This window comes from Cibotium barometz, chromosome 16 (genome assembly GCF_041138505.1).
Source record: "Cibotium barometz isolate CiBa-2024 chromosome 16, ASM4113850v1, whole genome shotgun sequence".
Lineage (NCBI taxonomy): Eukaryota > Viridiplantae > Streptophyta > Polypodiopsida > Cyatheales > Cibotiaceae > Cibotium > Cibotium barometz.
In genome coordinates, this window is record NC_141061.1 from 56,739,660 (window position 1) to 56,811,748 (window position 72,089).

At 45.2% G+C, this 72,089-nt stretch overlaps 1 protein-coding gene across 6 annotated transcripts; it reads left to right on the forward strand.

Moving 5' to 3' along the window:
- The first annotated feature begins 4,669 nt into the window (after positions 1-4,669).
- Positions 4,670-59,081, forward strand: LOC147630769 (uncharacterized). 6 transcript variants are annotated; one of them, XM_086810755.1, is made up of 12 exons: positions 4,670-4,797; positions 11,093-11,515; positions 11,695-11,750; positions 32,016-32,102; positions 32,315-32,394; positions 32,503-32,572; positions 47,889-47,918; positions 48,048-48,144; positions 57,784-57,905; positions 57,986-58,064; positions 58,183-58,648; positions 58,771-59,081. In XM_086810755.1, the coding sequence occupies exons 2-12, from the start codon at positions 11,251-11,253 to the stop codon at positions 58,781-58,783; spliced, it is 1,365 nt and encodes a 454-aa protein (XP_086666881.1). In that variant the 5' UTR covers positions 4,670-4,797; positions 11,093-11,250; the 3' UTR covers positions 58,784-59,081. The 6 variants fall into 6 exon arrangements, with proteins under 6 accessions (XP_086666881.1, XP_086666879.1, XP_086666882.1 ...); XM_086810753.1 differs by lacking the exon at positions 4,670-4,797 and adding an exon at positions 4,989-5,286; XM_086810756.1 differs by lacking the exon at positions 4,670-4,797 and adding an exon at positions 4,989-5,286 and having other exon boundaries at positions 58,186-58,648.
- The last annotated feature ends 13,008 nt before the right edge of the window (positions 59,082-72,089 follow it).

Consider the following 72,089-nt stretch of genomic DNA (forward strand, 5'->3'; position numbering starts at 1 on the left):
TGCTTTATAAAGTCTAGTACCGTCTTACAAGAATTGGGCTTCCATCACATGCATGTAAGATGGGAAAGTGCCTTTTATGATAGGCCAAATGGGCAAATCCATGTTAACCTACTAAGTGGTTTAACTCTTATCTGTATGTGCAAAAGAACCTCTCTTCATGAATAACTATAGCAAACATGTAATTAATGAGACCACAAAAATCTAGTACATAAAATATAAACATTTTTGAAAAATGAATTCACATACAAGTAGAATTTGGTAGTGTTCCATTATCATAAGACACTAGCCTGGTTAACTCTTTGAAACATGAATTCACAAGCAACTAGAATTTGGTCGTGTTGCATTATCATAAGACACTAACATGGTTAACTCTCTTCTAACCCTCCAACCCTTCTCCTCTTCCAAGAATGCTACTCACAAAAGCCTATAATAAAGTTTGGTCCTCTTATGCTCTATGTTAGGTCAACTTGTATCTTGTTCACTCTTGGGCCTCTCCAAAGGTGACAACTTGCAAAGTCTTTGTGTGTTGTGAGGTGACATGTAAAGCTCCAATGTACGTTCAAAAAGACTCTCTCTTGTGTACATGCACATAGAGACACATACACATGCACATGTGTGCACACACACGGTGCATGCACACATGTGATTGTCAACACACACAATCATATGCATGTAACACATAGTTTGAGCATGAGGGTAACATGAGCTGCCTTCATTAAGGCTTTAATAGATGAGGTGCACTCACACAGACTTGTGTGCGCACACACTATTGATACATAAAGGCACTCACACAGAGTTGTGTGCACACACTATTGATACATAAAGGCACTCACACAGAGTTGGGGTGCACACACTTGACACACACATGCATGCATATACACATACACTTCCACTCGTGTGCATGCACATACTTGTACATGCACATAGAATCAACACATATATAATTACATATATGGATGTGCGTGCACACACATGCACATGATACACATACACATAAAGATATACGTGTGTATACACGCACTCTTGCATGCGTGCACGCACACACACTTGCACATACATGCACACCACACACATACATACATGTACATAGACATGCATGCATACTCAAGCGTGCACACATACACATACATGTATGTATGTACGCACACATATGCACACATAAGTGCATGTGCATGTGCATGCGCACACATGTAGACACGTACACACACATATACATGTATCCATGCACAGTCACATAGATGCATGCCCACACTCTCTTGTGCACGCGCACGCGCACGCGCACATAGAGACATACACGTGTATACATATAGACACACACACACACATACACACTCATGCATGTATACAAAATCAACACACACCCAATCACACGCATGCACGTGCGTGTACACACCCACATATGTGCACGCACACACACAAGTGCACAGAACACACATACACACACACTTGCATGCTTACTTACACACTTGCATACACACACAAAACACACACACATGCATACACGTGCAAATATGTGTGTATGCACACACTTAAACGTGCACACACACATACATATGCATGTATACATGCACATACATGCGTACACACTTACAAACACATGCACAATATACACGTGTGTAGCCACACACATGGGCACACATATACTTTCTTGCATATGGACACATAAAGATACATACACATGTATACACATCAGCGTCAACACACAGAGTTGATACACATAAAGATACATACACATGTATACGCATCAACGTCAACACACACAATCATACACATGCACACACAGAGTTGATACACACAGTCTCAGCGTGAGGGTAATGTGAGAGTTGCCTTCATTAAGGCTTTAATACATAAAGGTGCACTCACATAAACATGTGTGCATACACATTATTGACACATAAAGGCACAGATACTCGCACATGTTCATGTGCAGACACAGAGTTGGCATGGGCACACTTGACACACACACATGCACACATATACACACATTACATAAACATACAAAATCGACACACGCACAATCCCACACACTTGCACGTGCACATAGAATCGACGTACACATGCATATGCATACACACACACACACACACACACACATATGCAAACACATAAATGTATACACATATATACACACACACTTGCATGCTTACACAGACACACACACACATTGGCACATATACACACAACACACATAGATATACACATGCACATGCATGTGCATGCACACACTCGAGTGTGCAAACACACACACACATGTGCATGTATGCACACACACAAATGCGCACACATGTATACATGTACACACACATATGCACGCACATACACATGTGTATCCAAATACACAAGCACATAGATGCACACCCACACTCTCTTATGCACATGCACACATAAATATACATGTGCATACACATCAACGCATGCACACACACACACACACACACACACACACACACGGGGTGACACAATCGCATGCATGTGTACACAGAGTTACCATGCATAGTCACACACACATAGTCTAAGCGTGAGGGTAGCATGAGCTGCCTTTATTAAGGCTACTTGATGGTGTACTCATATAGACACGTGCTCACACATTATTGACGATAAACTAGTTTTACTGGGCCTTACAACAATCCTTCTCACCATGGATTGAAGAGGAAATTGTAATTTTGAAGAAGCTTTTTCATCATATTCAAATCTAATTATAACTAAATCTTAAAAAATTTGAGAAGGTGTTTTTCCTTCTCTCATCAATTTGAGAAGGCTTTTTAAAAATTGAACAAGTTCTAGGCGAAGCTGAACCTATCCATATCCTGGTGTGGTAAGTTGAATATACCTCACACTATACATTACATATAGTAGCTCAGGGATTGCGGGGTTGTATGATGTGAGGTAAATGTAGGCAAAGGTACTGCAGTGATGAGAAGGGGAAGCAATATGTCAATGATATGCTGTAGAAATTACCATGCATAAATAGAATTAATTATGGTATAAATATGATAATGCCAATCTTATAATTTTGGACACATCATATAAACATGTAGCAATATGTCAAGCATATGTTGTAGAATTACCATACATAAAAGAATCCTAATATGTCTTACTTGGTGATTTAAAATTCTAAACTATATATTTTTATTACATGTGCACTGATTATTACATGCTTCATATCATTTTTAAGCTTCATACAAAAATTATTGGCACATCAGCAGAAGCACTTTTTTTCCTTGTGGACACAAAATTGTAAGTTTTGATCATGACATATTAGGAAAAAAATTTGTGCATACCTTTATTTGGGATGAGCTCACCATCATGAAAGTTGTTGTTTACTCACTTTCATATTTTTTCCATGATTGCTTGGCCATGTAGATTTCTCATAGAAAAGGATTTATGAGTGCACTTCTTTTCTAGCAGAGAAGATTTTTTTAAAAAGCCTATGAAAGGACACCTTTACATTCTAAAGTGTTACGAAACTAGTGCTAAGTTTGTAAAGGAATCCTTATGCCACCACGTACCATGAATACACTCAAAGACATGGTAGGCTTTACAATACTTTACAATGAGATTAGAGTACCACCACCTTGATATTTCAAGACAACCACCTATGAATTGTAGCCCCTTTTGTGGAAAATTAATTATTCGATCTTGGCCTTCTTACATCGGCATCTAAGGTTTAGCAAGCCTTCTCCTTCATTAGTCAATGCAATTACACCTTTAGCTTTTAATACACACACTAACATCCCTCTCGATGGTTATTTGTTAATTGGAAAAAAAGGCAAGCTTCATGAGGGGGACCTATTTAAGAAGAAACCATAAGCACTAGAGAGGACAAAGTAGAGGCGTAATCATTAGTGAACATCTATTTATGAGGTACCCATTAGCTTCACACAGTTTGTCCTCTTTAGAAGGATTTGAGGCAAATCATCGTAAGGATGTGGGGAGTGTGAGAGAGCTCTGCAAGCAAAAGGTCAATTAACCTTCGAGTAGGCCGAGAAGCTGCTTAATCTCGTAGTTGCGCGAAGGAAGAGGCCGGCTAGAGCATGTCTAGGGCCATGGGAGCACGTTTTTTAATTGACTCAAGCCCTATGTTTTTTTAATGGACTCACTACACGCTGCCATGTGTCTCACTCCGCTTGCACGCTTTTCTTAGTCTTCTTATGCTATTGCAGTAAACTAGTTTACACCTTGCGTTGTTGGCAACACTGCCCCCACCCGTGCACAGTCTGCCCCTTTGTACACTATTGCCACATGGCTAGAGGAGGATGAGAGGAGATGATTTTAGAGAAGATTAGAGGAAATGCTAGAGAGAGAGAGACAAGAGGGAAAACCTATGCTTAATAGAATAGACTAGTAAATGACATGCGGCTTTGCTCGCTTTTTGACCTATGCCAAACCTCTTTGTAAAGCCATCGCTTTTTGACCTATGCCAAACCTCTTTGTTCCTCTCGTGAACCTTCCACGTGTTCTTCCTCTTTCGAATCTGCCACGTGTAATTCTTCCTCTTTCGAATCTGCCACGTGTAAGGCATGGGAATAATAAAAATGAAGAATAGATATTAGATAATATAATATAATACTAATAAATGACCTGTGGCTCCACTCTCTTTTTGGAAGTTCGTCCCTCTCTCCCAAACCAATGCCAAATCCTCTTGTGAACTTACCACGTGTAAGGCCTTGGAATAGAGAAAATGAAGAATTAAAGCAACTTCAGACCATTCTTGTTCCTTCCTTTCACGATTTGCTCTGAGAATCTGAATCTTTATTCTGAAACTGACTGCTGTGAAAAACTCCATAGACAATTAAGGTGAGTTAAGCTCCTCTTAAAACGCTTTGATGTAATGCAGTGTATGGCAACATTAAGCAGGTAATATATATATATATATATATATATATATATATATATTGTAAATGACGGGGACAAAATCCTTGACGTGTGGGGTCACGCGGTCACAGGTCTATTTTGGAGCTTAGAGTGAAAGAGTACATGAATGCTCACGTTCCTGTCCATGAATGTTCGCAGTCACTTCACTTCGACACTGTGTATCTTGTAGATGAAAAAACAAAAAAACAAACGAGATCTCGTAATGTGCAGGAGAGTAATGGAGGATCTACAGCAAGCTAAAAATCTATTCCTTCTCATCCTTCACACGAAGGGCACCGCTACCACCACCATTAAGAGTCTCTCTCCGTGTTTTCTCTGCGCAAGCCTTTCTTATCATCTTTTCTGGAGTTTGTTAATCATCACCGTCTTCAGCTTTTTGGAGCTTCATGGCTGCGCTTACCATGGTTTGCGGTCAGTGCTCAATCTCGCTCTCTGTGTGTGTGTGAACCATTACAATGGAAGTTCTACAATGGTTTTCATGTCCGTATGACTTTGAATAAATCTTTTCTTCTAGTTGCCGTACGTCAGAAGATTTCGACTCCGTACACTTCCCGCACACACCATTGGATGCCCTACACCCTAGTCCTTACAGTCTCGCCAGAACCTTTGGCGTTCGTACGCTCTCAGTCCGTACACCAGCCGTGTGTAAGGTCGTACACTTTCAGTTGCTGCACTCACGACCAGAAGCGTATGTTTGCTGACAAGTTTGTACCCTTTTTGGTTGCCGTACACACCGCAAACTTCTGTCCACATAAAAGTTCGGGTTCTTTTTGTATACTTTCAGCTCCCGTACACCAGAAGTCCGTACACCTTTGGTTGCCGTACACTGAAAATTTCTGGACAGCTGGTATACTACACTCCAGAAGCTTCTGTGAGGTGGGGGTATCCTGGCGGGTTTCCTGGAGTTCATTTTGCACATGTGCCTTGCATATATAGCCATTACCTCTGACTTGTAAAGAAGCTTGCGATGGAGACTCCGTAGATTAAGTTTTTTTCTTCTTCTCTAATCTAAAGCAGTCAATTCACCAAGACCTTCACACAGGCCACATGTACAAAGGAGAGTGTAAATTTGAAGATTAAGCTGCTTGGATCTGGAAATAGATTCGCGATTGATCAAGGACACCTGACTGAAAAGAGGTGACTTACATAGACATTGATCCATGAAGATTATGATGATCAAGGGCACAATGTTGCCATGCCCAAGTTTGAAATGCCAAAACCAATTTATCGCTTTTTAGCCTTAAAAGCAATCTGAAAGGCTTATGACACTTGCATTTAAGGCATTCACCAACTTGCATTACTGAGATTCATGTGCAGGGCCTCCTAAGGCATCTGTTATTGGGGTTTGGACCGAATGCCAACACAAGTAGAAGATGTGTTTTTAGTGCTAGACATGACCCCAAATTGTTCATAATTGTTCGAGCCAGTATGTTTTTGGTGGGTTAGGGTAAGTCACATAGGTTCAGGGTGGTGGGAAATAGATTTAGAATTGGTATATGTAAATGTGAATTATTGGCTTGTGTTGTTGTTAATTAGAAATAAGGGACTCATTTATGGGCCCTAGCAATATGGCTCTTCTCTCTCAAAAACACGGTCGAAGACCTATCATCATGAATTATGGTAGGAATGAGTGCAACGTGCATTTTTTTTTCCCCGGAGAAAAGATCCTTCTATTAGGTATGATCAGACAGCCATATGCTACATGTACAAGCTCAGAACCCTCAATCAAGGTGTCGAAAATCTGGGCAAGGGTAGTCCCTTCATGGCTGGCTCCTAACTATGTCATACAACGGGGGGAGGGGGGGGTGGGGAAGTGGAAACTGTGTCAATCCTGCAATGCGAAAGTCGGAGAGCCTGCCCTCCTGTTGCCCCCTCATAGTGGAGGGTGAGACCTGTCACAGCCACCCAAGCAAGAGCTCCCCTTGTGATGATACTTGGTGAGGATCCCCTGGTTGTGTAGAGGCAAATAATCCTCTGCCATACCTGTTGCGCTTTGGTGCAGTCTCAAAGGCAGTGCCAATGCGACTTTAGGGGGTGGCTGCACCGCACACAATGTGCTGGCCTAACACTGAGAGCCAACCAAGTGCTGACAGTGAGGCTGCGGTGGACTAATTGTCAGAGAGAGTGATCTTCCTTGTTCGAAAGCTGTCCCACAGTTGCTTCCAAAAGTTCATAGGAAGCAGGGTGAAGTACCTTGGGATGCCCAATGTTCTGATGCTGCCGGGGTGCTATCTATCTCCTCCTGCATCTGCATCATCCCGTGACCTATCCTCGCTGTGTAATTGAAGAATGGGGTGGTTGGGCTCTCCGGACTGAAGGGGTGGTTGGGCTCTCCGGGCTGAAGGGGTCCTGCAACTCCCACTCACTTGGGTCCCACTGAGCACACTTCAATGGTTGGCTTTCCCAAAGCCAAAGCAGAATTGTTGTGGGCCACCTTGGCCAGATGTGCCACTAATGAGCATGAAAACCAAGGATCGTCGCCTATTGAAGTGAGCCACCATTGAAATCCTCCCAAGGCGTTTGTCCCGTACCTATGGGGGGAGCCTCCTAAAGCCAATCTACTCTCCCAAAGACGGAGCTGGACTTGTGCAGAGGGACCTCAAAGCAACGTGAGATCGAGCGCCTAGGGGGTGGCCACTAGGCAACCTGAAGAGGGGGTTCCAAATCAAGAGTTGGTGGAGTTTGTCCTCTAGTCGGGGGCGTGTGGGAGAGGGCAGTCTTGAGGTGGCCCCAAGCTTTGATCAAGCTGTTTGCAAAGCGGTCCTCGAAAGAGGAATTGAAACGGCTGGAATAGGCCTCTGTGAAGATCCATTGCACACTGTGTCAAGGTCATGCAGCAGCAGCATGCACACCACCCTAGGGCACTGAGCAACGTCAGTGGCTAGGCTCCCATCTCCTAGCCATTGCTCCCCCTCCAAAACCCGGCTGGAGGAGATATCTATGACAAGGTGCCACCACACCCTATATATGGCTCTTCGACTTCTCATGCTCTTGCATATGGGATAATCCACCACAACTTCTAGTCATGTGATAACCCGAGAATAGCTACGAGAATTGCCACCTCCAATACCCTTGTTCAATTTGAGCACGTCGATCAAGCAGAGGTTAGGACCGCCTAGGATCACATAGGCCGAGCTCTGTTACCATGTAAAAGTCATGTAGCAACAGCACGCACTCCACCCTAGGGCATTGACCAACGTCGGTGGTTGGGCTCCCATCTCCTAGTTGTTGCTCCCCCCCCCCCAAAAAAAAAAAAAAAACCTGGCCGAAGGAGGTATCTATGACAAGGTGCCACCACACCCTATATATGGCTCTTCGACTTCCCATGCTCTTGCATATGGGATAATCCACCACAACTTCTAGTCATGTGATAACCCGAGAGTAGCTATGAGAATCGCCACCTCCAACACACTGGGGGTCAAGAGGCCACTGAGAGTGGGAGTGCGCGCTGAGATCCACACAAGAAGAAAAGCCTTCCAAGGTTCTCCGTCTAGCTGAAGGCCTCTCACAACCAGCTTGCCCAATAGGGCTATGCTATGAATAGCTGGATCAATGATGCCAAGACCGCCGTGATGATGCGGCTTGATAATCACCCTCCAAGCCACTTTGGCTCACACAGGTCTGTGATCTGTCCGTGCTCATAGAAAGATGTGTGTACTTCAAAGTTCAAACGCTAATCCTAATCAGACGTTGCACCTGTCCAAGGCATGCCCGGGAGAATGCCCAACAAGGAAGTTATGTACCACATGGTAGCCATGAGCACCTGGTTGGCCACAATCATGTGGCCAGTGAGGGAGAGACATTCCGTGCTCCAGTAAAGGAGCTTCTTCTTCTTAATGCTCAAAAGAAGGGTGCCAAGCTACTGCATTGGTGAGATATCAATCCCTACATGACATCCCAAATATCTGATCTGGGTGTCTCTGGGAATTCATTGGAAAGACTCAACTGAAGCCGAGGTGGGGGGCTGAAGAGGAAGAGGAAAGGGGGGAGGGGGCATCCTTGACGAACTGTTCTGGAGATTGGAACCCCTTCCCTCCTCTAGCCTCTTGAACAAGGACCTGGCTGTGGGCAGCAGAACGAATGTGAGACTCTAATCCGACCAGCAAGGAACCCCATCCAAAGCATAGTGACCTTCAGGAAGCCCAGTGAACTGTCATTGGCTTTCGTGAAATCCAGGAGAAGAACTGCCATGTCCTCGTGGCGAAGATGAGCTGTGGCGGTTGCCTCCCAAAGGTGAAACTGTTATCCAGGATGCTCCTATTCTGGATAAAATTGGTTTGGGTGTTATGAATCAAATCGGGGACGGGGGCTGTAGGCAGTGATGTCTGATGGCGAGGTTTTGGTAGGCACTTCCAAAGAGGGTGATGGGGCATCACTGCCGTATCTCCAAGATCGCCTCCCTCTTTGGGGATCAAGTGAATAAGACCCTCCGACAGCCTCTCAGGCATGTGGCCAGAGGCCATGATCTCAGTGAAGGTGGCTCGAAAACCATCCTCCATGGTATCCCAGCGAATAACGAAGAGGGAGACTGGAAGGTCATCCTCTCAAGGGCACTTGCCGTGAGGCAGAGCCATAGAGCCTCACATAACTCATCTTGCGAGAAGGGAGAGCACGAGAACATTTGCAACCTTGGTGAAACCACCTCCTGAGTATGCTAGTAAACTTCCTCTCTCTCACTGCCTCAACCTTGGGAGAGAGGATTGGTCAATAGAAGCTCGCTGTAAAAAGGCACACAAATCTGGGGGCGGGTCTTGACTCAATGGATCCATTTCTACTCAACTTGTGGACCTCGTCTCTCCGCTGGTGGAGGCCTGCATCTCAAAAAACTCACTAGTGACCCTGCCTCCTGCCTGTGTCCAGAAAGAGGCGCAAGCATGATACCTAAAGTCTACCCTTCTCTCCTCAATTGATCGGATCTCTGTGCGGGTTGTTTCCATCTGGGACTCCAGCCATGGGTTCTCTGGGGTCTGTTCCTGGAGACGCTGAACGGAAGAAAGACTCCTATGGAGGCTTTGCTGCGGAATGAGATGAGGCGGTCTTGGGCTGCCCCCTGTAGGAAAGAGCCTTTCTTTCGGAAGACAAGGTGCAGGTCTGTTGCTACTTAGCCCTGCCACATATTTATACACCAGATCCATATGACTACACCAAAGTGCAGGAAATGGGACTTGAACCCAGGATTTCTCAGTAGGAGAGAGAGAGAGAGAGAGAGAGAGAGAGAGAGAGAGAGAAAAGAAAGATATATTAAGCGACTAATAAAGACCCAATGGGCCTATGAGACCAAAGTGATACAGTAATGTCCATGGCATATCTCATCATGGAATGGAAAATAAAACAGAGAAAACATAAACATAGCTAACTCACTGGGGTGATTCAAAATTGTCCATGGAAACTCATCATGGAGTACTAAGAACACAGAAACATGAGATAGATAGATAGAGAGAGAGAGAGAGAGACCCGAAGGGTCTATGAGACCAAAAAGCTGTTACATGTGATCCATGAGTAAACTGGATGTTAAGACAACATGAAAAAAGTAAAAGCCTAGCTCCGGAAGGATAGGCAGGGTCAATGTACTACATAGACCCTGTGTTTGCGTACGAAGTAGGCAGCAGAAGAACCTCATGTGTCCGGGCTCATAACGTGGTGTCCTCATGGAGGACTCATAATGTGTTGTTCTCCTCATGGACTGTGTACCTGGCCTCAATATCCACCACCTGTGGAGCTGCCTCTCTATATCGCTGAAGCAAGTCCGGGATCTCGAGCTGGCGAGTGGGGGTCTGGGTCACCAGGAGTGGGGGCATTTGTCTCTTTGGAGAGACTGCTCTCAAAGGACTTCCTGGGTGAGTGATGCCAGCCTGCCGGGGTCTAGAGGGAGATCACTCGATGGGGATGTCTAGCTCTTTCTTGGTCCATGTGTCTCCGCAAATCTCGTGCAGGCTGGGTGTTAGCTGGGACTCTCTGCTGGGGGCCAAAGAAGTCGGCTGTATGTATGTATGCAGATCGATAGAATTGTATTTCTATACATATATAATATATATGTATATGTATATCTATACAGATGTCTATGTATATGCATTAGGTACATATGTATGTACACACGTTTATGGCGATGAGTTGCTTGTAATATTGCAGTTGTGATCCTTTTACTAGCTTACATATATGCATCTTTACTTGCAAAGGCCTTAGACATGCTTATCTTTGAAAACTGATTTGTTTGCAGATTTCCAGCTTTTGAGCTCCACGTTTGTTGCAAATCTATGGTCTCTGTAAAGGCTTCAACATATACGATGTTGCGAAGTCGAACATGATGAATGGTGCCTCACCAAATATGGAAATCCAAATGACCTGACAGGCACTCCAGCAATATGCTGTCAATCAATGTATCAACACTTGGGAGTTTGCTTCTTGGTACACATCATGAAAGTCACAAGGGTGTCTTCATCAAGACCAACTTTTGAGAGCCTGATACAAAGCAAGTCAGCAGTAAAGCAAGCATTGAAAGTAACAGCTTTATACTGCAGCAAGCAAGTGATCCTTGGAGAGTTTCCCATATTGAAGAATGAGTGTATCATTGATATTCGTCTGGTTTGCCAACTCAATCTCTCTAAGCCAAGGGTTCAGCCTAAACTTCACTTCTTTATAGGTGAGCTATGATGGACAATTATATTGGAAACGGTTAAGTATCCTATGTGTTACATGTGCCTGGAACTCAGTATATGTTGGTTTGTGGACCTAACAATTTATGTGCAAACTGCGATGTTCTACATGCTGGTTTGAGATGTCCTCACTGGAGTCAGTATTCTGTTTTGTGGTTCTTGTCAGTAGATCAAGCATGCAGTGCAGGATTGGCTGGACACATGGCTCTAGATTTGAAAGAGGTTTGTGAACAATCTAAACTTTGTGATGCTGAATGCTTATCATGGTTCATTCAAAAATGTTCGTTACTTTTGTTGGCTCAAGGTTTCACGGTGTAATATTTCTGGTTCACTCCTTGTCAAGGCTTAAATTTGTGATTGGAGATTATTAGTGGTAGTGGTCATGGTAGTGCTAGTGTTGGTGGAGTAGTCAGTAGTAGTTGGTCCCCCCTATCCTCTTTATTTTGTGTTGCCTCTTTATTCCTTTGATCCAAGCCTCCCCTCCTCCCCTAAAAAGACATCAATCCTAGCTTTCAGGTTATAATAATGTCCCTAAAATGTCCCCCAAATGTTTTCTTGGTCCCCAAGAGTCACTACTATATCATCGTTCAGCCATACGGGGTTGCCATACCTTGTTTTTTGGGCATATAAAATATTCAACTTTTCTAAAAATTGGGAGGTTACAATGGATATACCATATTTATGATTACAACTGCATCTTTTCAACCTTTTTAAAGTTTCTGTCAAAGAAAGTAAAAAAATCCATCGCAGCTTTACCTTACGCTCACTTAAGGAGGAGGATGGTTTATCATTCGATGAGGAGATCCGGGACACATTTCCGAAGTATCTCTGGCCATCTTACTGCAGGATTTTTCATACCACATGTACATGGGAGGCCCGTGTAGCATAGTAGCAACAACAGAACGGGAACGGGAACGGAACGAAAGCCCCATCAGGGGAACGGGAACGGGCCACAAGGGGAACGAGAACGAGGGGGCACGGGTAAGGGGGAACGAGAGAGAAAGAGAGGGAAAAGTAAGTAGCCTTGCTGCCTTGCCTTGGAAAGTAGGAGTCCAAGTCTAAAGAGACTCGAGAGAGGAGCCCACTCGTGACTCAGAGCTGTCAAGTACGCACGCTGCACGGGCCTAGGAAGTATGCGGGCGGGCGACAATAGGGTACGTCTTTCAAGGATATCCACAGGCGGCTCGCAACAACAGGTACACTTTTTCTCTTTTTTTTTTTCTTGGCCAAACATAAAAAACGTGGGGAACGGTAGCCAAACGTTCCATGAAACCGTCCCCCCACGGTCCCTTGGCCGTTCCCATGCCAAATCATTCCCCCATGCACTTTCCACCCGGTTTAGGCATCTCAGCCTTGGGGGAACGCGTTCCACTGTTCCCAAGGGGTGGAAATGGTGTTCCCCTGCTACTATGCTGTGTAGTACATGAGTACTTTTTGTTTCCGTGTTAACACTCTACACATGGAACTTTTGTAACACATGTTGGTCTCATAGACCCATTAGGTCTTTTGTAGACGTTAATAACATCTTTCTTTCTTTCTTTCTTTCTTTGTCTTCTCCTCTCTTTAGCTAACACACCAAAGTAATTGCACAATCTAGTTATGTTTGTAAAAGGCTTCCACATGTGACAGTTGAATAGTGATGGGATAGCAGTGTTTCGAGCTTTGGTGGCACCCTTGGTACCTGTGAGATGAAGGACACTCGTGTGAAGGACACTTCTTCTTCTGAGATTGTGCCCTTTTTTTTAAGGAGAGCCCAAGCTACTGTCCTTGTTGATGCCTTTCCCCCTTGCACCCACTTACAGCATATTCCCAGGCCCTGTGTAGCTGCCTTTTCTCTCTATATCAAATCTGCATTTTTTGCTTCCCTCTTCTGGGTGATCTCAAGGTTGGGAGCCTAGAGGTACAGTCAACAGAAGCTTCTGTGTTTTTTTGCTACAGGAGGATTTTTGGGTGCTGTCCAACCTCTTAGGGCTGTGTTTTGGTGGGAGGAAGGGACCTACATCAGCGTTTTCTGATTTGGACAGTTTTTTATTTTGCGAGGGTTGGTTCTATTGATTGGATCAATGATGATAGCTTCAGATTTAGCTCCCGTACCACTCTCTTGTTATTTCCTAGATGAGGCAAACAAGTTGGATGGTGGTAACTTTCAATCATGGAAGTTGCAGGTTACTTCTATTCTAAGGAAGTATGGTTTGATGGAGTTTCTCTCGTACAACAATCGGTGCTTGCCGGACCTTGCCTCTGCGGAGGATGTGTGTCGGTGGAGGAAGACTGACGGACAGATCTATGCCTTTCTCCTCCTGAATTGTCAGGATTCCGTTCTTCGACACTTCATCTATGCTCCTGATGATGCTTCTACTTTCTCTGTGTGGCAGTTGCTTTGTGACCTGTATGGTGATGCCAGTGATCGGCAGATGGTTTCTACTTCTGGGTGCTATGCAGCCAGTGATCTTGTGGATACTTCTTTTGGAGATGTTCCTGCAGCGAAGGATAGTTATGTCAGTCTTTGGCAGACTGGAGACCAATTACCCTTATGCCGGTGATATACAAGATTATCAGTAAAATGGTTGTCGATCGCATTAAGGGTTACTTGAATGATGGACTTCACTCTGCACAGTATGGATTTATTCCTCGCAGGCACATTACAGATAACATTGCAAATGCTTATATCGGCATTGAATATGCCAAATACACGCAGCAGGATGTCTTATTATTGCAAGTGGATATTGCTAAGGCTTTTGATACTATTAAATGGGGGTTCATTCAAGAAACCATGCGTGCTCTGGGATTTGGAGAAAAAATGTAGAATATCATTTACTGGCTTTATGCTAATAGTCTGGCGGCTTGTATATTGTCAGGAGATCTCTCAGAATCATGGACTTTGCATCATTCAGTTAGGCAAGGATGCCCTTTAAGTGCTCTTTTGTATGCTATAGCGACGCATCCCATGCTTCTTTATATGGATCATTTGGTTGATACTGGCAGTCTTCATGGATTGGACATTCAGAATAGACGTCAGTTGGTTGCTCAAGCTTATGCTGACGATTCTTTTTTTCTTCCTCGCAATACACTTCAGGATCTCTCTACTTTGATGCAGGCTCTTTCTTTGTTTGCACTTGCGGCTGGCCTACAAATCAATTTTCAGAAATCTAAATTGCTGCCTTTGCGTTCAAAACAGTGGCATAATTTGCTATGGCCAGGGGAAATAGTTCACTCCACTCATTTGATTCGGCATTTGGGATATCCTTTGGGATGGACAGTCACTCGCCGTCAACAAACAGATTGGGTCTTGGCAAAGCTCAAGAAAAAGTTGGAATACTGGAAACTTGCAACATGGCCTTTGCATGTTCGTTTACGGATTCTCCAATCCATCTTGGTTGCCTATATTCAGTTCTACCTTCCTCTCATCAGGTTTTCTCAGGGAGAGCTGAAATTATTTATGTCCACCATCTTGGAGATATTCTGGAGATCGAAGCAAGGGAAAAAGAGTGTACATTTGCTTTCGGCAAATCGTTTGTGTACCCCTAAAATGCATGGAAGCTTGAATATCCTTAATTTACAGGTGCATATTCTTGCCCAGAGAGGTAAACTGATGCTTCAATTTCTGGAAGGCACTCAGCCTTGGACAGCGATGATCCGTCATTTATTACTTCATCTGACGACTTCGGCTTTTGGCCATTGGCAACCTACTCATTGGGAATTTATTCTTGGTTACATTACTGGCAAAATTAAGGGCTGTCCTCTCATTTCTGGCTTACTTGCTGATTGGAAGCTTGTCCTTTCAAATTTAAAATGGAATGGTCGTGACTCCTTACAAGGCAACTCTCTCCGCGCTGAGAGCATCCATTGGTCCAAAGCATTTTCAGTTCCCCTGGCGGTGCAAGAACCCCGGCGTTCATATTTTCTCTACTCAAAGGGTGTTACCTCTGTGGGAGATGTCATCCATCCTGATGGCTCCCCTCTTTCTTTTCCACAGGCTGCTGCACATTATGGCTTGGGACCTCACTATCGTCGTCTTTGGCATGATATAATTCAGATGCTTCAGCCTTTTTTGCCGATTCCACTGTTGGAAATTCGAGATCGCCTACTACAGGCTTGGACTATCTCCTCTTTTGATTCTTCATGCCATCCCTTGAGGCTATCTGATATTACAGTTGGCTGGTTTGTATAAACATTTGTTGCCATTGCCTTGGGTTTCTGAACGGGCAAATCTCTTCTGGCATATGCATCGGTCGTCTTTGTGGTGGAAAAGACGATTCAATCTCTTTGGCATTCGAAGCTTCCTCTTCGACAACAGCTTTTTTTGTGGCGTGTTCTTTTGGCTGTTATTCCCTCAGGACAGTTTCTGGCACGCAGACATATATCCTCATCCACTTGCCATAGATGCTCTGCTTCCAGGGAGACAGTCATTCATATTTTCTGGAACTGTCCTTCTTCTCGTCAGTTTTTTCTTCCTATCATCCAGCTTCTGCGGGCTAGATTTCCAAATATGAAATTTGGAAAGTTTTTCTGGCTATTTGGTCTTCATTTGCCCAGACCAGAATTCACTCTTTTCTTCTCATGGGTGCGCTACTGGGCTTTATGGACACTGTGGAAAGTTCGCAACCATGGAGTTTTCGGTGATGCGGCTTTTTCTGCCTTTTCTTTCTTTCGGTACTCCCTACATCAATCTTTCTTCGATTGCATGCAGGTTGACCAAATAGATCATGATGTATATTTGTCTTATATTGACATCTTCAGTTGATGTACTTTGAGACTATCTACTTTGGATAGTCATCTAGTAAATCTAACATACAAATGATTCCACAAAAAAAAAAAAGTGTGTGTGTGCGCGCGCGCGCGGTTGTGCCAACCCTAACAGGCCAACAGTGGTATCACGAGCTTTGTTGCCCACTGCGACACCTCTGTCCGTTAGCGCACAACCAGCCGACGGCCCACCTCGACCTTCTGTTTGGTGCCTGTTGCGATCTTCCATCTAGCGCATCTTTTCTTCTAGCCATTTTACTCGCCTCCTTGCCTGCCGCTTCTTGCCTCGCACCCCGCCACCCACCGCCCGTTTCAATTGCCCAACCGTTGTTCCCAACTCTTTTCAATTTGCATCGTCGACTCCGTTCCGATCGCCATCACCATTCCGGTCAATTGCCTACTCGCTCGTCGCCGACGTTGATCCGGTCGCCTACTTGCTTGCCGTCCCTGCCTATCACTTGCTGCGACTGCCCGCCATTTGTCACGTGCTGTCTGTCCATGTGCGCACCGCCGTTACTGCATTGTACTCCATTGCCTACGCTTACTTGCCAGGTGAATAGCTTCTTAGTGAAAGAGTGCACAGAGCGGAAGCAAAGGGGCACTAGAGTGTGCTGAATAGAGAGTGCGAGAGAGAGAGATATGGAGCAACTATGCTGAATATACTAAAGCAAAACAATCCCAAGCAAGAAACACAAGAAGTCTCATAAGTGAGGGAGCAAAATATGTACAAGACTGAATGAAAAGTGAGTCCCACCTATTTATAGGTGGGTAGTGTTGGCTGACTGGAGTTGAATGAGCTGGCCGATTGGAGCTGAGAAGCTGGCCGATTGGGAAAATACCAAATGGGCTGGGAAAAATCCTAGAAAAGTATGTAAAATAGGGGTGGCCAGCCCACAATCAAGGGCCATGCAAAAGGGACCAAAAGGACACAGAAATGGGCAGAAACTGGGGATGAATGTGCTAACACCCCCTCTCAGCACCAGATGCTGAACATACCCCGAGAAGCCGAAGAAGTCGTCCTTTGTCAAAGACAAAAGAATGCAGCAACAACAGGTACCAGGAAAGCTCCACAAGCAATATCCACAAAAACTACGGTCACGGACACACCTAACCACAATCCAGAATCCTCACACAGAGTAAGGGAAAGAGGAACATTCACAGTAGTGGTAACTGAAGTAGTAGTAGTAGCCTTCTCAATAGCATGACACAGCATAGAAGCAGGCTCCTCCATAGAAGGCAAAAGGACCAGCAACACATCCTGGTCACTGGTTGACAAAGAAAGAGTCGGAGGCGAAGCAATAGGAGACAAATCTCCCTCAAAAGCTGTGAGCAAAGATAGCCCACTATCTTCCTCAAAAACATTACCAGATATATCATCCTGGCAAGAAGAAGTATGCACAGAAACTGAAGGCAAGGCAATAGGAGAAACAAACTCCTCAGATTATGCAACAGCTTCACTAATCCTTTTTTCCAGGAAGCTGGCATTTGCCTTGTCTCCCAGGCAATGTTTACCATACGTAGCAAAGGTAATTTGAGGGTGTCCCAATATGCAAGAAAAAATTCAACTGTAAGGCCATCCCATCCTGGAGCTTTCCATCGGCCACAAGACCTGATTGCATCAGACAGTTCTTGTTCAGAGAATTTTGTTTCCAGTTGTTGCGCTTGAGTAGCAGAAAGGATGGGGGATACATGCTGTAATAACTTATGACGTGCATCATACACTTCCATGGTGTGAGAATCATCCTCATCAAATTGAGAGGAGAAATGGGCAACACAAGTCGCAGCCAATTGTGCTCGGGTGGAGGTCCACGTGTCATTTGAAATTAAAGTGTGACATATAGATGCAGCTTGTTTTCTGGAATGTAAACTCTTGAAAATTTTTTTGGAAGAGCAGCCTTTGTCCAAAAGCGCCTGTTGTCGTGCCCGTATCTCCCATTTGACAAGCTTTCGATGATCATTTACCTGAATACAGTGACGAGCTTGACATAAAGAAGTGGCTTCAGCCAAAGTTAGAGAGCGAAGATGACTAAGCTCAATTAACGATTGGCATGTTTGCTTAGCATAAGCAACAGTCTGTCTCCAACCTTTCAGATACTGTTTACCATAATCACGGATGACTGATTGCATGCGAGCAATAAAAGCTGTCCATGCATAATCCAAGTCAATGAAAGATTGAGGAAAGAGTGGCTGACAGGCCTCAAGTATCAGTGCTTTGAATGCATCATGCTCCAAGTAACTATTATTGATGATAAGCAACCTTCGAAGTGGCAATCTGTCATCGGGCATGTCATGCAGATGAACTCTGAGCCATAAGGGTACATGATCTGAATATGTAAATGTATAATCTAGCCACAATTTGGTTGTGAGAGTATCATAATGATACAGATCAAGCTGATACCATCGATCCAATCGAGCTTTGTAAGTGGATTGAGCATTATGTTGGAAGGTATACCCAGGCATCAGAGGCTGAGATTCTTTCCAAATATCAATCAGATTAAGCGTTGCTACAAAATCTGCCCATGAAGACCTCTCAGTAGCAAGCATATGTGTACGACCGGATGTATTATCACTAGGTTGAGGGGCATTATTGAAATCTCCACATATGAATGCTTTCTGTCTCCAAGGGTACAATTTCATTTGTTGCCATATCTGTCCTCTAGCCTGAGAGGATTGAGGTGCATATATCGATGCAAATTCAAAGATTTCATCCTGAATAAAGCACTGCATAACCATCCATCTGCCTTGGAAGTCATTAAATGCCATGACTGGCTGCAAATGATGTTTCACAAGAAAAAGTACACCCGAAAAGGCATGGTGGCCTGCATAAAAAATATCATAACCAGCATAATGGCCTTGCTGTCCAGCATAGTGATGTTGATTGTGTTCCTGAAGAGCAACGATATCTGGCTGCATATGCTTCAAATATGCCCAAACCATCTTCCACTTTTTAGGGTCACACAAACCCTGTACATTGAGAGTCAAAACTGTGATATATGACATCATATTTATAGTGTATGTACAGCATGAACAAAAAAGTAGCTCAAGCTTGCATTTCCTCCACAGGGTCTGCACCTCGATCAGGAGGAGAAATATCTATGAGACGGGTGGCTAGCAAGCTAGCAGCCTCTTCTTCTGGAAACAGAGTATGACCTGCAGTTACAGTAGCCCAGGTGATGCCAATTCCAGAATTTTCTTCCGGGGTATGCCCACTGGAGGAGGCTCCATTCCAAGTTCTAGAAGGTAAAGGACGCCTGGGAATAATTGTCCTGCGTGGTGGCTGAGAGGTTTCTTGAAGTATCTTTTCTTTTCCTTTTGGTGAAGAAGTAGAGGGATTAGCCACAGCTACATTCATATCAGAAGAGACTGGCACTTTGCCTTTTTCTTGAGGCATAACAGGAGTCTTCATACTTTTGTTTTTAATCCCTGAAGGACCAGGAGTGTCCTTATTTTGCATTGGGATGGGCAAGGCATCAGGCGGCATCTTATGGAGGACTAGAGGGCATTGAGATGCCATATGTCCAAACTTTTTGCACTCAAAGCATGCACCTGCCATTTAAGGTAACAAGGAGGCCAAACATTGGGGGAAGTCCACCACTTCTACCCAAACAGGACAGCGATGCTTAATCAAAGCCTGATAGTCTCTGGTGGGGGACCATGGCAATACATGAACCATCTGTTGTCCATAGAAGAGAGGGGAGTGCTCTAAAAGCGTTTGTTTATGGTGCTCATCCACCATAATGACCTCAAAGAAGCCTCTTGCCACATAGTGGACTTTGCGAACAAAACAACCACCCAATGTCCGTGTTAACCAATTCCCGACATCAGCAGCAACGGGCATCCTGCCTGGAAAAAAGATAATCACAGCATGCTTCGCATATTCTCGAATGGGATCTATGATTTCATCCACATCCACTGCAAGCCCCACCATAGGAACATGATCTTTCCAATTCTTGCGTGTATCCTGAAATCCTTCATGCATTACCTCATAAATCAGCCCAGCCTCGGGCGTCTCATGCACAGGGTCATTCTGATCCACAGCCTGCTTTTGTTTTTTATGAGCATAATATTTTGTAGGAGAAGCCATGATGTTCTCTCTCTCTCTCAGAGTTCTCACACACACACACACACACACACACACACACACACACACACACAGGGATGTACAGAGAAGGACAGGAGAAGCTGCAGATCACAGGGGACGCTATACACAAGATACAGGCGCACACATCAAAACGCAGAGAATGAAGTAGAACAAGTCGATGGTCGCAGCTTGGCAGGACGCAAGCACACAAACGTGCAACGATACACACACACACACACACACACACACACACACACACACAGGTGAGAGCTGCAGCCAGAGGGGAAGCAAAGGAGAATCTGCTCTCTCTCAGACACGTGCGCAGGCAAGCAGGTCCCGACGAGCAAGTCCACAGGCAAGCAGGTCCCGGCGAGCAGGTCACACAGGCGAGCAGGTCCACAGGCGAGCAGGTCACACAGGCGAGCAGGTCACACAGGCGAGCAGGTCCCGGCGAGCAGGTCGATCACACACACACACACACACACGCACCAAACACACACACACACACCACACACACACACACACACACACACACACATTGAAGCAAGTACACACACAGTACACTCAAGATGATGGTGAGATATGCAAAGAATAGGATTGATTTGGAATGGGTGGAGCTAGTAGGTCAACTACATGATATCGTAATACAACTAAAGTAGGTGGTGTTCTTTCACACTAGATCTCCAAGGGAAAGACCCAAGGGGAAAAAGTGCCCTTGGCTAGCCCATGTTCACGTGTCGCACTACACATATCATGTATGCCAATAAGCTTGTTGCTCGCAAGCTGTGGAAAATTGTTGAAGGCAGGGAGTTGAAACCGAGAGAGCCGAAGAATAGTCTCACATCCAGGTTGAGAAGGAAGTCATCACTGAGGATAACGAAGGTGCTATTGATGAAGAAGCAGTTGACCCACAATTGATTGGAGATTGGGAGCAGCATGATGCTCAAGCCTTAGCCTTGATTATCATGACCACGTCAAATCCCGTGATTCCGCTCATTCAAACGACAAAGTGATCTGTTGAGGCGTGGAGGACCTTGCAAGGACAATTTGAGACGAAGAGCCTCACTAGAGTGAGGCAATTTGGAAAGTCATCTATATGGTTTGTCTCTTAATGAAGGTGACTCTGTCATTTCTCACAGGACTCAGGTGAAGGACTTATCGGAAAAGTTGGTGGCCATTGACTCCAAAGTTGGCACTACACAATTGGCACATACACTCTTGAGAAAGTTGTCTCCTTATTGTAATTGTCACTTCTTTGACGATTGGGCATAGGGATAAGCCTCTTGATTTTGAGGAAGTCTCAGCACTCTTACTTGAAGAAGAGATGAGGAATAAAAGGTTTGAGCAGGCTTTTGCTACATCATTCCACACAAAGAAACAAGAAGGGTATGTCAAAGTCAAAGGTGAAGTATTGGTATTGTGATAAGAAGGACCACACCATGAAGGTCTGTGAGGTGAAGAAAAAGGACAAGGCCCAATGTAAAGCAAAGAAGGCAACATCTAGTTCCTCATCAGATGACAATACCAAGGCTTCACAAGTGGCTGCTAGTGCGGTGGCAATGCTACTGTGTTGACTTCAATAGATGCAATGGCATCTATCAATGTTGATTGGTCATTCTAGTCTTGAGCTGACCTTTTACATCTCTGGATCCAAAGGGAGGAAGAGGGAGATTGATTCTCGCATGTTATTTGGATGGGGTCTTCATCGACAACGTTAGACTGCACACCGGTGGTGAGGAGATCTAGGGTGGCAACATCTGGAATGGCCATGGGTCACTCCCAACGACTAGTGAGGACTGGAGCTGTTGATCATGATCTAAGGCAATAGGTCAATAGCGGATAGCTCATCCAAGAGATGTGGTGCAATGAGGCAAGAACTCGAGAGCAGAGGGAGAAGTTTTCACTTCTACGGCATCATTGATTGTGGAGCCGAGAGGGAGTGTTGAATGTAGGGTTTACGATGCATCTCCACTTGTGAGCCTCCTTAGGGGACATCGGAGTGCATACATATCTGTGTAAAGCCTGAAGCTATAATACAAAGATGTTCTCTCTCTCTCTCTCTCTCTCTCTCTCTCTCTCTCCCCCCCCTATGTTTTGCTTCCGCATTGTGCAACTTTATCATTGTATCAGTTGCCTAGGTTTCTGGCTGCCCACATCTGCATTTTTTCTACCTCGTGGCGCTGCATTTCTGGAGCTTGAAGGAAGCTGAATATTTTGGAGCAAGAAATGCTGCTGCGTTTTTCAACAGGTGGCTGCGTTTTTTCTTCTCCAAAGTGGCTCCTTTACTCAAAGGTTTTATCTTGTGGTGCTCCTGCCCCTGCATCATCTGCAAGTCGCCACGGTGCAACCTTGGTGGGCTGTGTTTTTTTTGCATCTTCAAGCAGTTTCGTAGCGGCTGGTGGTGTTTGGGCTGTGTTTTCTGCAGTATCGCCCCTTCTTCATCAGCGTTTTCTCTTCTGGTGCTCCTGCCCTGCATTTTTCCTCATAGAGTCCAGGTGCAATCTAGTGGGGGCTGTGTTGGTGACGGTGGACTGTTTTTACAGCCTGGACAGCAGATGGAGCTTTGTTTCTTGCTTGTGGCGTAGCTCAACAAGTAGCCCTTGCCGTTCATCTTCTTCCCCTCCCTGCCCTTCCGGTGGGTGTTTCTTGGAGGATTGGGCGGGAGAGAGAGCTGTCACAAGCCCTGACTTTTGATGCATTGGACCAGTGTGTTGAGAGTTTCAACAAGGTAAAATATCTGTCGAGACAAGTTCATTTTGGTAGTTGGAGCTATGGACTACATGTGTTCCAAGTCTATTGCTTGGTGTATCAGAGATTATGGAGTGGATGAGTTTCAAGTTCATTGTTTGAGGTTTTTTGGATGTTATGTGTTCATTGTGTACTATCGAGGGATGATGGGGGCAGTGTTTTTTCATAGAATCATAATAGCAGGAGAGGAGAGATGAAAATATCTCATTATTTGTGAGTTTAAAACTCAACCACACATGTGAAATAGGCGCCTCCTTCATGAGGGGAATTCCCCACACTGAGATGTCAAAAATGCATCATTTCTTTTAAAAATCTCTTATTTTTTAACTAATAACCTTGTCCTTAGTCAACTCTTCATCTTATGTGAGCATTTACTCATTTTTGGGAGATTTTCTTTTATTCTTCCATTTATCTCTTCTCTACATTTGGATTAATCTAATTGGTCCATATGAACCTTAATTCAAAAATTTCAAAAAATCTGAACTCTTATGCTAAGGTCCTTTTTACCTGATTTCAATTTATTTCAATTGCACATTGGAAATTTCTTTTTGAATATCTGTTTTAGAGGAAATCATTTTAGACACTAGGAGGATTTTTATATCAAAAAATATCTCAATTTTGAATTATCTCTCTCTAAACATTTTCTCTCTCTAGGTCAAAACAGGATCTTTCTTTTATTTCAGAGAGGGGAATAATTATAAGATCAGAAGAGGAGGTTCTTACACCTGCACACCTCAAAAGCTGGAGGGAGGAATCTTACAATTGTTGTCTCCCATATACAAATCTTGCTCCTTGGGCTATCGGGCATCGTTCTGCTCAAACTAGAGCATGTCCAAATAACCATTATAAGCAAAATAATAATCAATTTCAGTCCAATATATATATAGTGAAGAGGGCTAGAGGCACGATTCCTGCCTCTTGAATTTCTCTTCATTGCAAGACATCGATATCTGTACTTCAAATACATCTAGACCAACCGCTTTCTTATAAACTCGAAGTATACTTGGATAGTTCTTGAAGTACTTCTCTGGGATCAATTTGGCATCCAATAGCAATCAGTTCTTGTCTTTTCTCTTTTTCTCACAAAATGAAACTCAATTTGTTGTGACTCTTCCACCCTTGGTGGATTCTTCAAACGATTTTGTTTCAACTTTGGTACACAAAGATTCCACAACTTTCTTTGTCAAACTTGCAATGGTCTAGCATCCACTGCAATCTGTTTGATGATGTCAATCTGATGGTCTTCCAATCTCTCTGGCTTCTTTGGCTTCCTTTCCCTTACCTATCCTCAGGAAACTGCATCTGAAAGAGCAGGCCTAGAGTAGCGTCGTTGTCTCCTCCATGAGTAATAGAGTGAGTAGCTCTAGATCCTTCTGCAATGATGACTTTAGTAGCTTCAACTCCTTCGGCTCGGTGGCTTAATCCTTGATAAATTCTTCCAATATACGAGCCCTTCTTTGGTCATGTTCCTTCTTGGCTCTCCAAGCTAAGAATTCTTTATCTTGGAGAAACTATCTGAACTGTTGAAAATCTCCATACTCTGTCGATGTCATGGCCGTGGTCTCATGAGAAATAGATTGATGGAGTTGGTTCCCATCTAGAAGTTTTGTATCGGCCTCATAGTTATTCTCTTCATGAGGCCCTTAGTCTCCCTTTGCTCTTGACATGGCTCTGTCACCCCAAGAGTTTCTTCAAGAGAAATCTTGCTCTGATACCACTGTAAGCCCAGCGGGGCGTGTAGTAACAGACTCAACCACGTATTCAAGAGATAAAGATATATAGAGAGAGGGGAGAAAGAGAAGGGAATAGGGATCTTGCACAGTACACCACACTGAGCAAGGAACAAGTCCCACCCCCTTTAGGAATTTATTCAAGAACAATCCATGGGCACACTGGCAGGGATCAATACAATCAATGAATACAAAACAAACAGATATGTCGATGTAGGATATCCAAGTTGATGTCGATGTCGATGTCGATGTCTAGGTACGAGATCTCTGATGCCGAGCACACCACTGGGATGGCCCACAAGTATCTGTCACTGGGCTAGTACGAGATCTAATATCCAAATCCAAATCCAAATCCAATGAATCCTAATCCAAATCCAAGTTCAAGTCCAAGTCCAAGTCCAAGCCCCAAGTCCAAGTCCAAGTCCAAGTCCAAGTCCAAGTCCAACTCCAAAGTCCAAAGTCCAAGCTCCAAGCTCCAAGTCCAAATCTCAAAGATGGGCAACTAAGCGAGGCTAGGGTGGCTGAGCTAGGCGGCGGTCGAGCTACTCTAGCTTCTTTTATACTTAGGGAGGGCCCTGCTTTTTGCCAAAAGCAATACTTTATGCTTTGCTTTTCTCTTTTTGCTTTAATATTTTAGTAATAGTAAAATATTGCTCAACTTTTGTGGAAGTTCTTAATTTATGCTTTTCTAGATTCAAGGCCTTGCTTTTTGGCCCTGGAGTTGCTTTTTGGAAAAGCTGCCTTGAGCTTTTTGGTTCGGCTCAGTCCCTCTTTTCAATGGTGCCCTTGGCTTGCGGTCAACTCAGTTTGACTTTTTTGCTTTTTCTTGATTTTGACCAAAATTGGTGCTTTTTCTTGTGCCAACTTCATGAACCCTGTTTCCATGCTTTCATCAATCTATCCATGTGTTTGAGCATGTGTTTCATCATGTGAAATAGAGCTAGGAGGGCCCAATAGTTATAGATGACATGTTGCTATTTCGGAATGATAAGGAGAAATTTTCAGCCTTCAAAGCTGAATTGCAAACCTCATTTGAGATGATAGATTTAGGATTGTTACATTATTATTTGGGCATACAATTTGTGTAGATAGATGTTGGGATTATAGTTTTGGAATGAAACCGAGTGTTTCATGCACGTACTAAGCACATCGAGATCCATTATCATTATGTTAGAGAGAGTCATGCAGGGGAGATCACATTATCTTACTACTCTACACAGGACAATGTTGCATATCTATTCATGAAGGCATTGCAGTTTGAAGTTTTCTGCAAAGCTTTGGGCTTACTCTCCTACAGTGAGTGATTTGCTACCCACCTTGTACAGGTTCACATTACCCCTAAGGGGGGGATTTATTGGCATACATGATATGAGTAGTGCCACATGTGAACATGGGCTAACCAAGGGCACTTTTTGTTTGAAAATGGCATTTTGTCCAGCCCTAAAAAGGGGATTTATTTGGATTATTATGGATTTATGAGATTTTATCCATCTTTTTTGTGTCTTGCTGCTGGCCGACCGTCCTTTCACTAGCCGATCAGCAGCCCCCTTGACTATATATAGCATTGCCTCTTCATTCAGTCTTTTGTACCACTTAATAGATCATATCCAGTACCACTTTTGTTGCTGTTGCTGGTGTCGGGGACTGCACTACATCTTCTTCATCATCATCGGCTCTTCAGGTCAGCACATCAGCGTTTTACATCAAGCCACACCTTGGGACAGCAGCCCACTCTCTGCAAAGCATACATGTTTGCCCATGAATTCTCTGGGGAAGAATGACATCCATCATCAAAAGAGTACATAAAGTTTTGGGCTTCGACTGCTGGCAGCAGCAGGGGGTTCTCTTCCACATAACAAGACGGAAGTTTGCTCCAACATCGCCTCAGGAGGTTCAGAGGTTAAGGAAGGACGGAGATGGTGGGTGAAAGGATTCCACAGACCGGTCAGGGGTGACTCATGTATTTCCAAGCAGTTTTAGCAGCATTTGCCATTTAGTTCCCGCAGTAGACAAGTCTATGGCTCAAAGGATTCAACTTCTACAGTCGACCTCAATCTCGACAGAAGAAGTCAGAAGGGGGCAGTGGTTTGAATGGAGACAGATCACCAGAGGAGTCGAAAGGTTGCCAGGTATACCACCTAGCAATAGTTTAGTAGCAGAGGGGAATGTCACGTGCACACCCATCAGGTGTACAAGTGGCATGGCATCATCAAGCATTAATCAGTACCAACATCAGTCTTCATGAGCATGTAAGGCATTTATTTGCATCAGGTCGGGGCTGTTAGCATCAGCCCCGACAGTATATTATGACCAGCCGACAGCACATTATGGGCAGCCGACAGCATTCATGGTATTTATGGCAGGTCGTGAGCATGTAAGGCATTTATTTGCATCAGGTCGGGGCTGTTAGCATCAGCCCCGACAGTATATTATGACCAGCCGACAGCACATTATGGGCAGCCGACAGCATTCATGGTATTTATGGCAGGTCGTGAGCATCTAGGAGCTGGCCGACAACTTTTTTTTTTTTTGGAAAAACGATCCTTCTATTAGTTAATGAGGAAACGCCATAAGGCTACAAAGCTCACCTCACAAGGAGGGATAATAAACACAGTGAACACCGGAGCTCCACCCCCGTGGCTGGCCGCTCTCTGGGGGGGGCTACCTAGTAGTACATGCGGGAGGTGAGGAGCCAAACTGGAGGCCTGTAGTGCCAAGTGACATCCTCGCCCCTCACGATGAGGAAAGGGCCAGGCTGCCAAGTGCGGAGGAACGCCTTGCGGCGACCTCTCATGCGATCCGAGTCGCCCTGAAGTTTCCCCCAGTGTCCTCTCAAGGTGTGAATGATGTCCACCCAGAGGGCCTGTATGACCTCTGCCAGTGGAGTCGCCTGGCGGTCTATGGCCTCCCTGCATCGGGCTCTCCATATGTGCCAAGCCGTCATGCTGCTGATCATCTCCCATCTGTGCCCGTCCCCCTCCTGGGAGACTGCCGAAGAGAAGTCTGGCGTCGGAACCACCGCCATCGCCCTGTCAGAGACCTGGATGGTCACACTGCCAGGGACGTCCTCGTATCCAAGGGCCGGGCCGCTGTCCGTGGCCCAAGCCACCGCACCCCACGTCGCCATCATCTCACCTGGCGAGCCTGCAAAAACCATCCTGAGAGCGCGCTGCCAGACCTGCTGTGCCTGTGGGCAATCCCATAAGCAGTGCCACTGCGACTCCTGTGCATGGCCGCACCGAGGGCAGGACGTTAGGTGTCTGCCAAAAGCTAGCCAAGCCCCCACAGCCAGTCCTCTATGCGCTGTAAGCCAGAGAAAAAGCATCACCTTCTGGGGCCGGAAGCTGGCCCAAAGGCGCTGCCAGAAGTCCCTAAGGAAGGCATGGGAGAGCCCCTGTCGCCGCCAATGCTCGGCCGCCGCTGGGGTGCCCGCTGTCCTGTGCCTCTGGATCTGCCGCCCCAGCCTCGCTGTGTACTGAAAAAAGGGGGTGCCTGGGCTGGTAGGGGTCGAGTAGGGATCTCGCCAAAGCTACTCACCTGGATCCCACTGAAGGCGAATAAGAGGCCTGCTGTCCCAAGCCCATAATCTCCAAGAATAGTCCTCCCCTATCGAGGCCGGTGAGGGGTCTACATGCCACTGTCTCTGATGAAAGCCGACCACCCGCACCCTCTGAAAGATACAACCCTGAAACTCATCCAAATCTAGTCGGGTCCTCTGAAGCTGGCCTCCCTCTCCCACCTCGAAGGTGAGTGGGGCGACTCTCTCTGCTGAGCCGCAGACCGCTAGAAGGATCTCATGCCGAGTAAAGATGCCCATCCACTGTGGAGGTGGAGGGTCCTGTGCTGGAGTCCGCCACTCTCGGGGGATGGCTGCCTCAATGTCCTGTCTCATCAACTCTCTGCCCCTCATCCCGCTGAGTCTCCTCTCCTGAGCCTCTAGAGGCAGCTGTTGCTGGAAACATATTCAGTCGTCTAGGGACTGGGCTGGGCCGGAGCTCAACGGACCCCACGAAACGTGAGATCGCGATCCAACCATATGACCACTGGGAAGTCGGATCAAGGGGTTCCAGATCAATGGCTGCCTCAGGCGCTCCTCATCGGTGCCCGGGGGAGTCTGGAAGAGTGACGGCCTCAGATGCTCCCAGGCCCTCAGAAGGCTAGCTGCAAAACACTCCTCGAAGCCAAGGCCCACTCCTCTGGATGGCTGCTCTGTAAAGATCCACTTGATGCTGGGGGTCCAGGGGCCGCTAAGAGAAGGAGTGCGGCTGAGAATCCTGGAAACAAGAAACTCCTTCCACGGCTCAACGCCTAGTAGGAGGCCATGAACCACCAACTTGCCAAGCAAAGCTCAGCTCTGACAAATAGGATCAACTATGCCCAGGCCGCCTCTCTCCCTCGGCTGGGTGATCCCATGCCACCTTGGCCCTGGCGGGCCGCCCGTCGCCACCGGACTAAAGAAAGTTCCTGATGAGCCTCTGCACCTGGCCAATACACGCCCGCGAGAAGGCCCAGCAAGAAGTGATGTACCACATGGTAGCAAGCAGAACCTGGTTGGCCACAACCACTCGGCCAGCCAGAGATAAACGAGCGGTACTCCAATACAGAAGCTTCTTTCGAATGCTCAGAAGAAGGGGGGCTATCTGCTGCTCCGGAGATATGTCAATGCCCACATAGCATCCCAAATAGCGCACTGTAGTGCCGGGGGGCAGCCACTGAAACCCATTAACTGGCCTCCAAGTCGGGGGGGGGGGGGGGGGGGGGGGGGGCATAGAACTGACCCACAACCCACACGACTTGTGCCAGTTGATCAAAGCGCGCCGGAAGCTCTGCAAAACCTGTCCATGGCTGAGGCGAAGCGGCGGAGGTTCTCCTCCCCTCCCTGAAGATAGACAGCAGTGTCATCCGCAAACTCCGAGTCTAGGAGCTCCTCCGAGGTGCGGATGGGGAGCTGGAGGCCCCGCAAACCTGTATCCTGTGCCGTCAAGAAAGTGCTCATGGCCTCCGCCACAAAAAGAAAAAGAAAGGGCGCCAAGGGGCACCCCTGCCGCACCGAGCGCGAGAGTTGGAACCTCTCTCCGCGTACGCCCTGTATTAGCACCTGGCTATGGGCCGATGTGTAGAGTGCAGAGACCCCACGGATCCACTGAGGGGGGAAGCCCATCCTCTCCATAGTGCCTTCCAAGAAGGCCCAGTCCACCCGATCATATGCCTTCTCGAAGTCGAGAAGGAGCACTGCCAGATCCTCCTGCCGAAATCTAGCCAAAGCCGTAGCCTCCCAGAAAGAGAAGATGTTATCCAGGATGCTCCTATCCTGGATGAAGCCTGTCTGCGTGGAGTGGATGACGTCCGGAAGGTGAGGCTGAAGCCACCTGCTGATCGCCTTAGCTAGGACCTTGTAGGCCGTGCCTAGCAAGGTGATCGGTCTCCACTGTCTAATCTCCAGTCTGTCTCCTCCCTCTTTGGGGATCAAGTGAATCAACCCCTCTGCCATGCTGTCCGGCATGTCTCCCGACTCCATGATCTCCTGGAATGCCAATCTGAAACCCCTATGCAAGAGACCCCAGTACCTCTGGAAGAAAGCCACTGAGAGACCGTCCTCACCAGGGCATTTGCCCCGAGGAAGTGCCTGAAGAGCCTCCTCCAGTTCCGTATCCGAGAAGGGGGAGAGAAGGGAGTGCTGCAAATGGGCCGGCACAACCGGTCTCGTGAAGCTCCAGACTGCCTCCCGAGTCTCTCTCACTCTGTCATCTGTTGGCTCAGCAGAGAGCAGATCCTTGTAAAAATCTGTGGCGAAGAGCTGGCCGACAACTTAATAGCTGGTCGACCAGCTTCGACGCGAGCCTTCGTCACCGGCCATGATGGGAAAAGGTCGTGAGCATCTAGGAGCTGGCCGACAGCTTAATAACCGGCCTTTGCATGTGGAATTACTCGGCATCCCTTTTCCCATCTTGTTATCTCCACAACCCATGCGAGATTTGCACCTCCAACAACCCCCTCCAATCAAGCACGGAGGGAAGTGGCCTCCGACCATGACTCGGGGCTGGGATACGATGTTAGTAAAACACACTGCTATGGGAGAGGAGGAGGAGAGAGAAATACTTGATTGCAAACACACGCGCGCACAAGAGAGGGAGATAGAGCACAAGGGAACTTGGTTCAACTTGGTTGCAATTATAAGTAATGTTACACGAGGGTCCTTTATATAGGCACTAGACATAGTCTCTCAAAGGGACTTCATTAAGGTGTATTCACACTAACCCTACTCTTAATTAAGAGACTATTGACATGCCCATAAATATAACACTATATGTATACACTCGAATGTCCCCTTAAGGAGACTCACAAGTGGAGATTCACCATAAACCTAACATTCAACAAAATGGGCTGGAGGAGGGGGCATCATGATGCTTACACAAGTGGGAGATCATTGAGAAATGGTATGAGGTGAGTAGGGCAAACATATATAATTTGAGGGGATTGAAATGGTTGACCACGAAGTAGGGGGAAGGCACAATTGCTTGGGCAAGTGTTATGTAGATCAATCTGCAAGGCGGACGATGGTTGGTGCATAACTATCTTAGTCACGACTTGTAAAAGATCCAAAGAGGAGGCTAGTAATCCTGAAGAACTGGATAGTGAGCATATTGACTCGTGCATTGGAGGCATGACAGGAAGGCAGGCCATCAGCCACTCAGTCAAATGAGGAGACGGTAAGCAGCAGTTTAGATGGGCCACAACGGAAGGAAATGAGCTTTCTTCAGGAGTTTGAGATTATGGGCAGCCAGGTTGGCTGATTGAATTATTGTGAGCTTCAGGACAGTGGCAAGAATGTGTAGGCAACCATCTGCATGGTTGGGTTCACAGGCATAGTTGAGCTGGCTGCTGTGGGAGTTGGGACTCATACACCAGGACAAGACAAAGAGAAAAAGAAGGTGAACTAACAAGAGCCTCAATATTGGATGCTGTCTTGCTGCCTTTGTTTTATGTGTAAATTAATGGCAGTGCTCTGGTTTGGGTCTGCAATGTCATGCTGGTTATATATGAATGTTGTGGGGACATGGGGTTTGATTAGATGTGCATTGGATTTCCCTCTTGGTTGCTTGAAGTTTGGGGAGTAGTAATTCTTTGCTATAGTAGTTTGATAACTTAAGAGTTGTTATAAGCTATTTGTTTTATGTTCAGTTCATATGTGAAGGTGATACCGAGGTTTACTTGAAGTATCCGTTGTATGCACATGCTTCAAGCCATACTCAAGGTCCGATTCTCAAGGCAAGTTCTTGAGGACACAGTTCTAACTTCCAACAATTATTTCATTAATGGTTTTCAGCACTTCCTACATTGGTTTGTTATAAAGCGTTTAATTGCTTGTTTGGATTGCTTGGCGTCTTTAGTTATTCCATGCACGCACACACGCACATGCGTGTGCCAGGCTATTTTTATTATTCCAACAATGTGTGAAACTCTTGTTTCTCCTTTTGCAGATGACCATACAAAGAATGGATTCAGGGGCCAAGAACTTCATAGATGATGACAGTGATTTTTGTGTTCTTCATCATAAAAGGTTTACTAAATATTAGACATGCATAGTGGCTGCCATTATTGGGTAATTTTTTGTAAGCAAGTCTCTAATGTTTTATTTTGGTATTGTTGGAATGCTCCTTGGCAATAGATTTAATGGATCAAAAGCTCCTCATACCTTGCAATCTCATGTGTCAGGTCGTTGCAGGAGCACATACTGGGTACGTGACTCTCAATTTTTAACAAATGAAATCCACTTTTTTTTCTCCAAAGAAGATCCATTTAGTAGTTATAAAGAAAACCAGCCACTCGGCTGAATACAACGCTGCTAAAAGAAGTCCAAATATACATTTGAGATAAGGAAGGGGGGGGGGGGGGGGGGGGGGGGGGGGGGGCTTCCTCCTTGGCTGGCCGCTCTATTGGAGAGGCTACAACTGGAGGTGGAGGGAAAAGCCACACTAGGGCTTGTAGCCAAGTAGCTCCGCTGTTCTCTCTGGATACGAAGGGTTGGGGGGTCCAGGCATGGAAGACAACCTCACGCCGCTGCTGCATGCGCTCTGAATCACTGGTCAAGCACTCAAAAAGGCCCCCGGAGGGTGTGTATGAGATCAACCCAAATGGAATGGATGATCTCCCGCGGGGGGCGGGGGGGGGGGATTGTAATCAAGCTGTCGATGGTCAAGCACTCAAAAAGGCCCCGGAGGGTGTGTATGAGAGCAACCCAAATGGAATGGATGATCTCTGTTGGGGGGTAATCAAGTCGATGGGCTTGCTACATCAGCCCCCCCATGTGACGGTACGGGCAGTGCTTGGATCGAAGGTGAATAGGCAGAGGTTGCGCTGCCAAATCTGTTGCGCCTTAGCAGTCCCACAGGCAATGTCGGTGGCTCTCCTCAAGGCTGACGCAGTTCGCTGGTCTGCCTGCAATCGCCAGCCACGTGCTCACAACCAAGCTCCAACAGGCTAAGAGCCAGAGAAAGAAGGAGATCTTCCGGGGATGGAAGCTAAACCAGAGTCTCTACCAGAAAGCCACGATTAAAGTCATCCGGACTCCCTGTGTGTGCCTGCCAATGCTGCTGTGCTACCGGGGTGTCATCTGTTGTCTCGAGAGGATCCGACGGCGGAGCCGGGTAGAGTAATCAAAGAATGGGATGGCCTCCTCGGGATCTTGATTCTCTCTGCTGCCACTCTCCAGGGTCCTCTCTCTCTCTCTCTCTCTCTCTCTCTCTCTCTCTCTATATATATATATATATATATATATATATAGAAATGAAATGAAATGAAATGTTATATTAATGTCTTCAAAAGGCCAAAGTGACCTATGAGGCCAAAGTGACCTATGGTTGTAACAGTAGATGTCACATGGTTGTAACTTTGGTCTCATAGGTCACTTTGGCCTTTTGAAGACGTTAATATAACATTTCATTTCATTTCATTTCTATATATATATATATATATATATATATATATATAGAGAGAGAGAGAGAGAGAGAGAGAGAGAGAGAGAGAGAGATTTTATTAACGTCTTCCAAAAGACCGAACTCGGCCTATGAGACAAATTGGAGTACCTGTATGGGGTATCCTCTGTCATCCCAACAAAATGAAAAAGTACTGAACAAAAAAGCTGAATCTGGGTATGCAAGGGATGGAGCTCTACTACTAGGAGAATGCAAAGCTATATGCATGGAGTATACAATCATGATATGCAACCTAGCTAGCTCCATCCTGTACCATACTGGGGGTATAAAATGGTATACATCAGTGAAGGGGGTGTCCACAGCTCCCTGAAGAACATGCCTGGGTGTGCTCTAAAGCGAGCCAGTCGCTCCGCACCCTCTCTGTAAAATTGAGCTCTGATCTCTGTCATCTCTCTCTGGTATAGGCGTGGTGTCCGAAAGCCAGGTGTCCTCTGTCTCCTACGGGCTCTAAGTGTCTCTGCTCTCTGGAGAGTAATTCCGTGCCGTGTAGGGGCTGGGAGGGGGATGGATCTTTGAAAAAATGTAGTAATCTGTGTCTAACGCCCCCCCTCTGGAGCTGTGTGAGCCTGTAATAATGTCTCTCTGCGGCGCTGTATGTCTAGAATGTATCTCCCCAGTATGCGTTGGTTTGCTGCCTCAAAGATCTGGCGTAGGGAATGTGGCTCTCTGAATAAAATGGGATATCTCTCTCTGATGGCTGTATATGCTCTGCATCTGCATACATAATGCTCCTCACTCTCCACCTCCTCTCTGCACAATCTGCATACCCTCTCTTCTCGGGGGATCCGTGCTGCTCTGCCAGTCTCAATCTCCAATCGGTGTGATGAAACTCTAAGCTGACCAATAGCCACTCGGGAGCCGTGTGGTAAAAAGCCCTCCATGTATCTAGGCCTCTCTATAAATCCATCATCAGTGATACTCATGAAGTGATCTCTGTGGTATAGCATCTTCGGTGGAAGAGGCTGTGTAGGCGATATCCATGTCTCTCGTGTATAGAGCTGCCATAGATCCTGTCTCAATACTCTGTTCCTCTCACTATGAGAGAGACGGATATGTGGTGCATCCCTTTCATACTGGAATGGTGGTAGATGATCCATGTCTAGGCCATGCTGTGAGAACCAATGTGTGACCTGTGCATACCATGATCCTCTGTCTCCTGCCTCAGCCAGCTGTCTAGATGCCTCAAAAGCTCTGTATGATAATCTATCCTGTGGCATCTCTCTGAATCTGTTTAGCAGGCATATAGTCTGAAATATGGCCTCTACCATCATAGGAGGCGCAGCAAACTCTGCTCGGATAATGTCATGAGGTACTGACAGTTTGCTACGTATCATGCGTGCCATCATGAGGGCCTGTGGTCTCTCTATCTGTGTCCACCAATGGGTAGCAAGTCCTGGCGTCCATACTGCTGCTCCATACATCAATGCCGGTGTGACTAATGTGTCAAATAGCCACCCCTTCGTCCAAGGCTCCTGAAAATGCGCCTGGTGGCACTGTCTCTCTAGCATAGCCAATGCTGCATATCCCCGTGTCAATCTAGCTCTGGCTGCTGAACCCATGGTGAAGCGTGTGGCTGCTGCAGAGAAGGTAACCCCTAGGTACACGTATGATGTCACCACCTCCACCTGGCATCCTGCGAGAGTGAATGTCAGCTGACTCTTGCCTTGTCTCGATGTATGAAAGACCATAACCTTGGTTTTCCCAAGGTTCACAGTAAGACCCCTCTGTGTGCAGAAATCATCGAGTGCATGTAGATGCTGCTGTAGACCACCTGGAGACTCAGACACTAATACAATATCATCAGCATAGAGCATAATATGTCCTGAGGTACCTGCTAAATCAACTCCATCTCCGCCTCCCTGTGTAATGAAGTCACCCACCTCATCAATGTATAACCCAAATAGCGTGGGGGAAAGTGGGCATCCTTGCTTCACACCAATGGTGCTAGCAATAGTCTCGGACATACATCCTGGACATCTAACTCGCCCAAAAACCTGCTCATATAATGCATAGATGCCCCATGTTATATCTGCTGGTATGCCAAGAGACTGCAGGCGCTGAAAGAGCCTCTCTCGTGGTACTGTGTCAAATGCCTTGCGGAAATCCACAAAGCAGCAATAGAGCTTTCTCTTCCTCACTCTGGCCTGATCAATCATACATCTCAAAGTGAATACATGGTCAGTGGTAGAGAAAGCTCTCCTGAAGCCTGCCTGCCCTGATGAGCGTAAACCTGCTCGCTCAGCATATAAGCTAAGCTCTTGCTCCAGCACTGCACCATAGAGTTTGGCCAGCACGTGGCCAACCATAACCGTCCTGTAGTTGCTCGGATCGAGCATATCCCCTGTTTTGTGAATCGGCGCAATGGTGTGCATCGTCCACTCCGCAGGCGAATCCTCTGCTAGTGCCCTGTTAAATAGGTGTGCAAGAAAAGGAGCTAAAGAATCTACTGCATATATGAGATGCTCACCCTGCAGGCCCATATGGTCGGCGGCCCGTCCATGCTGTAGGCGGCGGATAGCTTCCTGTACAATCGATTGGGTAAAGAAGCTAGCTGTGGTAGGTCGAGGCTCCTGTGGCTGAGGTATAGGTGGCTGCTGTGGGGCATGGTATAGACCCTTTGTATATGTGTGCCATGTCTGTGGGTCTGCAATAGGTGTCGGGGCTCTCTGAAGTGCCGCCATGAGACAGGGCTATCTCTACTCATGAAATGAAAGATCTCTAGCTCCTGTATCTCTGGGAAGGCCCGCCTTTTGCGGCGAGTAAGTCTCCTCATCTCTCTCCTGGACTCCTGCTCTATGATGGCTCGCAAGGTTCTCTGTATGTGGAGCCGTGAGTATAGGGCTCTGCACTCGTCATCATACCATCTGTTCTGGGGCATAGTCCTAGGTCTCGCAAGCTCTCCTGAGTGTACACGATGTGGGAAGCTCTGTAATGCAGCCGTGTGTAGGAGTGATGCCAGCTGGGCTGTAATGGTATCCATAGATGCCAGGGGATCCATGAGTAGGAGCCCATCCTCTACTCTACCAGTGTATATGTCTGCCATGTCATGTGTGAAGTAGATGGTAGTTTGTCGCGTCGGTATGTGGGGGGCTGGTGATACTGGTGATCCGGCTAGTGAAAATGCCAAGTATGTATGATTTGCCCCAATAGGACGAGGTGGAATGGAGAATGAGGTGACAAGCTGTGATGCCTCCAAAGACCCCATAATGTAGTCTACCACCGTGCCTCCGGTCCGTGTATGACCCCCATGTGGGAAGCATGTCAGCCCTCCTGATCCCGGCCACTGTAGCATCCCGTTATAAATAACGAGATGATGCCTGGCTCCCAACTCTAGTAAGTGGTCCCCATACTGTCCTCTGTCTGGTCCAGTGTCCTCTGATGCCCGACTAGTCCCTATCTCCTCTGGATCCACAGGGTGGAGGATCTCCATGTCATCATAGTCATACACCTCACACTATCTGCTCTGTGTGTGGGCATTGAAGTCGCCCGTAAGAAATACTTCCCCTAGTGTAGAATAATGCATAATCTCCTCTGACAGACAAGTGTATGGCGAGGCTCCTGTGTCTTCCTCCTGTGGCATGTCCTCTGTAATGACATAGGAGGATCCTGATGGAGAAAAGTAACATAGAGCTATGTATATAACCCTGTCCTGTGAGAGCTGTAAGCTGATCCACATGTATCTGGCCTCTGGATCCTGTGCTACCACTCTCAGTCTCCCATGTAGCTCCCGTCTGAATAGGATTGCTACTCCCCCCGACCCTCTCGAGGTACCCTGGCGCGTGGTCCTCCTGTATGCTGACTCCCACTGGAATCCCTCTACTCGAGGTAGCCCTCTCTCTAAGCTCTGATGTGTCTTTGTCAGAAGTATGATGTCTCTCCCCACCATAACATGCTCCGGTCGTCGAGGCTGCACCCATAGTGAACCATTACAGTTCCATACTGCTATGTGTATCTCTGTCAGTGGCCTGGTCTGTGTCCCATAGGCCTCAAACCGCTAGAGGCCGAACTCGACCTATGAGACAAATCAATGTACAACTGTCAATGTCTTCTGGATGTCCAAAAAAAAAGGACAAAATGAACATGAAATAAACTATGAAAGTACTGAGCTAGTGGGGGGGGGTGATGGATGGAGCACTAGTGCTAGAGGCTCAGTATGCAACCTATATGCGCAGGGTATACAAGAATGCAATGCAGATCTGTCTAGCTCCAACGAGTACCATAATGGGGGTGTAATATGTGATACATAGACGATGGCGAGGCAAAAATACCTCGGAGCATGATCTCCGTGTGTGAGTGTAAGTGAGCTAGCCGCTCCTGGATAATGTGATGATGTCGAGTATCTCTGTGATCTCCCTCTGTGATGTAGTCTAAGAGAGTCTACCACCTCTACCTGTCCTCCTGCTAGTGTGAAGATGGCCTGTCGTCAAACCGGCCCTGAGGTGTGGAAAATCATGGCCTTGGTTTTTCCAAGGTTCACTGTAAGCCCCCTCTGTGTGCAGAAGTCATCGAGTGCACGGAGATGGTGCTGTAGTCCCATCTGCGACTCACAGACCAGAATAATATCATCTGCATATAGCATAATGTGGACTGTGGCACCTGAGATGTCTTCCCCGTCCCCACCACCATGACCAATGAAGTTAGCCACCTCATCGATGTCTAGCCCAAATAGTGTAGGAGAGAGTGGGCATCCTTACTTCACACCTATGGTGCTAGCAATAACATCAGATAGCCCCCGGGGCATCGTATGCGCCCGAAGACCTGCTCATATAAAGCATAGATGCCCCAAACCATCTCTGATGGGATCCCCAATGATTGTAGGCGTTGGAAGAGTCTCTCTCGTGGCACCGCGTCAAATGCTTTGCGGAAATCCACAAAGCAGTAGTATAATCTCTTCTCCCGTGCCCTAGCCTGGTCAATCAGACATCTCAGAGTGAATATATGGTCAATAGTGGAGAAAGCTTGCCGGAATCCAGCCTGCCCTGGTGCTCGCAGCCCCTCCTTGTCTGCATATGAGCTCAACTCTGCCTCGAGCACTGCGCCTTAAAGTTTGGCCAATGTATGACCAATCATGATAGTCCTGTAGTTGCTGGGGTCTAGCATGTCTCCCGCTTTGTAGAGAGGCACGATGGTGTGCATAGTCCACTCAGCTGGTAGGCCCTCCACTGGTGCCCTATTAAAGAGGTGAGCAACAAAGGGTCCCAGTGTGTCAGCTGCATAAATAAGATGCTCACTCTGTATGCCTGTGTGGTCAGTCGATCTCCCATGCTATAATCGGCGGATAGCTCTCTCTACCATCGAGGCGGTAAAGAAAGTAGAGGTGGTAGGGAGGGATTCTTGTGGTTGTGGTATGGGCGGCTGCTGAGGGATATGGTAGAGGCCCTTTGCGTGTGTGCCATGTGTGTGTATCCTCAATCAGGGTACGGGAGCGAGGCTCTCTCATCCCGTGCCATGCAGTGGCTGCATCTCTGCTCATGAGTAGATGGTATATATCCTAGTACTGTGCCTCCTCAAATTCACGCCTCTTACGGCGTGTGAGGATCCTCATTTGTCGGCTCGCCTGTCTTTGTGTAATGGTCCCCGATGCTCTCTGGGCATGGAGGTGTCTATATAGCTCTCTGTACTCATCATCATCATACCACCGATTCTGGGGCATGCTCCCAGATCTATCTGTATGTGCAATGTGTGTATGATGGGGGAAGCTGCGGGTGGCAGCCGTATGTAGTAGAGATGACAGCTGGGTGGTGAGTGTGTCTAGAGGTGACAAGGGATCCATCTGGAATAGCCCGTCATATACATGATGCTCATATATGTCTGCCAAGTCATGGGTGAAGTAGAAGGTTCTATGCGATGCCTGTGTGGGCTGTGTGGGTGCTGGTGTGGAGCTCCCCAGTGAGAAAATGAAATGAAATGTTATATTAACGTCTTCAAAAGGCCAAAGTGACCTATGAGACCAAAGTTATAACCATGTGACATCTGATACACTGTTTGGAAAACTAATGCTACTAGTCAAAATGGGGCACATGAGTACATGGATACATGAATACATGAATATGGGGGAGTACAAAAGTGACAGTGAGTACAACAGTATATGGCTGGAGTGGTAATCATCCTAGGAGCTCTAGCATGGGTCTTTGCCGGATGGCCTGGATATCTGCCATAGTGAGATGCCTGGTTGGACGAGCCCAATGCCTCGAAATGATGCTCTGAATCCTCCGGTGTAGGCACCGTCTTCAATGTGAGGATCCGCGAACCCTCGGGCGTTTGGATCTGCCCAACTGAATAGCTCTCTCAACTAGAGTCCCACGGGGTGCCCACTGCTGGGCCGTCGGTTGTGTGTCCTCCCGGGTAGTCCCTCTAAAGAAGTCAGTAATCTGTCTCTGTGTGGACTCCCTGCCAGTCGGGCGTTTGCTCCTGATAATGGACTCTCTGAGCCTGCGGATCTCCAGGAGATAAAAACCCAAGCATCGCTGATCACAATAGTCCATGACTCTAGCCAGTGGTCCAAATCCCTCTCTGAAAAGGCAATGGTAGCACCCTCGAATCTCATAATATGCTGTGCAGCGACAGATGTAGTGCTCCTCCGTCTCTGGCTCTATCCAACAAATCTGACAAATCCTGTCCCCTGGAGGTATGCCTCTAAATCTGCATGTCTCTATCTCTAATTGATTTTAAGAGGTGCGGATCTGCCCAATGATGCACCTCAATCCATGAGACAGATGGGTATCCATGTAGCTCGGTCTAAGTATAAAGCCATCCTGAGTGGTGTGGAGAAGATGGTCTCTATAGAAAGCTATCTTCGTCCCCAACTCTTGTGAGGGCTCTAGCCATGTCCTCCTAGTGTCCAACTGAATGAGGTCTTGTCTGATGACTCTACTAATCTCAGAATGTGTCAAGGTGAGAGAGGGTGCCTCCAGAGAGTATTGGAAGGGTGGAAGTCTGTCTAAACTGAACCTGTGGAGCTCAAACCAAGATGCTATCTGCGCATACCAACATGAAGTGTCTCCCTCCATGGCTAGCTGATGAGAGGACTCTAAAGCAAGTTGTGCATACCGGTGTCGGGGAAGCTCCCAGGTGCTATGAATGAAGGACACTTTTTTGGCAAGAGCCTCGACTACGATCGGTGGTGCTCCCATCTCGGCTCTGATAATCTCATGGGGTACCGAGGCCTTAGCCCGAATCATCCTGGAGATCATGGACACAAGTGGTCTCTCCATCGATCTCTATCCATCGCATGTGCATCCTGATCGACTGTGACGATCTAGGCTAGGCCCCCAGATCTGTACTCCATATAGCATTGCCGATGTGACCAGCGTGTCAAAAAGCCATAGCTTAGTGCGTGGCTCCTGAAACTGTACCTGTGAGCACATCCTCTCTAGACCTCCTAGTGCTGCATATCCTCTAGTCAATCTGGCCTCTGCTGCCCCCCTCATGGAAAATGTGGGCCCAGTGAACACCACTCCAAGATATGTGTATGAGTCAACATACTCCATTGTCTCCTGCCCATATGTGTATGAGTCAACATACTCCTGTCTCCTGCCCATATGTGAAAATAGGCGCTGATCTCCAGACCCACTGAGCTGTAGTGTTAAACACCTGGGTTGCAGGAAACGTGGGACGAAGTCAAGGAAACGTCGTTTCCCCGCTTCTCAACCAGCTCCACGTTTCCTATAGCGGGAAACGGCTGGGAAACGGAGCATTTTAGAAGCCTTTTTTAAAAACACGTGGCAGGCCAAAAAGTGACGAACAGCCTGCAAATTAAAAAAAAAACAAACCTGCTGCCTGGGCCCTCAATTAAAAAAAAAAACGATTCGCCTTCAAAGCGCCCTGCACACACTCTGCACATAGTTAATGAACCCACAAGCCCACAAAGAGAACGAGTGAGCCAGAGCATTCCACGCTACACATTTTGTAGAAATATCGTGAACCTTAAAAACGAGGAGCCCGTTTTTAAAAAGCCCGTTTGTGGATTTTTTTTAAAAAGCCCCTTTTTTATAAAATTAAAATTAAAAAAAAAAAGTTAGCTGAGCCTGCAACGTTGTTAGCTCTCTGTGAGAAACTTACACACACACAGCTCTCTCTGTGAGAAACTTACACACACCCTCCTCTCTCTCTCTCTTTCTCTCTCTCTCTCTCTACCACCATTCCAGTATGACAGGGATGCACCACATATCCGTCTCTCTCATAGTGAGAGGAACAGAGTATTGAGACACGATCTATGGCAGCTCTATACACGAGAGACATGGATATCGCCTACACAGCCTCTTCCACCGAAGATGCTATACTACAGAGATCACTTCATGAGTATCATTGATGATGGATTTATAGAGAGGCCTAGATACATGGAGGGCTTTTTACCACACGGCTTCGGAGTGGCTATTGGTCAGCTCAGAGTTTCATCACACCGATTGGAGATTGAGACTGGCAGAGCAGCACGGATCCCCCGAGAAGAGAGGGTATGCAGATTGTGCAGAGAGGAGGTGGAGAGTGAGGAGCATTATGTATGCAGATGCAGAGCATATACAGCCATCAGACGGACAGCGGCCCGGCCCTTGGATACGAGGACGTCCCTGGCAGTGTGACTATCCAGGTCTCTGACAGGGCGATGGCGGTGGTTCCGACGCCAGACTTCTCTCCGGCAGTCTCCCAGGAGGGGGACGGGCACAGATGGGAGATTATCAGCAGCATGACGGCTTGGCACATATGGAGAGCCTGATGTAGGGAGGCCATAGACCGCCAGGCGACTCCACCGGCGGAGGTCATACAGGCCCTCTGGGTGGACATCATTCACACCTTGAGAGGACACTTGGGGAAACTTCAGGGCGACTCGGATCGCATGAGAAGTCGCCGCAAGGCGTTCCTCCGCACTTGGCAGCCTGGCCCTTTCCTCATCGCGAGGGGCGAGGATGTCACTTGGCACTACAGGCCTCCAGTTTGGTTCTTCTCACCTCCCGCATGTACTACTAGGTAGCCCCCCCCAGAGAGCGGCCAGCCACGGGGGTGGAGCTCCGGTGTTCACTGTGTTTATTATCCCTCCTTGTGAGGTGAGCTTTGTAGCCTTATGGCGTTTTCTCATTAACTAATAGAAGGATCGTTTTTCAAAAAAAAAAAAAAAAGCTGTTCCTCACAGGAACCCAGTGATGCTGAGACTGTTTGGCTGCTGCTGCAACGGTCTCTGGGCGTGCTGTTGTGGCTGTCTCCCTTGACGGCGCCCCTGTCCAGGCTGCCACTCCGACGTCTCTGTGGGTTGAGTAGGTGTCCCGGAGGCTGTCTGCCAAGCCGCATCTGTGGGCGGGCCATCAGGGGCCTACTGCTGCGGTGAAGGTCGGGGTCTCCTGCGAGGGCAGGCCTTGGTGAGATGGCCGACCTGCCTGCAAATAAAGCACTGGTTCGGGAGCCCCGAGAACTCTACTCTCTGATCAATCCATCCCCCCCCTATCCTAGGTAGCTGAATGACCTTCGGAAGGGAGGAGATGTCAAGAACCAAAACTCTGACCGAAGGTAGTCCAGCTGCTCTAGCCACCACTGAAGCTGCTGTGGGGCCAGTCTCGAGCACCGAGCCCACCAGTGCTCCTAGCCTCGAAAGGAGCGGAAGGTATTCGTGGCGGAGTCCAGGGAAGCAAACTGTAACATGGAAAAGGGGCGCTCCCTGCTTGGCCGCTGTGGGTCAAAGCCATGCTGCCAAGGTTTGAAGAATGCCAGAGCGCCCCTGATGTCAAGGGGACTCATGGCAAGGACCTGGGCCACGCTCTGGGCTGTCACTTAGGGGAGGAAGGCGCGAAGGCGAGGAGATGGGGGCGGGCGCTTCAGCGCAAGAGAGCCAGGCGGAGGGGGGGGGGCACATAAGCAAGGGCAGGCGGGAGGGAGAGGGCGCGTGGGTGGGAAGGGGGGAAGGGCGTGCATGTAGCGCGAGCAGGGGGGGAGAGCGGGAGCTTCAGCGAGCCAGAGTTTCCAAGTAGAGGGTTTTCCTCCACCAACTGGTAATGTCAATTAGTTACGATGCTGTCTCCTGCCTGTGCACTCCGTGCCTTCTCTCGCTCATGCCCCCTCACCTTGTGCTGCCACCCCCTGCCTTCACGTTACCACCCACCTCCATCCTCCTGCCCGCCTTCTGCACCCTTCTCACCCCCTTGCCTCACTGCCTCCCCATTTACACAACCCTTTGCCGCCTCCTCTCCCGGCTTGGAGCCTTTCCTCGTTACCACCTCCGGCACTCATATGCGCCCCTTTCAGAGCCTTGACACCCTACCCTCGAGGATGAGGATGGGGGTAGTGGAAGATGATTAGGTAGAGACAGCATCAACGCCTACTTGAGCAGCAATCGGTCGCCAGTCGTGATAGTTTGATGGGACCTAGGCAGAAATGGCCATGTCAGAGTACCATTTCGATACGGCTGTTGCTTCCGTGGCGATAGACCTGCCCCCGGAGTCTCCAAGTGGTCCCCCCTGAGTCATGCGTAGCACGCGGACTACAACTTCTTCATATGCCTACCCGTAGATGCGAGTGTCTTTGTAGACTTCTCCGAGTCTATGTCATCTTTCATCGATCCAGACCGGCTACTCGGGAGAGTGGAGCAATGATCTTCTCTTCCCCCCTGAGTGTAGCAACAGAGTGAGAGGTGAGTCCATAGACTTTCTCCTCCACCATTCATGGACAGGTGATAGCGCTCTCTCATCACGTGGGGGACCTGTACCTCACTGACATTGTCATGCACTTTGGTCCTTGGCCCGCATGGAGTTCGGAGGATCAGGCCATGGGAACCAAGATGGCAAGCTCGAGAACCTCCATGTATCACTGTTGGCGGTCCCCCTCCCCCCCTCCTATAGATATCTCCACTGTGATAGTTGGAGCCCAATATATGCATACAGCCGGGACAGAGTGGAGTGGGCCCACATGGAGCGCAAGATCGGGGAACAGTTGGATGTGTGTGCAGCAGGACAGACTGTGACTACTCGCTGTCCAAACCCTCACACAAGTCTCACTTGGTGGAGGGTAGCTCAGGTAGATCTCACCCCACTAGACCCCTAGTCTCTTGGAACATTCAGGGATTGGGCGACCCACAGTGCCGCTCTAGTCAGGGAGTCCTTCCCGGGAGCTGCAGAGAGCCTTAGTGGGAGGCTCTATTGCCATTCTCTTTCTTTGGGAGCATAACTTGTTAGCTAGTCGTATCCGCAAATGTGGGAAGATTTTACAAGGCAAGAGCCACACTTTTTGGTCACCCACATTCGGTCCATCTGGGATGCAGGGCGGAGTGTGTATCATGTTAGCGAGCAACTTCTTCCAGCGGTGGTGAACTCCGGCACCATTGTCCCTTGGAGGGCACAATGGGTGATTATTATTAGGCCTGAGGATGGTTGGGTGGGCCCCTCAACATTTATGCCCCTAACTCCATGGCAGGTCAAGTGGACTTATGGAGCTTGATTCGGCAGGGCCTCCCTCAAGCTGATTTTTGGTGTATGGGGGGCGGCTTTAATGCCTGGGAGGAGCTTGTCTTCACCATTAGGGGATAGGACCCCTAATATCTCTTGGAGTTTGGGCGTAGCCCAGGGAGTTTGAGATTCTCAAGATTTGACAGGAGCAGCGCAGGTCCCAACCTCTCCTGTTTGCATTGTTTCTACGTTGATAAGTGGGCATGTAGATGAGGTAGTTTGGTGGGTATTTTAGTTGGATCTTCGCCCGCCGTCCTCTCTCTAGAGGACCCTTGGTCACAGGATAGTGGGTAGAGCCTCTGCATAGTTGAGAGCTTGATCCACGATCCGGAGATTTGCACGAGGATTGAGGAGCTATGGGAGAGCTTGGTATTTCTTGAGGGCACAATGGCAACGACTTTGGATATTCTGGCGTACGTCACTTTCTTTCAATACATTGTCCGTGTAGGTCGCCGGATTTAGATGCAAGAGGTTGACAGTACGCCAACGATAGCAACACATTGGCACTAACAAATTGGATGAGTACTTTACTACTTTCAAGATGAACACTTCAGCAGATACTATTCAGGTATCATCGAGAGAATTCATGGTCCAACCTTCAAATTCTTCTACACCGCAACATAGCCAAGTCAACTTCAAGTCCAACATTTGGAAGCAGACAAAGAAGAAGACATTAAAGAATGATGTTGCAACTGGGGATTTAACATTTAAAGCACGACAGCAAGACAATAGAGGATACAACATTTCCCAGTGTGAGCTTCACCACCACAAGCATAAATGGCCTAATGGCGAAGATCTTCAGCATCATCAAAAGTCTCTTATTTAGCAGCCAGAGTCCTATTTTAAGTGGGAGGGAATGTCACGATTGTGACTTAATTTTCCTTAAGTTTCCTTAATTATCCTTAATTACTCTTAATCATTGAAGGGACACCACTAAAGGGTCACACCTTGTCACATTGGTCATCACCAAAGGACACATCTCTTCAAAGAGACATCTATTGATCAAAGGACACATCTCTACGTCCAAGGGACATAACTATTCATTCAAGAGTCACACCCTTTCGTCAAGGATGTGCCTCTTCATTTGTACCTCTTCAGGTCCATTTAACAAGGCCTTGTCTCAATGCAACAACACAGCTTTCCGCTCTTTGCCTCATGTTTATTCAAGTATTTAAGCATTAACATCTTTTAATCATGTTTAATTAAGCTTAAAGCTTAACACATTTGGTGTGCTCGCTACAGCGAGGCCATAGAGGGCACTATCACGCCACACGTTGAGTCTGGCAGGAGAATACAGATGGACATCATACACACCCTCCGTGGCTAGTGGGGGATACGTCGACAAGCCACTTGTTTGGCTGTTCTCCCTCCCCCCATTGAACAAGATAGCCTTCCTCCGATAGCGGCCAGCCAGCAAGGAATAGCCCCTCTCTGTCCCCTGTTGTTTTCCTCGTCTGCCATGATTGAGACTGGTTCATGTACATAGAAGATTTGTATTTTGGTAACTGATGGAAGGATATTTTCTTGGGGGAAAAAAAGTCTCCAAAAGATACTTATCCCCAAACTGTAGCAGGTTGGAAAGTTGTTGAAGCAGGGCTGGTCACATACAGTGTATATGGAGTCCCATGAGAAGGACTAGGAACAAAACTCAGCAGCAGAACTGGTTGTGTAGGACCACCAGTAGAAACAAAGCAAGTTGCTTCTCTAGAACAGGACACAGGACTGTGCATAGGCTGAGTAAGGATTGTTTGGTACAAAAAACTGATTTCACAGGTCTTGTTGTGTAACCCTAACAGCCGATATTGATTTGGAAGCCCTTAAACAAGCCATCCAAACCTAGAACAAGTTCAGCCCACTGTCATACATGCGCAAAAGGCCTAAAATGACCAGCTGAAACCCTAAAACAATCTGCTACAAAAATCCTAAACATTGCTCTGAACCTTAGCCTGCTCTGAAGACTGATACCAAATGTTGGAGTGGAGAAGTCAATAGGGGCAAGATGTGCAAGTACATAGAGGTAACGAAGCACACGCAGAACTCCACCGCTATCTACTATTGCAAGTAGTCTTAGGGCCTATAATGATGAAACTCTAACCAGCCCAAGATTAAATCGCATGGTGACACGCAGGATCTAATCCAATGGTCAATATAATATTAAAAAAAGCTTAAAAAACTAAAACCATAGTCCAACAGTCAATATAATATAATATAATCCAAGGACCAATAGTCAATAATATAAAAAACTAAAACCACTGTCCAACAGTCAATATAATATACTATAATCCATGGGTCAACTAAAAAAAAGAGTGAAACCAAAGTGAATCTTTTGCTAGGAGATTGTCACCAAACCAATACCTAGAACCTAATACAAGTTTCCAGTAACACATCTGCACAAATAACAGTTTGCTATATTTTTTTGGTATTATGACACGAACTTTAATCTTTGTGACATAGAGCACAATGTTGCATCTACAGCCATGGTTACTGTCTCTAGTTTTCAAGAGAATTAAAGCAGCAAGACAGTTTTGTAATACTATGTTTTCTTTATGAGTCTGCCTTTGTACTCGACATAGTACTGTATTTTTAGGAAATTTCCAAATTGTACTGTATACATTATCCTCTTTTTTTTTCAGGACACATCCGGATCACAAACATCAGCTGAGGTAGCTTCACTTTAAACTATGCTCCGTCAATATTTGATCTTAAAGGGTATCACAGGCATGCCACTCAATTTGACCACTTGTGAAAATAAGCATGGTTTTTCTACTGACAATACCAACACTTGTCTTTAGCCGTGTATGCCCAAGTTAGCAGGCACACTCTCAAATCTTGATGAAAGCTTGAGGAGTCTTGCCTCGACATATAGGAGTACAAGTTGTCCTGAAAACAGTACGTCTTTTGCCCATAATTTTACTAAATTTACGAGAGAGAGAGAGAGAGAGAGAGAGAGAGAGAGAGAGAGAGAGAGATCTACAAAAGACCTCTAGAGTCTATGATCATGGGAAAAAAAGAAAACCGAAAAGGTGGAAAAGGGCAAACGAACTGGCTATCATGTGGAGTGGAAAAGAGGTAATGTAACAAGGCTCAGCTAATAATGCCATCCTCCTCGAGAAAAGATTGGAGGGCTGTACGAATCTCTCTCTCCTATGATGGGAGCTCTACATGTCATCGAAGGTCATCTTGGATTTGCTGCTGATGGGTAGAAGGTCGGGATACCTGGGCCGTGGACATCTGGCCCTCAAAATGGATCTCACTTTTTCTGGTGAACCCCCATGAGAGAGAGATAAAGCATCTACGAAGGACCCAATGGGCCTATGAGACCAAAGTGATACAATAATATCTAATCATGGAACGGAAAATAAAATAGAAACAAATCAAAACTCTCATTGGAGTAATACTAAATTGTTCATGGAAATCTCATCATGGAATACCAAGAGCATGAAACATGAGAGGAGCATCAGTCCCCAATAGGTGGTATACCACTCTCCAAAATATCAAAGCATGGGGCTAATGAGTATGGTCGAGAGGTCCCTCTCAGCTATGTCAATAGCAATGGAGCATGTCCTGGATATGGCCAACGTGTCATGTGGACATATCTGTATAGCAGGTGCAGGACCTAGAGTGGAAACTTGTCCTGTGTGAGCCCCAGTCTGGGATGAGTTAGCAAGGGTTCCACTCTAAGTGTCCAAGGTCAGGTGTACAAGTCCCGTACATGGTCTTGGTCAGGTGTGCATCTCTGCACATGAAGCAGCGTGCCAGTCCGTATTGTGAGTCACCCTCTCGAATGATGACAGCTGTTCTGAGTATGGTTAGGCTTGTAGCCAGTTACAAGAAAGCACCTGAGGAAGCATGTAGTTGCATGTAGGTTTGCATAGTGTAGGGTTGTACCCAACTCTTGGGCCATATGGGGCAGCCCATGGATGATGGGACATGGCTTTGGCCCATAAAGTCCATAGCATGTTTGGCCAGCCCTAGGAGGCATGGGCAGCCTGTTGGCCAGCCCTACCAAGCTTGGGCAGGATGGCAGCCAGCCCAAAGGGCTGTAGCCAAGTCGGCCAGCCATGGAGGGCCAGCACAGTAGGCGGCCAGGCAGTAGGGTGGCAAGCATATTAAATGCTGACCAAAACAGGTTGTGGAGCATATTAAAACAGGCCGACCCCTGCTGTAGCAAACTGATCAGCATCATTGATAAGTATAAAAGCATAGGTTAGTTTAGTCATTTAGTCATCTCATTATTCTCAAAGTGCTGAAGGTATTCAAGGGCCAGGACGGCCAAGGGAATTCCTAACGCAACGGTGAACTTGAAGGTTAAGAATCAGGTCATCTTCAGGCTGCAGGTTTACAGCCAAGGAAGATCTCCAAGAAGTAGGTCTTTTTCGTCATTCAATAAAGCAAATACACCAATCCTTGGTGAGGGCGCTTCAAAGGGTATTTGGGACCCAATTGGGTGTACCTTGTCTCTCTCTCTCTCTCTCTCTCTCTCTCTCTCTCTCATCGGAGCTTTGCCTTTCGGTAAAGAGATTCAGCCAAGAAAAAAAGAAGCTTTTTTTTTTTTGCTTGTGTGGTTGGTTTTCAAACACTGGTTGCACTCCCACTCTTGTCTCTCGAAGGATGGTTGGTTTATAGCCTCCAAAAGTGACCGGAAATCTCTCCTACAGACATAGTGGATGGTATTATTGTGGTCAAGGAAAAACTTGACCACCCCCACTATGGCAGAGTACGAACAATACAAGACGGAGGAGTGGTGTTTCTTTTGAGAGTCGTCTTGTTTGGTAGTGGGCAATACATAGGATGTGGTCATGGAACAAGCCGCTCAGCGAGCTTGTTTTTTGTTGATCTTGGTAGATAAGAAAGTGGAGGGAATTAGCACGGGCATGACAACAAGCATCAAGTTTGAAGCTTGCCGTGCTAAATTAGTCATCCAGGGCACCGAATTTGTGCGCGATTTCATGGTTTTCCCTCTTGTAGAAGGAGATTTAATCTTAGGGATCTAGCGGTTTCACAAGTTCACCCAAGACGTTGATTGGGACTAGCACACGTTCCGGATTACTCGAAATGTATCAAAGGCTTCTGTGATCATGAAGTGTGAACCACGGATACCTAATTTTCCGGTCATTAGCCATATCAAGCCTAAACAAGAGATGGTGCATAGTGTGCGGTGATCTATGTTTAGACCACCTAGACAATGACAAGTGCTTCGGAGAAATACTAGGTCATGCATAACTGGTTCTAGAATATCTTTCTACCGAACAACCTACCCTTCAAACTTCCCCCATCTAGACTGGAAGGCCACGAAATTGAGCTCCTCCCAGATTCTGAACCCCCTGATAAGTTACCATATCGCCTAGCAAGGCCATGGAGACGGAGTTGGATCATCAACTCCACCAATTGTTGTAATCCGGTTTTATATGCTTTAGTGTGTCGCCGTCCATAGCCGCCGCGATACTCTTTGTGACGATAAAGAGCAAGTTTCCTATGGCTCGGATTGATTACATCCTAAATAGGCTGAATAGAGCGAAGGTGTTTTCCAAAATTGACCTCAAAAGTGGGTATTATCAGGCACGAATTGTGCACGGAGACATCCCCAAAACCGCATTCCGAATTGAGCGAGCCCACTAGGAGTTCGTGGTCATGTCTTTTGTTTTAACAAACGCCCCAGCTATGTTTAACCGCATGATGATGCGGTTTTTCAGGGACTTGATAGACAAGTGTTCATCTTTTTGGATGACAGTAATTTTTTTAGCTACAGAAGAGCAGCACAATATTGACATGGAAGAAGTGATGGAGGTTGCTGGAAAGCAATGAGCTTTATGTCAATGAAAAGAAATTAGAATTTTTATTTATACACGGTTCACTACCTTATATATAATCAATGTTGAACGCATTCGATTAGACCCTGCAAGGGTGGCAAAAATCCTTAATTGGGAGATTCTGGGAGTTGCATATGACATTCGGTCGTTTGTGGGTATGTGCCAGGCTTATTCCACCCACATCGACAAATTTTCAAACGTCTTGGCAAGTCTTTTGATTTGCTTAAAGGTGTCAAGGCTAGAGTCACAGGAAACGACCATTTTAGTTCCTAGAAACGCATTTCTCGTTTCAAAATCCCATCCATTTCCATGGTTGTTTCTCGTTTCCCAAGGGATATTGTCACAAGAAACGGCCGTTTCCACCCCTAAAAACTCGTTTCCCCGTTTCCATTCCTCGAACGTTTCCATTTCCGTTTCTCGTTTCTAGTGACTATGGTCAAGGCTCAGAGGCAACGGATTCAGATGTAACATGCAGCGGAAGTATTCGTATTGGAGGATCTTGTCACACAAATGCTCACACCGTCTTCTGTATCTTGAATTTCGCGAGTTTAGCAATCCACTTTAAGACTTCAAACTTTTAAGTGATATGAGAGAGAGAGAGTTTAGCAATCCACTTTAAGACTTCAAACTTCACACCGTATGAGGTCCATAATTACCCACTGAAGGGCCCCCTATCCTGTTACCGAGATAGTATTTTCTTTATTATCTTTAAAGAGACTGACGGTGTGACTGACGATAAGCCAAACGCAAGACCTCTAAAGACCAAGTGTTGGGCTGAACTATACACTGCTGTAGAAGCACCAAAGATGTCCAATCTCGAGCCTATGCACTCTTCCCAATGGAATGAGGGAGGGATGCAAAGCTGAGGCTGAGAGAGGGGCTGTTTGGGACTGTTCTAGACTGAATACGAATGCTGTCAATGCTTATGAATGCTGCGTTTTACCTTCACCAAGTGGTTGGAGCAAAACGATGAGATGATGAATGCTGAAAACTGTATGGATGAAGAAAACGCAAGGTGAACTGTTGGCTGAATGCTGAACTGATGTGTTTTGCTGATGAAGAAGTGCTGAATGCTCATGCAAGTATCTTGATGAAGAATTGCTGAATGCTCATGCGTTTGAGGCGCCTAAGGCTGTAGGAGATAAATGCTGAGGGCTGGTGGCTGAAACTGCAATCGCTTATGCTCTTTGTGCTGAAGATGCCAAGCGCTTGATTGCTCTTATGCTGAATATGATGAAAAAAATACCAGAAAAATCCTAGTAAGTATCCGGGGTGTTTGCCGTGGTCTAGATGCAATGGATGAATGATATGCAATATGTAGAATGCTTTCTGATGCAAACCCTAAGGTTTATATTGACTGTGTATGAATGAATGTGTCTCTCTAATTGGGTTAGGGGACTTAGACTGACTGACTGACTTGCTATGGCTGAGAATGACCTACATAGCTCGTGCCTAACTTATCTTGGACTGAGGATTACAATGGGATCACGGCATATGACCAATATCATCCTGAATGGAACTAATATTGTAAAATGTTGTGCTGATGATGATGAGCCAATTCGTCACCATGCACTACATTGCAGAGTGCATGTGACATTCCCTCCTGCTTAGCTTGGCGGTAGGTTCATGGCTTCCAAGTTGTCCGCCAACAACTGGGGGTACTCTTGAAAGAACTCCTCGTCTAGCCATACGGCTTCGTGGGTGTCTCGATCTTGGAATTTCGTATAGAACTGACGTATTCGTTGACCGGAACCATACTTCCAACGCAGAAGAAGGATCTGCTCGGGCTTGATGACTTCTGCTTTGTCTACCACGTCTGGTTGCTGTTCATCTGAAACATCAAACACTTCTGGTCCAACATATGGTTTTAGCCAAGAAACATGGAAAACATTATGCATCGTCCAACCGTTAGGCAATTTGAACTTCATGGAGACATCACTTAACTTCTTAACTATTGGGAAAGGTCCAAAACTACGGAATGAAAGCTTGGAACAACGATTACCCACTTGTTTCAATCTTTAATTCATGATGCGCAGATAGACCCTATCCCCTTTCTTGAAGTGGACATCTCGCCTAAATTTACTTGCGTGTCTGTGATTTGAATAATGGTTAGGCTCAAAATTGAGGGCGAAACTGGGTTGAGTACCAAACTCTGCGAATCGATATACTGAGCTTCGATGCTATTTAAGTCTTTTCCAGAGATGTTGAGAATGGTAGACTCCTGACTCGTCTGGATGCTGGTCTTTCTACTAAGAACATCTCCTAGTGGGTTATGCTGACCAGGGATATACTTGATCATTCCTCCAACTTGGTGGAAGAGCTGACCCTGTCTAGTGTTCTGATCACTCCACTGGGCACTTGGCATCATCGGGAGCCACTTAAGTGCTTGGTGGTTTGTGGTGACTGTGAAAATGCGTCCATAAGGAACAAGTTTCAAATGTTTGAGAACTGACTGTTGTTCTAGCGTGCCCTTGAAAGTCTTGGAAAGACAAGAGGGAAACTTGCTAGGAGGTTCTGCTCTAGGATCCAAATCGATATGATGATCCATAGGACGAGAGGGTGGGATACAGGGTGGAAGATCATCCTTAAAAATGTCTAAATGAGAAAGGAGATCTGCCAACTGAGGGACTGAAGAAGATGAGATAGCGGTTATTGATGAGATAGAAGCTGTTTGAGCATAAATCAATGCTCCTTCTGCTCCCTTGCGGATAGCTGGTCGGGCTTGGAGTGAGAAATCATAGGAATGCCAAGAATGCTCCTATCTCCCCGAAACATGACAGGCTCAGGAAAACCTTTAGAGATAATAAAGGTGTCTTGCCCCCAATTGGGAATAGGTTCATACCGACGAAACCACTGGATTCCTAAGATCATGTCACATCCCAAAAGAGGAGAGACAATGAAATCTCGTTGGAATGAGGCCTTTTGAACTTGAAAAGGAAATTGCTGTGCCCGTTGAGATATGTGGGTGCGGAGACCAGGCGTAAACCCCTCTACCTCCAAATGATAGGGGACTAAGGTACAACTCATGTTGGTAGCCAACTGGGGAGAGATGGTGTCCTCAGAACTACCCAAGTCAAAAAGAATTATGAACTGGCGGCCCTTGGCAGAGCCATAAGCTCGGATCAGGCTTTTCTGTGTGGTTGCTGCCTCACCCTCCTGCTAAGCATCAAGTACCACGGATGGCATGGGATGCATAGAAGGAAAGATTTGAACCGCATTGGTGGTAGCAGGCGGGTCTGGAGGAGCGGGGGATACTGCGGCAACTATGGCAGAAGGTTCTTTGGAGGTTTGCTCCGCTTGCCTTTTTGGACAATCCGTGCATATTTGTGGGTTAATAGTAAGAGCAAAGGGTACCGTCTCTACAGTCCTCTCAGTCAAAGGATTTTTGTGAGTAGAGATGTATTTGCTGAAAATATGGTTCATAAGATAGCTGCATGTAGGCTCACATGACATGTTCCATGTACTTCTTCCATTGGTTCTTGATAGTAGAACAAATAGCAGAAGAGCATGATTTGCAGCCAAATGGACAGCATGTGGATGCTCAAAATCAGCCCAAGGAGCAGCCCATTGCAGATGATGCTGTGGAGGACATTGTGAGGGAAGACGGTGCTAGCAGTCATCTCCTGTCTATACCATAGTACTCAGTGAGGGCCTCTGTTGTGTGCGCGCCCGCCCTAGAGTTCTCTCCATTTTTCCCCATTTTTTCATGTTTTTTCTCCTTGTTTTTGGGTCGTGGGGATTGTCTTGTGTTGACTGACTCCTTCTATCATTGCCGACTTGATGTCTTTTGCTGGCAGACTGCTGTGGGTGCTGGCCGATTGGCTATTTCCAGTCGTGGACATGATTTGCACCCAGTTGGCTGTTTTTGGGCTGGCCAACCAGCACTGGAGGGTGGTATAAATACCACCTTGCTCCCCCACTTCCACGTGTATTGGACCTTCGTGTATATAGCAAAGTTTATACAACCTCTCTCTCTCTCTCTCTCTCTCTCTCTCTACACTTTTGCATTTTGTTTCTCACAACAGTTGTCTCATTTTTCGTTATGCATTCCGACATGGTGTCAGAGCCCCAGGTGGCTTGAAGCTTGGAGACAGTGGGAGCTTGAGGGTTTACTGATTTTTGGTGCTGATTGGAGAATTCGTGGGCTGCTCGGGACTTCGAGATCGTGTGGAAGGTGGCCATCGCTGTTGAATAGCCACCTTGCATAGCGTTTTGCAGCCTCTTCTTCAATTTTTTTCCCACCCAACCTCCCTTCACAAGACCTTGTGACACTTGAGATGGCAGATTTATTTGAGATGGCTGAGAAGCACGTGAAGATCCCTGCTCTCTCCACATTCTCGATGGATCGACAATTGGACGGGACCAACTATGGCATCTGGAAGGTTATGATGGAGTCCGTCTTGGAGTCTTATGACTTGGCTGATTTCATTGTGGTTGGTGTTCATGGCTAGAGTTGGAGGACGGTGAGCCTTTACCCTCTACTGAGAAAGAACAGGAGGCTCAGGCATAATTATGGGATCGTGTCAATGCTCGTGTGCCTTCATTCATCTTCCTTAATTGCACACCCGTGATTAATCATATCAAACACATGACTCTGGCCAGAGAGATTTGGCAGCACTTGGCTTCTCTGTATATCAGGGTATCACCCATAAAGCGGATTTCCTTGAAAGTGCAAATGCGAGTGATGGATCATGTAAAGTCTTCGACGATGCGGGAGCACATCAACAAACACCAGGCTCTTCAATAGGATGTTCTTCAGGTTGGGAAGGAGATATCTTTAGAGGATATGGCTATCACTTTTCTACTGCATTGGACCCCTCAGTACTCAGCTTTCTATTCTTCTTTGATCACCAGTGGGAGGCTTAGCACCATCACATGGGAGGAGCTCGTGCCAATGCTCTTGGACCTGGAAGAGTTGTTTACGAACCCTCCACAGGGTAAAGGTTCTGAGGCCTTGACTTGCCAGCGGCGGTCGACTCCAGCTTTTGTGCACTTGGAGATTATGGACACCAGAGTTTCATCTTCTTCGAGTAGGGAGGCGGTTGGACTCACCGCTAGGGATACTCAGGAGTGGATTCTAGACAGTGGTGCTTTCAGGCACATGACTCCTTCCTGAGAGTTATTACAGGATCTTCAAAGGCACGCAGGTCACATCCTTATCGGTGACAAGTCCACTATCCCTATTCAGAGTGACGGTAGGTTCCCGATGGCATAGGAGGGAAGCATTCCTCCGAGGTTCTTTATGTCCCATCCCTTGGTTTTCATCTTTTGTCAGTGCATGAGGTTTGCAAGACTGGCGTACGGGTGGAGTTTGATGAGCATTTTGTTGCTCTCCGAGACAAAGGAACATTCTAGGTTGTATGGAAAGGCGGATTGGAGAATGGGATCTACAAACTGTTAGCACTCTCTCTTACAAGTTCTCTGTTAGGTGATTTGTGGCAGCTTCGTCGTGACCACTTGAATGTAAATACGTTGCGGCAGGCTTTCCGAGACCAGATGGTGGATGGCTTGCTAGATGTTGGCACATTCCACTTCTTGCGTTCGTCAGTGAGAGGAGCCTTTACAGGTAAACTATCATGCTTTGATGTCTCGTATCATTCGAGACAAAGAGCCTATTGTAGGTGAGGAGTCTCTTTCACAAGAGACTTGAAGGAAAGCCATGCGAGTGGCAGATGGTGACTTGCAGGAGGAGGTGTATGTTGAGCAGCCTCCAGACTTTGAGGTTTTGGGATCAAAGGGGGTGGTTTACAGGCTACGGTGTATGGTCTTTAGTAGGTTCCCAAGACTTGGCATACCAAAGTTACAGTTAATGATTCTTGTGAGCAGGTTGATGCCTCCTTGTATCGGAAGCTTGTTGTTTCATTGATTTGTTGCTAAACACCAGATTGGACTTGAGCTTTCTAGTGGGGCTGTTGAGCTCATTCATGCAGACACCTTTGAAGACTTATTGGGACGGAGGATTGTGGATATTGCGATATTTGCAGGGTACGAAGGATCTTGGACTCTTCTTTGACGCTAGAGGGGGAATGACGGATGGAGTTAGACTCCAAGGTTGGAGTGACTCAGATTGGGGAGGAGATCTAGACACGAGGAGATCTACATCAGGCTATGGATTTATGCTTGGCTCAGGAGGAGGGCAGCAAGAGGCAGCCAGCTATTGCCTTGCCTTCCAATGAGGTAGAGTATCCGGCTGCTTGTGGTGCTGCTTGCGAGGTGGTGAGGTTGCAAAGGTTACTTGGCGAGATTGGGTTTCTACTGGCGGAACCCACGATCATCTTAAGTCACTTTGTTCGTGAGAAGTTCTTTGTTAATGACGTCTTGCTAGAGTTTTGTTCCATGGAGGACAATGCAGTGGACCTCTTCATGAAGTCTCTACCATAGGCGATTCTCCGGCAACACTCCAGCTCACTAGGGTTGGTTCCACATCTAGGAGCTGAGAGGGGGTGTTAGTTATCTCCTGTCTGTACCATAGTACTATTGTTGTGGTTGTGTCCGCTTAGGAGTTCACTACATTTTCCCCATTTTTTCATCCCCCCCCCCCCCCCCCCCCCCCCCCCCCCCCCCCCGTTTTCTGCCCCCATTTCTTGCACATTTGGGTTAAGCTCAACTCAACAGATTAAGGGACAGTTAGAGTTTATTGAAGTAGAAATGAACATGTATATTTTCTCAGAGTGGAATTTGTATGGTACTTGAATTTGGCATGAATTGTGTGCAACAGATGGTGGTGTTCATACTTCCCTTGATTCTACTAGTGATATGTTTCAACTGTCCAGCACTTCCAAGCATCTACGGACCTTGTCGGAGTTTGATTGCCTTCCTTCAAGTTTGGAATGTCGGCAGGTGGTCAAACCTCCACCTTTTTGTAGGTTCCTTGAAGAGTTGGTATATGGTAGAGCTTCATTCCTTTGGTTCTCATGCAGGTGCCTGGGTATAAGAGAAGCATGTCAATAGATGAGGTCCCCTCAGACTTTTTGTGCTCACAATCTAGCGGTTTAAGTGGTGGGAATTTACCTTCTCCATATGAGCAATGCTATCGATTTTTGCATGTTTTCTTTTTTAATGATGGGTGCATGTAAGGTTCCTGGACTCTGACTACTAGAAGTTGGGGACCTTTTAGCAGATGAGGAGCATGAGCAGCACCACAGGTGCCAAAATGATTGCTCTATTTTTTCATCGAATCCTTGTTCAGATGAGTGCACGAATCCAAGTGTCTCTAGCAACTGCTCAGTCTGTTCGTCTCAAGGGTTGCCTCCTCAAAGGAAAGCTGTTTCCATGTTGGCGGGGTGGCCACTACCCCGGCCCGATAATGCTACCTTAGAAAGGGAAGAGGAGAATAAGGCATTGAAACCCAGAAAAGGTCCTGGTTTTCTAAGGAGCTTGTTTGGGGCAGTTGTGGTTGCAGGTGTCTCATTTTTAGGTGCAAAGAATGCAGGAGTCTCACTTCTAGGTGCAGGCAACACAAGCATGGAGAAAAGAGAAAGGAAAACTGATGGTGGTTTTTCAGGTGGTGGCCAGACATCCATGTTTAATCATACTGTCAACTCAAGTAGGCGAAGGACCCTCCGCAATCATTACTCCCCCAGGTCATACTTCTCCCATCTACCCACCAGAATGGCCACTTTTGCAGATATTTTTCTGGTCACCTTTCAAAGCAGTCATGTTGTGTAACACGTACTTTCTTATCCTTATTCTGTTTATGCTGCAGGTTCAGTGTCTAAGTCTGTAAGAAAGATTGTAATGCTGAAGAGAAAATGAGTGGGTATGCAACAGCATTTATGTAGATCTGGCCTGAAATAGGTACACTGAGACTTGGTAACATCCATTTGTATGTTCTTCCTCTTGGTGGCAATCCACAGAGATTAGTAGGAAAAGCTTAGGATGCCTACACATATGAAGTGAAACTTTCAGATTTGCGGGTAGGATCAACTGTCCGTGTGCAATCCGTGGATGGAACACTTTTTGTAGGAGTAGGATGCTAGCTCCCTTCGTTGTATGATGAGTCATCTCTTCGTTGTATGCCCATCTTGTTCCAATCAGAAAAGAAAGGAGAGCCATAACATCTTGTGAGAACATCAAATAAAGCAAAAGTACATACATAAGGAAAGGGCCAGTGGTGGATCACGCCAAGAAATATGTATGCAATGTTGAATGAACAAATTCGTATCAGAGGGGTTTAGTAGGTCAATGTGCGTGTCTTATGTACCTTCATAATCCAGCATTAGTAATCTCTTTTGAACCGTCTAGAGGTAGGTGTTGACAAGGTTGTAAAGTAGTACACAATCATAATCCGAATAGGGGTGCATGGCCCGAGAGCTAATATTCTCTCAATAGCAGTGCGATAGTCTAGTATCATAACGGTGGTAATGAGTGGAGCATAGATTGAAAGGTGCAGATATTGGTGGCCTAGATTTCTCAAGGCCATTTATTATGGACGAAGTAAAGTAGCATCAAAGAACTCGTGTATGTTAGTGATGAGTATATCCATTTGAAATATTTAGGGTGGACTAATCTTGAACCAGAATGTTTGGGTAGTTGGGAGCCTGTTTCTCGCATATATTTCAGATGCGTCATACGAGAGAGATGTCGATACATAAGTACGTTGTTTAATCATATTTACATTTAGAAATCACTGAATTTTTTGTTAATAAAAAATATATAAATAGTAGTTAAGATATCTCTCTCTCTCTATCCTTCTCTCTCTATTCTTCTCTTAGCTCTTCTTCTCTCTCTATTTATCTCTTTGCTAACTGTTCGGTCTTTCTCTTTGCTCTCTCTCTCTCTACCCTTCTCTTTGCTCTCACTCGCTCTCCCTCTCTCTCTCCTTCTCTTTAGTCTTTTTATCTTTCCCCTCTCCCCCTTTCTTTATTCTTCTGCACTCCCTCTCTCTATCCCTCTCTCTATTCTTGTCTTTGCTAACTCTTATCTTTCTCACTTTTGTAGCTCTCTCTGTTTCCCTCTATCCTTCTTTTATCTCCTATTCTCTTTCCCTCTCTCGCTCTTTATATCCTCTTCTTTCTATTCATCTCTTTGCTCATTCTCTCTTTCTCTTTACTCTTTGTCTCTCTATCCTCCTTCCTCTCTTAATCCCTCTTTTGTCTCTTGCTTTCGTTCTCTCTATCCTTCTCTTTGCCAACTCTCGGTTTATCTTTTTCTTTGGCTCCTTCTCTCTCTATCTCTATCCTTATCTTTGCTAACTCTTCAGTCCTTCTCTTTGCTCACTCTCGCTTCTCTTTCTCTCTCTACCTTTCTCTTTGCTCTCGCTCCCCCTCTCTCTCTCTCTCTCTCTCTCTCACACACACACACACACACACACACACACACTCACTCTTTCAGTCTTTTTTCTTTACTTACTCTTTATCCTTCCTCTCTCTCTCTCCCTCTACCCTTCTCTTTCACTCTGTCTCTTTCTTTGTTCAATCTCTTTATTCGTCTTCTCTCTTTCCTTCTCTTTTGTCTCGTTCTCTCTTTCTCACTCACTCTTTCTGTCCTCCTCTTTGTTCACTCTCTCTATATTTACTTCTCATTTCTCAACACAACATACTTAACTCATGTTCTATGTACATATCCTCGAGTCTACAAACGGTTCACTACGTTATTCATTCATGCTATACAGAAAATGGCGATCCTTTATTTGTTTGTACGATATGTACGTAAACATCGTTGTAGAGGGAAATGATGTCTTATTGTAAAACACCAACATGTGTTGCTCTCGTCTTCTTTCTCTCTTTTTTAATATGAAAAATAAGATCATGACACGATCATAAATAATTGCTAAACCCAATCACTTGAATATTCACAAATAAGTATGTTTACTGCACTAAAATGAAATCTTTATCAAGACACTCTCCACTACATCCTTTTTGGGATTAATACAAACATTGTTCATGCTTAATTTTTGTGTTATCATAGCATAAAATTTACATCCAACATAAAACACTACTAACACTCGTCCTTGCTTTACATGATGCCTCAACAAGCTATCCGAGGAAAACATCTCTTAATTTCATAAAAAATGTAAGGTCCTTTTTTTGGAGCATAAAAATGTTACTCCATATCTCGTCATGTTGTCCCAGAGCGCTCGGCGTGAGCTATAATGGTTGCTTGATACACAGTATCAATGGTAATAATAGATCCATTATTGTCTAAGATGGTCTCACAAATCTGAAGCAATGCATGCTCCTCTTCATCTACGCGGCAGCGGAATGACATGCACAAAAAACATAAGCATGACATATATGGAACATATGCACAATAACACATAAGGTCTTAATGAAGGAAAAATCATCTCATCACTCACATGTCTAGATATTCCATGGTGGGATAATGTCATTTGGGTAGCCATAAACAGAACCTCCTGTGGAAAACCTCACTACTATACAATCACACGCCGTGCTTGTATAGACACCTTTAATAATAAAGTTTGTCTCCCACGTTGGCCTTCTGTAACATGTCAGACATGTTCTAGCTTCGGTGGACACTCTTGGTTCCAGAAGTGCACGGTCTATCTTCAAAGGATCCCCAACAAATGCCATCATCTTTGTAGAATGATGTCCTATCACACCATGTTGAGTAGAGTTATACATCAATTGTCATTACAAGATATAAAAGACACTTCTACAATCTTTTCGCACAATTGATTATTACACCTGTTAACGTTGAGGCTTCTATAACGGTAAAGGAACTAGCACTTTCATGTTCGCTCCTCAGAGCGTCGAGAACTACTAGGTACGACGACACTCTTACAAAGTGTATATTTTGTAAGTGTATGCACCACACAAATTCTTTACAATATCATTACCAACAATGAGTAAAATACATGGCAAATTCATTTGGATTAGAGACAGGTCACCCAGGCTAGGTAAATTAATAGGTCACAATGGTACATTTGACGCTTCACCTCTTGCAAAGCTTATTTGAATCTATAACTTGATTTATGTTAGTATCCAAATAATGTAGCAATAATACCAATGAACCTCAAGTAAAAGAGTGTCATGTTTGTGTTGCTGTATGAACAACTTCTTGAACATTTGGGGTTGCCTCGATCTTGTGAATGCTATCATCAAAATCACTTTCGTCATATTTTGATGGAGAGGTATCAGAGTCTTCCTCTTCCTGTAGTGACTTTCCTTTTTCCTTTCCTTTCGTTGCATTTTTTTTGGCACTTAATTTCCTTCATCATCATCATCCTCTTCATCTTCATCATCCCCTTCATCTTTCATAAGATCTTTGTCCTTGCCTTGAACATGTGATTTGTCACGTAGATTTTTAGGCTTCACAATAGAATTCACGATTCAAAAAGATATCAGAAATAATATTTAAAATAAAGTGAAATATCTAATTATATAGTTCATGCCATGGTTGATTGCTTCTCTTTACAAGCCTGAGTATACATCTCCTTCTCGGTCTTAAGAAATTTTCCTCTTGGAAAGTCAAGGAACAATGGATATCTCTTGTATATCTCTACATCCTAAAGGTCTCGAAGTTGCTGATGTGTATGCATAGTGCTCTCACGTTTTGGATTGCACCAATCTTTTAAATTGCAGGCATATCTATAATAGATCTCTCCGTATAACACTTACGAATCCATGTACACATTATTATTTTTGTTTAGTTTACAAATATAAGAGTACAACTAAGTAGTAAGTATGCTTTGTAGAATATTACGCACCTGAACACATCAGGCTTGGTAGCCTTGACGACATTAGGGTTTGAAGTTACCACACCTTGTTTCTTTAAGGATTCCACCATTTCCTCGAACAACTTTCCAAAATACAAACTCTTAAGATCGGCTACACTTTGTAGTACACAATTACTTTGTACTTTCTGATATTTATGTAAGGACGGCTACACCTTGCACCCCAATCTTATGCCATATGACTTCTCTTCGAAGCCAATCCCTGAATAAACTTGCATTTGTTGCGTTGCCATTAAAATTGTTATTCAAACAGAATAGAGTACTTTGTAAACATCAAGAAGATAGAGAAAGCAGTTATTACATACTTTTAGGGATTCGTGAATCCTTCAGCCTCTGCAAATTGCCATCAATCAAAATATCAAAAATCTGTGCTTTGTGCTTTGTGGTCATTTGGCAAGGAGCTAGCTACCAAGTTGTATAGCCTATCCTTTGTAAACAATCCGATTTCTCGTCCTAATTAACTTTTACTAGTCCTTTGTAACACAACACCAAAATTACACCGCAACATTAAAACCATAAAATGTTGTTGCCTACGAACTAGACTAAGGAAAGAGTGTAGGACTTCTTACCCGAAGAAACATTTCCCTTGTAAAGGGTTTGCAATCCCAGCGAGCTGTCTTGTAGCATGCCTTCACTTTCTTTCACCTTTCTAAAATGCCATTCTCCATTTCTCTTCAAACTCAGGTGCAGGCAAACTATCTACTAGGGGGTCAATATCTCCGATGGCTGCAAGGTGGTCATCCTAATATTAATGAATTACAACATTAGTGGATAATATGCAAATGCTAATCATATATTGCAATTTTCTAAAGATTGAAGATTTACTTGGAATACTATTTGGAAAAGTTTCGAAAGTTTGCATTTATACTAGGATGGGTTTGTCATCATCACCATCCCCCTTGTAGCATGCCTCCACTTTCTTTCATCTTCATAAAATGCCGTTCTCCATTTCTCTTTAAACTCATGTGTAGGCAAATTGTTACTAGGGATCAATATCTCGGGTGGTTGTGAGGCACTCATCCTATTATTTATGAATTCAACATTAGTGGATTATATGCAAATGTTAATCATATATTGCAAGTGTGTAAAAATTGAAGGTTTACTTGGAATACTATTTGGGAAAGTTTCGAAAGCTTGTAGTTATACCAGGATGGGCGGTCCTTTTTTTTCTGTGTCGAGGCATCCTTGTCCATCCATGTCTTATTCATCTCTCTAGCATGCTTCATAATTGTTTCTTTGTTTGCCAGCCCAAGTGCACTAATGAGGCACACTTTGTCTACAAGGGAAGAAGAAACATAGTCCACTTCATTCATCCTATGGCAATAAAATTTAAGGTTATGATGAAAGATTAAAATATAGTACGTCGAATATTCTTAACTTAAAGAGTCTTAAAACTTATATTCTCTTACCTGTTTAAGCGAGTTATATTACAAGACCTTTTCTCCAAGTACAAGCTTTCAATAAATTTTACAAAATATTTTAAATAAGTTAACTATAAGTTAGCACATCAACCTTAAAAGAAGAATTGATCGAAAAACTTAAATGGAAAAATATTTATGATGAACACAAGATATACTAGTGAATTTCCTAGCATATTGGAATTAATGGATATTTTATTTAAATTCAAAGATGAATTTTAGATAAATTTAAGTCAACACATACCTTCATTGTTGTGTGGGGTGATTGAATTTATTTGTCAAAACAATTTAATACTCCAAGAGATGTGAATCGTTAAGCTTTCTTTGGATAGGGAATATAAAGTTCTTGAAGATAATTCTTGAGAAACTTAACATCATAACAATGAAAGATAAATTGATTATGGATACAAGATAATAGATACTAACCTTGAGTGTTGAAAAGTTATTTGAGAGGATGTGAGATTATAAATAAATAATAGATAGAAATGACTTTTCAATACATTGAAAGTTTAAATAAAATTATAAATATAAATGACTAGTAACAATTCTAGAAATCTTGATTAATAAAATGAAAACTTAAATTTAACTATTTCATAATAACTCGGTCAAGATTATGAATGAAAATAACAAAGTTCAAGAGATAAAAGAAGGATAGGTCAAATAATTAAGCTGAACAAAATAAACTTGTGCAAAATGTAAGACATAATTTCAATGAGGCTTGTATAAATACCTTTATAAGATATTTATAGCAAGAATCTCTCAAATTTGAGGAAAGCAATCCTTAGGTTTGAAATGGCTCAATTCAACAAGTCTAAATATATGTACTTATCTTAATGTGAAATGAGATGATGATGAAAATATTAATTCCTATTTGAAGTTGAAATAAACTTGAATAACAAATATGAAACTTGGCAATCATAATATTGAGTTAAGAGTAGGAAGGTAGCTCCTTAGATTCGATTGCAATGATGTTCTACAAAATAGAAAAAACACTAAAGTCCAATGATTAATAGGTTAGTCCATAATCCATATCTCTGATTTTCTTTCCTTAAGCATGTGAAAAGATCTTGTACTTGCTAGCTTTGATAACACTATTATACGTCCTTTGCTCTAAGTTTTTAATAAATTTTATAAATTATTTTAAATAAGTTAACTACAAGTTAGCACATTAACCTTAGAAGAAGAATTGAACAGAAAACTTAAACGAAAAAATATTTATGAACACAAGACAAAAGCATTGGGTCCAATCTTCCCCCCCATATGTAAGACACACGGTCTCACATATGAGTATTTCGATGATTTATTAAGGTATAAAGTAATTTGATACCATCATACATCTTCTCATCAGCGGAGAAAAGAGAAGATAGAAAGAAAAGAGAGCTTCATCCAAGGAACTTGCAATTCTTACAAACCATGTTTAATCTTTCTCTCTCTCTCTCTCTCTCTCTCTCTCTCTCACACTCATGAAATAATGAAACCATATAAGGAAAACAATAAGAGAACTAATACTCCCTATGTAGACATTTGCCTATCTCAGCCGTCTCTTGGCTCCCTGTATACAAGTACAGGCCTACAACTTGGAGCCGTTGTATATCTCTGGTTTTTCTCCAGAATACAATCGAGTTGGTACTTCAAATTACGGGAATAGGCCTAGTCTACAACTTATTGTGGGCCGTTTCGCTAAATTCAATCCTATGCCAAAATTGACCTACTTTTGGGGATCTCTATCATAAATATGCTATTTTTATTACAAATTTATTTTCTTTATATTTCTCTAATTGTTTAGAGATATTCATATACTCTCATCTCTAACTATAATTTTTATTGAATAAATATAATTAAATTCTAAAAAAAGTTCACTCACATAACAAGCTATCACTGTGAGAACCTCCCCCTCTCTATCCTCATTGAATTCAATAAGGATATCGTTAACACAAGGATGTGCTGATGCGACATTTTATTGAATGCTACAGTTAGATAGTGTAAATCTAATTAGTCCTAAAACATTTTTATAAAACAAAAGATCGCATTAAAAAAGTATGCAATTTAAGTAGACTCACATTTATTAATCTCCTCCATCCATGCCACAACTCGATGATTGCTATTCCACACATACAACATATTGTTGCTCATGAATTCCCACTCCGTGCCTTTGATCATATTCTCAAACTCCTTATTTTTCAATCACCAGATGTTATCCCATGCAATAACATCATCTTGAGTCACTTCTCTAAAGAGGATTATGGGATGAGGAGATGGAGCAAATAAATCTACATCTATCGGCAACATAGCTATTCGTATAAATTTTCCTTGCCAGCTTCTTGTACCTAAACTGGGTTAGGCACAAGTTTGTACAAGAGAATAGGTGGCAAAGGAGTGGATTTCACCACTTGCAATGCACACACACACACACACACACACACACAAGTTATGCTTGGTTATCCAAAAGATATCTCATGTAAGATTTGATAAAAAATGATTAACAATTACCTTCACTCAATTAAGAGTATCTTGTAGTAGCAGTTCTAATCGCAAGCGAGTTGCATGAGACCACGAATCCCTCTTCATTCTTGCCTTCTTTTTCAATTCCCTTGTCCACATCTCCTACTTTCTTAGTTTCTTTAATGGTTTTTGAAGAAGTACCTTTCTTCGAAGACTTAGCATCTCGACTTGGATTCCTTTGGGGAGGACTCCAATCATCATCTTCCTTTTGCACTTTCTTCCTCTTCTTGGTACTCGTTACTTCTTGGCTTGCTTGTCTGGCAAGTGTTCTCTTTACGCATTTTGCACGCTTTGAACGTGGGGCTTCCTTTGATGTATTTGAAACAATCTAAACACATCGACATATACAAGACATTGCTGTAAAAAAAGCCACTAAAAAAGAGCATAATTAAAAAGGTAGAGAGAGACAGAATAAGACTTACACAATCTCTGGCTGGCCACACAATGATGTATTCTTTGGTTGTTTTAACTTGTCGATATATCACCATCTTTGAGGGAAAAAGGAAGAGGCACTTCTTCCACTTTAACATCTTCTATCAACACGCTAACATGACCAAGCGGTAAACCAATTCCATGGACAGTATCCACGGTGGGGTCTACATGCAAAATGGTCCTAGTAGCTACCTTGGTATCATTGAATATTAAGGACACTTGTGTCCCTCTTTGGAATTGGGGAGACACCATGAGAACAAACAAGTAGCACGAGAAGAAAGATATTGAACAAGGAAGAAAGAGTCCTAAAAGATATAAGAAAGCAAAAGATAAAAATAGAGCAAAAAAGCAATAGATATAAATATAGGAGATATAAATAAAGGGATAGAAATAAATAGAGAGAAAAAAGATTAGATTAAAAAAGTTAGGGTTTTGAAAGAAGACAAAGAAGGAAGAAACAAAGAAGAAGAGAGGAGAGAGAAGAAACAATGAAGAAAAGAGAGGAGAGGAAAAGGAAGAGAGAGAGAGAGAGAGAGAGAGAGAGAGAGAGAGAGAGAAAAGGGGAATTCCGTGAGAGAGAGAAAGAGAGTGTGTGTGAGAGAGAGAGAGGGAGAGGGAGAGGGGGAGAGGGAGAGGGCTATCCTTTTAGGGTATAGGGAGGGAGAGAGGGGGAGAGGGAGAGGGCTATCCTTTTAGGGTATAGGGAGGGAGAGAGTCTGTGAGAGAGAAGGAGAGGGAGATATTGTTTTATGGGGGAGAGGGGAGCATTTTGCTTTTAGGGAGGGGAGGGGACGTTTTATTTTATAGGGGGGAGGGGGGAACACTATCGTGTTTTGCTTTGGGGCGCCGGGGGGGGGGGGGGACGCTACCGCGGTTTGCTTTTAGGGGGAGAGGTGGGAGAGGGCTGTCGTGCTCCCAGGGGGTGAAGAGGGTTTTTGCATTTTTCTTTAGTGAGCGGTGGGGGGAGTGGTTGTTGCCACGTTTTGCTTTAGGGGGAGGGGGGAGAGGGGGCTGCCCACGTTCGAAGGGGGGAGAGAGCGCTGCCATGTAGGGGGTAGGTCAAGCATTTAATGGGGGGAAGGCATGTGCGCCCCCCACTAAGGGTGATGGTTGCCCTTCGTGGGGGGTGGGACACTCCCACCAACTAAGGGCGATGGTCGCCCTCTCAGTTTGGTGGTGGTGGGGGGGGAATCTAATAGCATACGAGTAAGCAAGAGTAGAGAAGGGGGGTTCACAAGTCCTCTATTCCTAGGGAATCACTGCTGTGAGTATTACTTATTGTAAAACATAAGTGACTAATTTTCACACTAGGTTGGCCTAAATTTAAAATTGGTCTGGTCTCTATTACTAGTCTTAAAGCAAGTATCTACACAAAGTTCATAGACTTTCCTTATTTGACATTAAGCATAAGATAAGGCCGCTTTATATATATTCAAATATTGTCTTACAATAGATAATTACCCGTTTGAGCGGGTAAAATAACAAAGTGTCTTAGGATAGGTCGGACAAGTGAAAACATTTTACCTATGGAGTGGTTAACATAGCTTTCTTCCTAATGGTAACCATGCCCTCGTGTCACTGAAGTCGGTGGACAAGAAATTGCTGCCATGGTGAAGGGTGTGGATCGTCTAGGATATACCATGAAATTCGCATGTGAGGTTAAGTGGTGTTGTTTGGGACGGATCTGTAGTTGGATGCAAGGCATATAAGTGATAAGCTTTGGGTAGTCTTGGTGGTAAACAACTTGTCAAGGTGGCATGAAAGGTATAGGCGATGTAGAAATTTTTCATGTGAGGTCTCCTTTTTTTTAAAGAAATGGCAGGGACCCTTCAAAAGTAGGTAGTTGGTAGAAGTGATCTGCTTACTGTGAGTGGTGGACTAAATGCCACGATAACCCTAGAATGATTTGCATGGATAGATGGTGTTGGAGCGATTTGATATTATGCTTGAATCTCACAATGAGATGCTTCATGTGTGGCGAATACGTTGATTAAGGTGAGGTTATATTCGTATTGAATTGGAGTGAAAGCAGAGGTTAGAGGTACTAAAGGGCTTTTGGAGGTACATCCAAGGTTGAGGATTCTCCAAGTGATGGGTGGTACCATGGGCTAGGCTTACACCCCCCATGGTCTCTCTATCTAGAGATATATTTGGAGGGTTGGTGTTAACAAGGTTAGTTTGTAGGTGTATGTACGCGTGCATACCACCATGAGATCCGAGATGTGAAAAAAATGTGATTCTCGTATATATGGAGATGATATGCATGAGCAATGGGTGGAACATGTGCCTTGTGGGTGTACTTCCCCAAACTTAAAGATTATTCTCACTACTATTTTTGACTCTTTACTACTTTCTTCGGACATCCCTTTTGTCGGAGAGTCAAAATCATTAGATTGTTAATGCATGGCAATTGACTTTGCCCATAGTTAGAATGAACCTGGGTGGCCTCTGTGGCTTGAGGGATTTGACATTAGTGACGAGTAGTGGGGATAGAGGCAATGTGAATCAATGGGTGGTTGGGTTAAAGAAGAGGTTGCATAAAATTCTTGTTGATTTGATGAAGGTCCAGCTGATGGGACATAGCATGGGCCAGGCTTGCATTTGCGTGGATGGCTATGAGTGATGAGGCTTAATGTAGGTTCTTGAGATATCGATGCCTATTGATGTTTCTACTAGATGTAGAGCTTGTGTATATAGTGCAGGTATCGTGCATGGACATTGGACAAAAGGTGTGGCCATGTAGAAGCTCCTTTTGATGAAAACTCCAACACATGGCTTTCTTTAACACTTAGTTGTTTACTTTCTTCAACTCTTACACATGGTTTGAGATAGGGAATTGAGTGTTGATGTGTAATGAGGCTCGTTGTTAATAAGGGTAGTGTTAATGAGGTTGATTGTTCATGAGAATGGAAGAATTTAGGACACCTAGTAAGGCATGGATGTTGGTAAACTACAAGCTATGGGTGGCTTGCCGGACGTGGCCGGAAGCTTCTTTAGCCTCTTTTTCAAACGGTGGTGGCTACTTAGCCCACTTTCTTGAAGCATGAAGATGGTGGCAGAAAGAAGTGAAGCACTATAGAGCTTGCTGTCTGCTGCCTGGCTTCGAGATGAAATTGCGGATTGTCAGTGGACAATGGGAACCTTGGCATGATGATTTGCATTGACCTTTGGGACATCTCTACCTTGCTTGATATTCTGGTACGATTGTAGAACTTCTGTGCCATGGGAGAGATGTAGAGCCCGGTTCATTCTTGGGCGTTTGCCAAGTTCAGTTGCGTTATCAGCTCTTTGTGACTAGTTTCTCTTTTTGTTTCTCTTCTGGGACGAGGTTTTCATGCTTTCTCTCTCTCTCTCTCTCTCTCTCTCTCTAAAGTAAAGTATTAAAGTAAATTTTTTATTTTGTGTCATTTTTTGTGTGATGATGTGGCACTCAATGCCACACGGCACCATGGGCTTGCATTACCACATGGCACAGGTAACCCAATTTGATTTTTTTGGGGATGACATGGCACTTGGTGCCTTGTGGCATCGTAGGCCTATATTTTTGTGGCACAAGCAACCCTAATTTTTTTTTCAACATTTGATGTGCACACAGTGATAGGTGGCACTTGGACTCCACCGTGGGTCTACGATGCCACATGGTGTATATGCAATCTTATTCCTTTTCTTAAAAAAAAATGTTGGATTTATGGTACCAACCATGGGTTACATCGTGCCACATGGCAAACACAACCCTAATTTTATTTTAATTTTTATGGGTGATGATGTGGCACTTGGTTCCACATGGCATTATGGGCATACGTTGCCACTCGACACACCTAACCTTAATTTTTTTTAAATGATATTTTTTAGGGTGACGATGTGGCACACCTAGTGTTGTGCTCGGTGGCATCATCAACCTGCATTACCACGTGACACACACCACCCTTAAAAAAAAGCTATGTGTGTGTGGAAGGGTGTTTCAAAGATTTAGGGAGACAAAATTTTCTCCAAGGGGGTGTTTTAAAATTTTAGGAGAAGAATATCTAAAGGGCCTTGTGGGGGGTGGAGGAGTTTTGTTTTAGAGGAGGTTGTGTGTGCATACGTGTGTATACATATGTTACCATGTGTAGAGAGTGTGCATGTGCAAGTATGGGTGCATGTATGTGTTATGTGCATGTGCATGTTTTTGATTTTATCATTTTTAGTTTTATTTGGGGTTTCGAGTTTTTAACCATTCCAAGGTATATGTGTATGTACAATTAATAGAAAGTGCTATGTTACATATATATAACACACTGTTTTCAGGTTCGGTTATCGTGTGGCCTTGCTAATCAAGGGCAAAGAGTTGCTTGCCCATGCACGATGAAAGCCTTGATGTCATTGCTAGCATGCACTTGATTGAGATTTGTTTTCCAACTAGCAAGTTGGTGTTGCACTGTGGTGCACATGGGTGTTGTGGGGTTGTGGTGATCCTTGGGATTATTGGCAGTACCACAAAAGTATGCAGAGGTCTCTTTGAGGTTTGGTGCCATGGTTGGCTCTTCTTTGATGGGAACATGGATGGTTAAGGACACTTGCTCAAGTACTGGCTCTAGTTTAGCCTACACCCTCCTTATAAGTGCTTGGGCTTATTTCATTCTCTCCTTCTTCTTCAATAGGGGTACCCTTTGAAGGTTTTCATAGTCGATGGGTTTCTTCGCTTTGGGAAAAAGTGCTAGTTTGAGTGGAATATTACATGTTATTGTTCGAACCACTTTCAATGGGTCATTATGTCATTATCTTAACAACTAATCGTGTTTTGTGTTTCCTCTTGGAGGTTTTGTTCTTTTGAACCTCTCACTCCGGTCCTTTAGCCTTTTTTTAGGCTACTGCAGTCTTAGGGCTTGTGTCTCAGGCTCTTTGGCTTTGAGGTTGAAGCATGAGCTTTCTACTTCATCGTTGGCTTGGATATTTTCTTGGCAATTGTCCTTGCTTTGGTCTAGAGCCTTATGATGG

Excerpts from the sequence above, each read along its gene's own strand:
- LOC147630769 (XM_086810755.1), top strand. The coding sequence starts at position 11,251 with ATGTATCAACACTTGGGAGTTTGCTTCTTGGTACACATCATGAAAGTC. Across the intron at positions 32,103-32,314 it reads CTCAAGGTCCGATTCTCAAG|ATGACCATACAAAGAATGGA; the intron begins GCAAGTTCTTGA and ends CTCCTTTTGCAG. Across the intron at positions 57,906-57,985 it reads CAAGTTTGGAATGTCGGCAG|GTGCCTGGGTATAAGAGAAG; the intron begins GTGGTCAAACCT and ends GTTCTCATGCAG.